At 43.7% G+C, this 61376-nt stretch overlaps 2 protein-coding genes across 2 annotated transcripts; both read left to right on the top strand.

Moving 5' to 3' along the window:
- The first annotated feature begins 1135 nt into the window (after positions 1-1135).
- On the top strand, positions 1136-38845 carry ttc28 (tetratricopeptide repeat domain 28). Its single transcript, XM_071522923.1, has 34 exons — positions 1136-1300; positions 2263-2410; positions 7402-7674; positions 7900-8030; positions 14147-14368; positions 15608-15796; positions 15918-16014; positions 20453-20649; positions 20748-20901; positions 20995-21166; positions 21411-21579; positions 21674-21834; positions 21947-22435; positions 23432-23624; positions 23767-23847; positions 23948-24200; positions 25507-25616; positions 26477-26606; positions 26863-27090; positions 27951-28134; positions 29511-29651; positions 29774-29918; positions 30041-30220; positions 30309-30886; positions 30972-31219; positions 32019-32143; positions 32884-32961; positions 33078-33237; positions 34145-34221; positions 34617-34640; positions 35181-35310; positions 35482-35589; positions 35710-36349; positions 36939-38845. The coding sequence occupies exons 1-34, from the start codon at positions 1136-1138 to the stop codon at positions 38131-38133; spliced, it is 7575 nt and encodes a 2524-aa protein (XP_071379024.1). The 3' UTR covers positions 38134-38845.
- A 614-nt stretch (positions 38846-39459) lies between these two features.
- On the top strand, positions 39460-60390 carry LOC139647074 (phosphatidylinositol transfer protein beta isoform-like). Its single transcript, XM_071522899.1, has 11 exons — positions 39460-39489; positions 46642-46672; positions 47893-48038; positions 49015-49106; positions 49464-49471; positions 49997-50071; positions 51164-51247; positions 55247-55324; positions 55467-55571; positions 56069-56191; positions 57265-60390. Exons 1-11 carry the CDS (start codon positions 39470-39472, stop codon positions 57313-57315), a joined length of 813 nt encoding a protein of 270 aa, XP_071379000.1. The 5' UTR covers positions 39460-39469; the 3' UTR covers positions 57316-60390.
- Positions 60391-61376: the final 986 nt, after the last annotated feature.

Consider the following 61376-nt stretch of genomic DNA (forward strand, 5'->3'; position numbering starts at 1 on the left):
TTGCTCAAACACACAAGCTCTTTCTCTCTCTCTCTCTCTCTCTCGATTCTCTCTCTCCTCTCTCTGTTTGTGTTTCTGTCTCTCTCAAACGCCGACTTCTTGAAATACTCCGGTATAAATTTTTTCTCCATAAGCCTAGACCCAAGAGTTCTCGAGAAGCATTCGTATGCACAGACAGGAGAGGCACTGCTACAGAGAATGAACACACACACACACACACACACTCGCGCATAATACTGCCAGGAGTGCTCTCGTCCCTCTTATTGATCGTGTCACTTTGTTGAACTGACGCAGACTTGTCAGGCGATGCTGAAGTGGCTGTCTAAGCACTCGATTGGGAATCACTGCGAAATAACGGGTGAAGACAAGCCAGACAAGAATAAGTGGAGCGCTCTCTAATCTTGACAAGATTTTTCGAAGATGCCACAGAACGTTGTTTATACCTGCATCCGCCTATTACCCGTGTGTGCTGAGAGACAGAGGCAGAGAATAAGAAGGATAGTGTGTTTGTGAGAGATGGAAAGAGAGGTGGTGTGTGTGTGTGTGTGTGTGTGTGTGTGTGTGTGTGTGTGACTGTCTGAACTGTACCCCCTGTATGTGCTTAGCAGGCAGTGTAGCCAGATTGGGTTGATGGGCAGGATGTGTACGGGGGGGTGGGGGGTGGGGGGGGTTTGAATGCAGACTCTACCTGCTGTCACTTTCTGTCTGATTCCGGCTTCTTTATACCCTTGATGGGGTCGGAGCTGTAACACACACATACAGCACACACATGCTCGCATACACACTCACATGCAGACAACACATGGACACACACTGTCGCACAATGTCATGCAGAGATAATGCCGATTTCACCACAGTTGTTACTTTTGATCTTTCCTCCTCCAACATAATCATCCTCATCTAACTGAAATTATCCTCCCATATGGTGCCCCGATCAACCGGCTTTATATAAAAGCATGCAAGTGAGTTATAGCTTTTTTTTAGTCCAACATCCTTGTCAGACAAGTCAGGGATAGAACACGCTTGTTTTGATGGATACTGTGGCGTCCTCCAGACAGCAGCCAAACCAGTGTGAAGGGAACAGATACCGGGGGACGGTGCTAAGTAGAGGTAGGCGGACAGGTGGAGCGTCCATATGCCACCCCAGCCACCGGCCCAGCTCCCCCCCCCGTCCCGGGTCCAGCCCCGCTCCTCTCCTCTCCAGCCTGGACGCGGGGCAGAGGGCAGGCTGCCGGCTCTCTCTCCTCAGCGTGGAGGCTTGGCGTCGGTGTGGAAGGCTGAAACAGAGCCGCCCGTCCCTGTATTTTAGCATTTATCAACTTGTGGCTTTGACTGTGCTATGTGTTATGTATGAGTCTCTCTGTGTGTGTGTGTGTGTGTGTTTGAATTAAGGGACGCGCCTCCAGCCGTAATTACCGACCATTTATCCCACTTTATGTTAATCAATAGTGAAATGACACAATGCCCCCGCGCACACTTCTGCAGCACACCGAGGACTGCAGCTTTAACGCGTTAGATTAGACTTGACCCCCGGCTCCATTCGTTTCAATGGAGCCGTCTGAGGAAGAGGACAGGACAAAGACGGCGCAGGGGTGCGGGGAAAGTGGCAGCCCGGGACGGGAGCCGCCATGTAATCTAATTCCTCCACTCTTTTGTCTTCATTCATTCACTGCCATGTCAGATTATGCTTTTAAAAAAAAAAAAAAAAAAAAAAAAAAAAACGGGGGGAGGGAGGGAGGGAGGGAGGGAGGGGGGAGGATGATGAATGAGATCGAAAAATAAGCGGGAGGAGGGAGCTCCGCCCGATCCTCCTCGTGAATTCGATGTCATGATTCATTGTCTCTAATCTTGCTGTGAAATGCACAGGGGGTCCTAATGAAGTGTACCGTGTTGTAGTGTGTGTGTGTGTGTGTGTGTGTGTGTGTGTGTGAGAGAGAGAGAATGTGCAGAGTGCAGATGCCTGTTACATCTGTGTGTATTTGTGTGTGTGTATATCAGTGCTCTGCAGGTTGTGGGCCCACATTCGGGCACAATGGGCTCTTAATGAGTTGAATTATTTGGGTATCACTGTACACCATGAGCACCTAATTCAGTTGTCCTTGTACAAACCTCTGGGGAAGAACGGCCAGCCTGCAGTGAGTCAGAATGTTTTGTGCTCAAGTGGAACAAAACGTTAGAGACCCGATCGCACCGAGAACATGAAAGCCTCAAAACAATGTGAAGTTGACGTCCAATTACCTCATCCTCCCTGTGTGTCTGCAGGCCTACTTCCGCCAGGGGGTTGCCCTGCAGTACCTGGGTCGTCATGCCGACGCCCTGGCGGCGTTCGCCTCCGGCCTCGCCCAGGACCCCAAGAGTCTCCAGCTGCTCGTCGGCATGGTGGAGGCTGCCATGAAATCGCCCCTCAGAGGTAGGGCCTGTCAGAGAACAGCAACTTCTGACAGCAACTGTGTTTGTACGCCCGTCTCTCCCTCTCTCTCTCTCTCACTCTCTGTCTGTCATTCCTTCCATCTCCGCCTGTCTGTCTCCTTTTCGCTCTCCTTCATCCCCGCGACTGTCTCTTTCTCTCCCTCCCTCCGCAGGAACATCACAAGTCTCGGCTCTTACGCAGATTAACACCGACAGCAGAAGTCAAACAAACAAACAAATAAAGCAATGAACTACGGCTCGGCGTTTGAAAGCCGACGCCCTAGAGGGAGAGGGCGAGACGTAGGTGGGGGCAACTGTCAAGTTATCAATTATCGTACTTTTTTTATTCTTTTATTCACTAAGCCTCCTCGGGGAGAGCTGGATGCGGGCTGGGTGAAGTCAAAAGCTGCCGCCGATGCTTCAGAAAGAAGCAGATGAAGATTGGATGAGAATAAGGGAGTCAGAGATAAGAGAAAGGGGGGAGACATGACGCAAAGTGAAATGGAGAAAATAAATAAAATAGTGAAGAGATAAAACGAGCCAAGTCAAATAGAGTGCAAAGAGTGAGTGAGCGAGCGAGTGAGCGAGTGAGTGAGGGAGTGAGTGAGCGAGTGAGTGAGTGAGTGAGTGAGTGTCTGACAGTGGCAGTGAGTGTCCGCCTGTCTCTTTCTCACTTGGAATCCATGGTGAAATATTTACAAGAGAGATTCTCATATTCCACTGATCTCTCTTCCCATAGTGCATAGTTCACTTTTTTTTTTTTTTAGTCAATGTGTTTTTTTTATTGAATTTTTCATGCATAGACAGTGTACAGACAACAGCCGGGATGACATAGACATAACGAATGGGGAAGAAACTAATAGTTCACTTTTATGCTGACGATGAAGATGAAGATGAAGATGAAGATGACGAAGGAAGATTGCATAGGATTCAATTCTCACCCATGAACTAGCTATAGGTTGAAGTGTGCAATACACAATCCACCCTATCCATCCGACCTGCAAACCCCTACACTCCCCCCCACCCCCCCCCTTTCTCCCCTGCTGCCTGTCAGCCTCCGGCCTCCGCCCCCCCCCCCCTCCATCTGCCCTCCGGTCCACTGTAAATCCAAACAGCCATTACCTTCTTTCTCTCTCCCCCCCCGTTTCCACAGCAGTTAACGGACTCCTAGCAACTGCCAACATCTCCCGGGCTCCTCCCTTCCTCCGCATTTCATGGTTTCAGCATGTGGTTTCTGTTGCTGCAGCACTTAACGTTCCCCCAGCCAACGTTCCCAGAGTCCGCAGCACCTCAGTCAGCCCAGGGAAACCCCCCCCCCCCCCCCCCCCGCCCCCCCTCTCTCTCTTTCATACAGCTGAGTTACCCATGGTGGTTTTCGGTTCATAGGTCACCCGTTCCATTTCTGGGCATCCCAATGTTTTTCCAGATCACTCCTCAAGGCTTTTCCACCCCCAGCTCCTCACACACACCCCCGCCCTCCCTCTAGGATTACACTCCAGGGCCTCAGGTGAGGATTTTGATCGTCCCCGTTTGCTTTCCTCGCTCCCCATCCCAGCGCCCATAGCTCCAAACGCCCACATCGTATTCTCGCTTTTCCCAGTTTCATCACGACTTTCTGAGATATGCCTTGTTTATCTGTCCCATCCACCTTCACCGCAGGACTGAACTGACTACATTTCTCTGTTGTCTCACTTACAGGGCGACTTGGTTGATGGGTCGCTCTATTTTGACCAATTGTGGGCAGTGTGAGAGGCTCTGATTGGGTTTATGCAACAGAAAGAAAGAATAAAATTACGTTCATTACTTTCCATCGACCCCAACGATCAATGGGGTTAGGCTTTTGTCATAGAGATGCGTCTGTGTGGCTTAGATCACCCATCGGATTCAGAGGTGGGGACTCGAGTCACATGACTTGGACGCTACTCACACACAATTTTAGCTGCTTGAGACTTGACTTGATGCATGAAGAGAAGACTTGAGACTTGACTTGACTTGAAAAGGTTTCTAAAGTCTTGACTTGAGATCTTGTGTTTGTGTAAATGACTTCGATTGAAAGTGATGAGATTTGTTCCAGCAGACGACTGAATTGAAATTTTCTTTTCTGAATTTGTATGGAATGAGTGAATTTATTGAATTTCTTTAAGATATTAAAATGATACTGGACTTGCTGTTTTACATGTAGACTTGAGACTTGACATTAATGACATGGACTTGACTTGGACTTGACTTGGTAATCTACATTTAGACTTGGGACTTGACTTGAGAGTTGTGCCTCAAGACTTGAGACTGACTTGGGACTCGAGCAGAGTTGACACGGTCACACCTCTGATTGGATTACCTAGATGTCCACACTTGGAGAATTCGATCTTTCCTCATTCCTCCTCAGATCACTTTATAGCTCACAGTCCTCTCAGCCCAACTCCCTCGTCATCGTCGTCCTCTCCTCTTGTCCTCACTTCCACAGTTATCACATTAACCCAAAATGCATAGGAAATACTCAAGAACTTTCTCATCACTGACCCCCTCACCCCTCCTCTCTAAGCATGCTCCCAGCATTAACAGTCTGATCCCATTTTCTAGATTTTCCATGTGTTATTCCACCATAGATGACACCATCACATGAATCAAACATGTAGGGTGCGGAGCCTGGATCACCAAGGCTGTTTATTCTTCGTCCTCGACAGCGGAGCCTTGAACTTATAAATTATAATGCATTTTACACGTACAGTGCTTAAACCTTGCCATGTGAATTCTTCCTTCTTTCTGGATTACATTCTTCTTTGATGGTCTTTTGTCCCAACCAGACGAACTACAGCTGGTCTCTACAACTCTACAATAAATGTATTAACAGAGCTGCTGCTGTTTCACCAGAACCTCATTGTTCACTCTCTCTCTCTTGCTTTCAATTGCAGTAATTCAAGGCGCTGACACCAGACTCTGCCCCTGCGTCTCCATATTCAGAATTGATATTCTCCTGAACCACAATCATTAACGGTCTCATCTCTAGCACACTAAAGTCATGTTAATCTGGGTGGAAATATAAAATCCTTCCACGAGGTTTACTCTGTTACCTTTTCTTCATTTACCAATCACATCTTTTATCTCTTACCTTCATAAGCATCATGACACACAGTATTCCTTTATGAAAACATGCATCTGTGGCATCCAATTCATACAAATTTGTGTATGCAACTACCCTGCAATAGAAAACACCCAAACTACCCTATTTATCTGCAGTAAGAAGAAACAGCAAGCCTCTCATTGCACCCTTAGACTGCCAGACGCACAGGCTTTACACTTGAAGCCATGTATTTATTATCTCATTTTGAATTTTTCCACCGCAAGTTTATTACTCTTCCCTTGCAATTCTCTCCTTAATGTCAGTACTGTCAGAGCCATAAATGTCTGACACAGACACTATGTGCATCAAGCAAAAATGACCCTATATTCTCTCTTGTTCTTAATGCCTTATTGTTCCTTGTGAGTCACTTTTCATTACAAACTTCAGTCAACCTGCCTGCCATCTTTGGTTTTCATCTCAAAGAAACTCTAATTCACTTGCTCATCAGTATTCTTCACTTTCTGTACCAGAGCTGCTATACTATTAATAGCCTTCCATCACCTATGAGACATATGATCATACAAATCTGATGCACAACCAAGGTCCATAAGCTAAGCGTGATGTCTCCAGGCAGCGTTCAGTTGAATCTCACACACTTGTTTGCTGCCCTCTTTGGAGTGTTTCACCACAACCTTGATGTGTGTTCGAAGGCTTCACTCCACTGTCTCAGAGCCAAAGATACTGTACAGCCTCTCCCTCTCCTTATGCGTAGCACATGTTTTTCTCTCTGAACACGTCGAATCCAATGTTAATCTCAGCACGAAATTAATGAGAAAAATGCTCGCTGATGAACATTTTTGACGAGTAGAAAGTCTGTACCGTGACGGAATAATTTTATTTCCCTCTGTTATTGATGAAAATATGACAAAAGTAAAAACACTGCAGGAGAGGGTTATCATAACTATCCCTGGAAAAAGTTACTGTTATGTTTAGAGAAAACTATAATATAGTTGATAATAACCAATCACAGGCATTGATTTTCTTTTGCACATTAACAAATGGAAACACATGTTTATCACTGGAGCCATGGTTTATTACTATCCAATCGCAGATATATATTAACATACAGAGTGCAATGGCTGTTTGTCCAGTTTGACAATGTGTCAATATCAGACAAGTCCTATATGTGAATGTGTGTGTGCAGGTTCCAGATCAGATATCAGAACAGACAAAATCATGTCTAAATGTTGCAAAGGTTAACTACACTAATGCAGTGGTGCTATTTTTTCTAATCTACAGTTAAAGAGTATATGTATGTGTATGTATGTTTTTTTATCTACTATAAGATAAGATAAGATAAGATAAGATAAGATATCACTTGTATTATACTGTAATAATATAGTATAATATTATACTATAATGTTATTAGTGTTGTTGCCTAAAATCATACCATTTTAGTCAGTGAGTAATTTGGTAAATTGAATCAATATGACATTTCTTTTGTTAAAAAAAAACAATGCTATGACTAAATTTATGATCAAACCAGTGAAATGAGCCATAAACCTTCGGGAGGTAATCCTAACACTCACTTTAAAAAAAACCTGTTGTCATTTTTTAAAATGACTGTAAGTACTCTGTTTTCTATTCTATTGATGTATTTGTGATTATAACATGGTGAGACATCTGTTGACATCATGTTGAGTCAATGAATGCTGTGGGATGGTAATGTACCATTGTTTTTAAAGTTGTATTGTCAGCTATAGTTTGTGTCATTCTGCTACCAGATAAAACGGTAACGGTCTGTTGACGTGTTTGCTTTGATCACATTAGTCCTCTAAACATCTTACATTCACAGTGTTCACCTTGTGTGTGTGTGTGTGTGTGTGTGTGTGTGTGTGTGTGTGTATTTACCTCCCCCCCTCCCCGCGCAGACTCGCTTGAGCCCACCTATCAGCAGCTGCAGAAGATGAAGCTGGACAAGAGCCCGTTCGTGGTCGTGTCTGTCATCGGTCAAGAGCTGCTGACCCACGGCTTCCACGGAGCCTCCGTCGTGGTCCTGGAGGCGGGCCTGAAGATCGGCACGTGCTCTCTCAAGCTGCGAGGGTCCGTCTTCTCGGCCCTGAGCTCCGCCTACTGGTCTCTGGGCAACGCCGAGAAGAGCATGGCCTACATGCAGCAAGACCTGGAGGTGACCAAGACTCTAGGTATGGGAGAGGAGAAAGCGATAGAAACGGGAGAGCAAACAAAAAAGAAATAGGCTATTATACTGAACAACAATCGTTTGCCTCTATACTCAGTATTTGCCCTTGGGCTGCTGAATGGCTATTGTATGTCTGAAGAGTGGTAGAGGGAGGGCCTTGAACGGAGTGTGAGCAGATAGTGAAGAGATGAAATGCTAGCAGTGAATGCCAAGTGTGTCTCGTCCGCAGGTGACCAATCGGGTGAATGCCGCGCTCACGGGAACCTCGGCTCCGCCTTCTTTTCCAAAGGCAATTACAGAGAAGCGTTGACCAATCACAGACACCAACTAGTGCTCGCCATGAAGCTCAAGGACAGAGAAGTATGTGTGTTTTTGTGTGTTTATGTGTGTGTTTGTGTGAGAGAGAGTGCGTTCACGTATGCGAACGTGTGTGCGTGTGTGTTGTCGGGCTGCGTTGCTCGACAATGTATGTCCTTGTGCTGCACATGTGCAGTGTTGATCTACAGACTTTATACCATGTCAGCAGTTGATTTAAGACTGTAGATCTTGAGAGAATGTCCAGATTAGATAATTATAACCCAAACATAGGCAGAAAAACATGACATATTCTCCCATTCCTTTGCTTGTTTGGTATTGCCTCTGTCTCCTTCACTGCACACTCACTTTCTCAGGCTTTCTCGAAAGCGTTTTTTTCTTTGCCTCAAGCCACAGCGAAACTCATTGGCTTTCTGCTGAAACACTTTGGACAGTTGTGAAAACCATAGTTAATTAGATTGCTGTCACAGATTAGACTTTGGCCTCTTTATGTCTCAAAGCACAAAGTAGAACTGTCAGGTTTGTTTGTGTATGTTTACCTTCGTTTAACTACTCCCATATGCCTGTGTGTGTGTGTGTGTGTGTGTGTGCGTATGTTTATGTGTGTGTGTGTGTGTGTTTTGAAGTGTAGCACTCACACCTACGACTACTGTAGCAGCTAAACACAAAATATGAAAACATCTGATGCAGTATGAAGATACAACTTCGCATTATGGCAGATCCAGTTACATCCCTCTGGATTTTACACTTCATATATTCCCGTGTATCTGTATGTGCCTGTGGCATGTGGTGTGGAATATGTTGCAGGCTCTTTAATATTCTATGAGAGACAGAAACGACCTTGAGCGTGCGTGTTAATCATCAATGTTTTATGTTGGCGATTTTTGTATTTTGTTTGCTTTCTCTGCCGCGTGCATATCAGTGTCGATACGTGTATACAGATTTATGTGTACCAGATGATGGCCTTACCAGCTCTCCTCAACACAAGAAAATGAGTTTCAAGTTCTTTTGATTCATTTCCCTAATTGAAATTATGATTGAATAATATGATTTGACAGATTTTTATAATGATTATTGTGGCTTAGTAATCCAGTAAGTGACTCAATAAGGTCTTTCTAATGTTTAATGTTAAGAAAACTGCGTTATTCCCACCATAATGCTCTCATCACTTCCACTGGACCCTGTGACCACATCACACACACATACCCACACACACACACACACACACACACACACACACACACACGCAGAGTCACTTAATAGCATGTGATTGCATCCTGGATCTAGAGAGGTCGATAGAAAGCCTGTCACTAAGATGAATGAGGGTTTGAGCGAGTTCATTTTAATGAAAGTGTGTGTGTGTGTGTGTGTGTGTGTGTGTGTACACAAGGAATGTGTCCGAATGTATTTTTGTGTGTGCATCTTTGTGTTTGTCTATTTGTTTTTTTTGTGTTTTGTCATGTGTCCTGTTCACCTTGCAGCGTAGAGCGCTCACAGGAGCATGGGATCGAAACCAGAATCAGTGTGTCTTGTTGTGGATTTCTTTCTTTCTTTCTTTGTTTGAGTGTGTGTGTGTGTGTCCGGGTCTGTTTGTTTGTGTGTGTGTGCGTTGGGAGCTGTAAAGGCACCAAGGACAGAGATGAATGTTTGGGTAGTTGACAGATGATTATTGAGCTTCTTCTCCACAGGTGCACAGCCTAAGGCAACTCAAACATGGTCATCAACAGAAATCCATATCTCCCACTGTGTGCTTGGTTTGCTATGGTACATGTGTTTACTTGTGTGGTGTGTGTGTGTGTGTGTGTGTGAGTGTTTGTTTCCAAACAACAGCCACGCTTCCAAACAAAGACGCCACCTGCAGAATGCTGATTTTTAACCCAGATGTTCGGGTGGGAAGGTAGACGCGTGTTGGGCATGTTATTGTCAGTTGTTAGAAATGTTTCACTTGTTATGCTTTTGTTTGGTTTGGCAGCTACATCTCCCTGTGGGCTCATAAACAGTCAGCCACTGATGTTGGCTGTCCCTAATCATAATAAATAAAGAAAAATCATGTTTGCACACCTAAAGGTCTTTGAGTGACAGGTGCATATAGGACAAAACAAAAAAGAAATATAATACTGCACACTGTCTAAATACAGTATTATGCAAGTGTAGACAGTGTGTGGGATTATATTTCTCTCTCATTAAAGTCATAGTGAAAATCACATTTCTAACAGACTGATATAAAACTGAAGAGGGCCAGCCAAAATGTAATTTTTTTTCCATGAAGCTAATTTTTCTTTTTATAATTATTAATAAAGAGAATCAGAATCATTACTTTAAGGGTTTCATTGGGTCACTGAAAAGATAAAACTTTTATTATGCATTTACATGGTAATTTATACTCAGTGTTGACATGAACAACATATCATAAGTCTCCTCCTCCGGCTTCCATCACTCATCTCCTTCTCTCCATCCGTCCCTCTCTTTCCCTCTCTCCTCTTTCTATGCGCTCGCCTCCGCAGCCTGAGACAGAGTTTGGTCTATCTATCTGTCTATCTGTCTATCTATCTATCTATCCATCTATCTATCTATCTATCTATCTATCATTCTCCGTCACAATCTCTTCCGTTTACCTCCTTTATCCCACGCTGAGGATCCCCGCGTCTCCGTGAGTGATGGAACATCGCTAGCGGCCGGAGACGGAGGATGCCAATCTTTTTCCTCTCTTCCTCCCTCTCTCTCTTGTCTCTCCTCTTCTCATCTCCGTGGGCTTCGACTTAGCGCTCCGTCTTTGTCTCTCCGCTCCCGGTTTGTCCTCGCGAGCCTTCTCTATTTCTGGCCGCACACAAGTAAACCGACCACATCAACCGACGCATCCGCCTTAGAAATTGAGACGTTTTCCTGTCACAGTCAAATATACTGACTGTGACAAGTGGTTTGGAATCGGCGGGATATCACGATTCATTTATTTCTGTTTCTCTGTCTCTTTCATACATGTATACACACAAACACACACACACACACACTCACAGGCCTAGGCACAGCATGATTGGATTCGGTGTGTATATTCCGGTGCAGGGGAGTTTGTCCTTTGTCCTTGAGGGAAATCAAACACTCGTCTGGCCGGTTGACTGTACACACAGAGACACCCCCCCCCCCGTCATTTATTAAATCTCTCTCCTTTTCTGGCCCGGAAGTCTGCCTTGGAGATGTGTCAACTCGATTTTATGTGTTTGCACTCATCGCTCACGAGGGGGAATAGGGATTTCAGTAGATGTAGACTCACGCGGAGAAGTGAAAAGAGCAGAGAGTGTCCTGATGCTAATTAGCAGTGGTGAGTTCCACAAAAGGTCAGTTTGGATGTGCAAAATCCCTCACTTGCCATGGAAAGACTTTCAGTGGTAGTTTCTATCACTCATTAAGGGCCTAATGTAGAGGAACAGCATGCTATCACCCCATGTGTTGTCTGTAGGCTGAATTTGATTTGATGGATCTGTCAGTATTTTCTCTGGGACAACACACACACACACACACACACAAAAAAAAACTCAGTCCTAGTTCGTAAAGTACATTTAAGCCTTTCTAGCATTATTGCATGTTTATGTTGTTGAATTACTGATAGGCTCTATAGGGGGGATTCTTATGAAAATGCATACAATCAAATTCCCACTGATGTATAGAGATGTAAAGAGAAAAATGGAGTGTGTGTGTGTGTGTGGGGGGGGGAGATAAATTAAAAAAACATGCTAATAACCCCCCTTTAAATAATTCATAGTTCCCCTCCCTCTCTCATCCCCTTCTTTCTCTCACACATTCTTTAAACCTGCAAACATGTCATTATAGTCTCTCTACCTTTCTCCTTCTCTGTCTGAGTTTGTATGTGTGTGTGTGTGTGTGTGGGTGTGTGTTGGGGGCGGGGGCACTGACATAAGTGTGCGACAGTGCTCTGCTTTGCTTTGTGTTCAGAGGGCCTCTAACTTAATTATTGTCATTGATTGCATCAAGGAAATAATTGTTACAGTCAGTGCCTATACCTCACTACAGGCTTTATTGATAATTGGATCACACTGCATGTTCACAGATATGAGCTGTGTTACGGTCCAGGAGGCACAGTCATTTTGACTGGTGGCCTAGCCCTATAAATGACATTGTTAACACTATTCATGCCAGGCTGTAGCTTGCCCCACCGGCACATGTAATGAGTGTTAGTCTCTGTGACAAGCTCGAAGGCTGCAGGCATTGCTGTAAGTGGGGCCACAGTAATTCAGCAAGTTAAGTATTGATTCTCTCTGATCATTAGAAGACCAATCTGTTTCGTGTTACCAATCTGATACCCATGGAAAATGTAACCATTGGCAGTGCAATTGCAGAATTGTGGAAATGCTGCATCACTGGATAGTAGGGCTGAGCGATATGGACCAAAAATCATATCTCGGTATTTTTAGGCTGAATGGCGATACACGATATATATCTCGGTATTTTCTACGAAGCGGGCATTTGTAAGTAGGGCTGGGCGATATGGACAAAATCAAATATCACAATATTTTTGACCAAATACCTCGATATCGATATTGACAAAATTGTAGGGATGACTATTGGTTTGCTTTCACAAAATATTTACACAATGAGATTTTTGATAAATAATCATCAGTAATGTGGATATAATGACTAAGTGGGTAAAGGCAAATAATAGAACAGCTAGAACAGTCTGGTAAGTTCAGAAAATGACATCACTTTACTGTAATGCAGCCTTTAAAACCAGGAAAAGACACTTATGCCATATCACGATATTACGATATCCAAAATATAAGACGATATCTAAACTCATATCACGATATCGATATAATATTGATATATCGCCCAGCCCTACTGGATAGTGGGTGAAAGATAATATTTTCAGCAATAAAGATATGCTCTGGCATCTCCGTTTACCTAGTTATGGCGCTCAGTTAATGTATCTTTACATTGCATCATCTAATATGGTAAATTGTCTAAGATACAGGTATACAAGTAGTGCCTGAACAAACAGCATCTAAACAGGGTTCAGGACACCAGAACAGCCTTAGTGTGCCTTGATAGATGTAGACATTGTTTGGTGGAATTAATGAAATTCTTGGGACTCAGTTTGAGGGATGCAGTGCTGTTGCTCCATGAGAGATTCCCATTATTTGGTGTTGTGTGGATTGTGGTGGAAATCATTGTCTCTTATACTGGGATTTCCCATAAGTGCTCATTTGAGTCAAGCTGCTGTAACTGAAATGCACATGGCACTGAGTTGGCATTATTTTCATGCTTATTGCTGTTCATTCACCAGTCATGCCATGTAGACTGAGACACTCAGTGTATCAGTGTACACTCAGTATGTGTGTGTATGTGTGTGTGCGCACACTTGTGCCTGTACGTGCCGTGATGAAGGGGAGATACCCAGACTGCAATGCTCTTGTCTTCATTTTTCTGCTTAATTTGGAGAAGACTGTTCCTCGGACATCACAGAGATTTCCCATGACTCCTCTGATGGCTGACCAATCAATAGCAATAACCTGAAGATTAATCAGCGAATGAGCAGGCGGGATCCCAATTACTAAGGCGAGGGAGGGAACGCGATGATTTCGGCCCATTTTTCTCTCTCTCTCTCTGTCTAATCAGAGAAACAGAAGAAAGAATGTGTAGTGAGCGTGCACTGACACAATCTCTGTGTTTTTGTATTTGTGTGTGTGTGTGTGTGTGGTCGTGCACTTACGCTCACGCACGTGTGCGCGTGTGAAGACAACAGCGTGAATTTACCACTTAAGCTGTAACGCTCATTACGATTTGCATGCTATTATGCCTGAAGAAGCCCAGTAATTGGTGGGAAGAGTGGTGCTGGAAATCATTAGCTGGCTCAAGGTATAAAAGTGTCGTATGCACTAACTAAAACAGGGTAATAATAGAACTGCAAGAACAAGAGGCAGAGAACGTCTTGGGGAGAATGAATAATGGCAGAAGGTGAGACTATCACAGCGGGGTCTGCAGCTCATATTAGTCAGTAATAGGATGTGAAAGATTAGTTCGCACTCTATAGCCTCCAGTGTGTGTGTGTGTGATTTTGTGTGTGTATGTGTATGGGCTGGGAGTATGTGAATGGTCTTGACCTGGCCCTTGACTTTAACCACTATGGGACCATGTATGTTTCTTCCCAGGCTGCCTCCGGCGCTCTCAGCAGTCTGGGCCACGTCTACACAGCTATAGGAGACTACCCCAACGCACTGGCCAGCCATAAGCAGTGTGTGCTGCTGGCTCGGCAAACCCAGTGCCAGATCTCAGAGGCGCGGCAGCTGGGCAACATGGGCGCTGTGTACACGGCACTGGGAGACTTCACCAACGCCGTCCAGTGCCACGAACAGCATTTGGACATAGCAAAGGTACAGAGTTCAGGTCGACCGCAATGTGTTTTGCAGTTTATCTGATGGGGTTTTGAAAGGGTTTCACAAGCCCAAGGGGATGGTAGAGTTCTCTCAACCCATTGAGCGTAACATAAAAATCATCTAAATTAGAGTTACAGGTTTTCCACATGACAACAGCAATATTATGATATATAACAAAACATTTATTTTGATTGCAGAAATACAGGATTTCTTCTCTCTGTATTATGTGAATTGGGGTGCTACATGAAAAATTAACCATGCAATCAAAGGATTGATGCATGTTGTTTTACAACTAGGCTAAAAATATATGTCCCATGTAGACCTAAAACATGACCCAGGTTGAGGTACTTAAATATTAAGCCAACAACCACATCCAATAATACAATTTTCTATAACTGGAGAGAGAACTGTAATTTGTAGTACTGCACTATGATAAATTCAAACCTGAAGGCTGGCCTACTCTCATATGGGCTTGCAGCAGCAATTATGTTGTTGGAAGGTGCAGTAAAAAACAGGGGTGCTACTAATTTCGTTGTGTGCATTTTGCCATATTGCAAATCCATCATTTGCTGAAACAGTCTTATAAAATAACCATGTAGTTTGTTATTGCATATTTTCCAAACAACGTTAGGTGTATTTAGGACACTGGTTATTAAGCCAGTGAATATTTGAAGAGTCTTAGCGCAGCTCGTGCAAATGTTACACAAATAAACACATCACATAGGGGCGTCTGTTGACAACCAGTACCAAGTGACTATTGAAAGTTTTTGAAGTAATAATATTTTGACAGTTTAGAACTGTGTAGCTGGAAATGTTGGATTTGCAACATAAACAAAATTGTCCCGTTCTGGATCCAGCAGGCTGCGTCTTGGATGATCGAGATTAAATAGAAACACTGTTGCCTCCTCTAACTTTGGTCACGTAGTGATTTGTGTTTTCACATTGCGTTTCATTATCTGAGCTTTTGAGAGAGTTACTGTCCTAAAAAAAATATATGCCTCGAAAAGTTATGGAGAATGATGTCCAAATGTTTTGAAAATGTCATGGAAATGTAGTGATCATTTTTTTTTCCACCATTCAAATGTTTAGTGTCATGTTTAGCCGCTGTTAGATCAAGATAAATTTCAAATCAGCTATGTAACAAAAATGTAAAATTTGAAATGTTGGTCTTGGAACTTGTACAGCATGTATAAGGTGTATTTTTGAGTCACGGTGAACTGATGACCTCTTTGGCAGACTTTAGAGAACCGGCGTGAGGAGGCACGGGCGTACAGCAACCTGGGCAGCGCCTACCACTCTCAACGGGACTTTGACAAGGCCATATCCTACCATACACGGGTACTGGAGCTGGCACAGGAGCTGGGTGAGAGGCCCATTGAGATGAGGGCATATGCTGGGCTGGGGCACGCTGCCCGATGCATGCAGGTTGGTATAATAGAATCCACTTAGCGATAATGGGCTATTCTACTGCATGTCCCGTTCCAGGCTGACTTTGATAACATGAGTCGTGATGTTATGGCGATGTAACTGTCCCTGTGATCCCCAGGACCTGGAGAGGGCAGGCCAGTACCACCAGCACCAGCTAGGAATCGCTCAGGAGCTGCAGGACAGAGCGGCGCAAGGCCGGGCCTCCTCCAACCTGGGTAGGCTTTAGTCGGGGGTCACACTGGGGTTAGCTGGGTGGAAGTAATGTGAATCCATTTGTGTGTGTGTGTGTGTTGCACAGGAGTGTAGAGAAGGCATTGGCAGTAAAGTAGAATGACTTTGAGTTTGACCCACCTTGGAGTCTGACTCTAAGCCTCTTTGTGGGTGATTTTTTTACACGATTATCCTCCTTAGGGTTATTTTTTTCCTCTTTAAATCAATAGGGACTTACTATATAAAATTACTGAATAATGTTAGGAACTAGAGATCAGCCTCAGTGTAGGTCCAGGGCAGCGGAGGAGACTTTAGCTGTATTTGGTGTGGAGAGTATCATGTGGATCAGGTGGCTGGGGAACGCTGCAGCCTGTCTGATGGCCCTGCAGAGACTCATGTCCTCTACACTCACTGTTTGTGGCTTGGTACATCAATCTTATGACTTCTGGATTGGGCTTCTGTATGAATGCTCACCCTGGATCTTAGCACAAAGGATTGTAACATCACATTCTGTGTATTGGTAAATGACTCGGTGCTTAGTAAAATGTATAAAGCAGAGAGGGAGTGGAGTGTCTTTTACTAGCCCAATTACTATATTCTTGATAGCTGGATTGTAATGATTTTCTTGAATTAAACAAAACTATGCAAATCATACTAAAACATGATTTTATATTAGGGTGACTACTAATCTGATTTGACAAGCGTGGAGACCCGTAGAGTCCAGTCGGTGGTTTCCTCTCTGAGTGCTGACAGTGAGCCTGGTTCACTGACTGTCATGTGAGCTGTTCACAGAGGCTTCCCTTGTTAACCATTGACTGTCGCTCTGATGTCGCCACCGTGACTCAATAGACTGACTGGGCCTTTGTCCTGAGCCGGACCAGCTCAATGCTGCATCGATCAGTCAAAGGCACACATGCTGAAGAGGAGAGCTCCCTATCTGTTGTATTTGAGATATGTTTAAGCGAAAAGAATGTCTCACTAGTTGATACAGTTTTGTACAAACACTTTTTTGTGTGTAGATGCTAGAAATCCATCAGATCAGATCAGCACATCAGATGAAGGCCTGGACCAGGGCCTTTAACTAAAGGCATCATCCCAGGATCCTGCCCCCCCACATCGCCTTATCTCCTCCCAAGCTCCTCCACCCTGCTCAGGTGTGACACAGGACCTTGGGGGGCCCTATCACATGACTGCAGTCGTGCCTCTCTAGCCAATCAACACTCATGTTTTATTAACCAGGGTTTGTTTTCTGCGGCCACAGTGATATCCGAGAGCCAACGAACCCGACTCCACCGCTGAGTGGACAACTCACCACTCTGTGTGTGTGTGTGTGTGTGTGTGTGTGTGTCCCGCATTACAGTGGTAATGTGAGTATTGTCTGAAATGATTGCTTCACTCACTCTGAACAGACCCAGTCTTCAACCTCTAATCAAACTGTCATTTTGAAATGAACACCCGTCTATGGAGAATGTACAGCATCCTTTTTTTTAAGCAGTGCTTCCACCACCTTCTTAGTTTATGTCACATCAGAGCCAGCATGCATGTGAATGGAAATAAGCCTTGTTTTTGTTCACCCTCCAAAAAGTCTTATTTATCATGTGAAATATGCAAAAGGCATGCACACAGCACACACAGACGCTTTGATGTGTGACTAATAGGCCATTGCCGAAGTCATTGCCACTTCCCCGACAGACGAGCTACAGTCTGTGGTTTAGATCAATGATTTGGATCATCATTTATGGATGATTACTTTTCTCTGGCTCTGAATGCTGACTTGACAAGCTTTTCCCTCTTCTCCTCCTCTCCTCTCCTCTCCTCTCCTCTCCTCTCCTCTCCTCTCCTCTCCTCTCCTCTCCTCTCCTCTCTTCTACTCTACTCTACTCTACTCTCCTCTCCTCTCCTCTTCTCTCTGCTCCTTTCCTCTTCTCCTTTCCATTCCATTCCTCTCCTCTCCTCTCCCCTCCTCCCCTCCTCCTCTCCCCTCTCCCCTCTCCTCTCCTCTCCTCTCCTCTCCTCTCCTCTCCTCTCCAAAACCAGTATACAGTAGCTGCAGTAAACCATGTTATTCACCAGTCAAATAGAACAATTCTATGTCTCTAAAAAACTAAAAATAACTTCTTAATTTTCCCAGCAGTGCTCTCTAAAGCAATAGGTACCAACTAAATCCAAAAATATCTCAACTAGGGCATTGGCTAGAGGCACCCAGTGGAACTCCTTAGTGATCCACTTAAAGCTTAATTACCAGTCTTCTTACATCCCGGACAGAGAATGCCGGGTTCTTTCCCATGGAGAGAGAGTCAAGGGACTTGGACATGTGTGTGTGTGTGACGGTCTACCCGGCACCTGGTCCGATCCCCTAATGACGGAGCCGCTCCCGATCCCACTGTGGAGAGAAGGGACAGGAGCCCGCTCTCCTCCTCCTCTAATCTCGCTGTGCTGTGTCAGCCGAACACTCTGTCATCAGATCTCACCTCATTTTCCACACTTCTAATCCGCTCTCCGCTCGGCGCTCTTCACACTTGTGTCCGCACACCATGTTGGGGAATCCCACAGCAGAGTTATCTACAGATAGCCTGCGCCCCCCGACACCCGGAGAAGTGCGGCTGTTGGCGGGTTTCGCCTCGAGGGACATTCCACGTGTGTGTGTGTGTGTGTGTGTGTGTGTTCACACCTGTGTGAGAGGATTGGGTGTAACGGGAACGCATTCCAGCCAACTCTGCAGGCTTCTCTGTAATCCTCTTAGCCGAGGACCCCGATGAAGGAGGTCTCACTTTCCTATCAGCCGCCTCCTCCCCTTCCCGCACGCCTCTCCAGACGGGGCTCGTTTGAGTCGACAAACACAGTCGCGTGCGTATCACTGCGGTTTTACCAGTTTTGCCAAATTTGCAGTTCAATCATCACGGTGTTTCTGCTTTCTGTCCCACTCCAGATTGGGAGGGTTAAAGCACAACAGAGCTGGCGACGTGCCAATGGGTTAGAGAAGCAGGACTCACAATTTACACTCAACTCAGACTGCACTCTCTCTCTCTCTCTCTCTCTCTCTCTCTCTCCCTCTCTCTCTCTCCAGGCAGACTGACATGAAAGCCACATGTAACCCCTTCCATCTGCCGTCTCGACACCCCCCGTATCCCCGTTTCCCCTCTCTCTCTCTCTCTCTCTCTCTCTCTCTCTCTCTCTCTCTCTCTGTCCTCTGCGCTCTTCTGTGTCTCCGCTCTCCGCCAGATTTTGACAGAGCATACAAGATTGCCAGATTGTATTGTGGTTGTTAGAAAGTCAGTGTGTTTTAAAACAAACTTTTAGCGCGGAGAAGGGGTGTCGGCGTCGCCCGCGGCTGTCAGTTGGCAGATGGATGTCACAGCCACACACACACACACACACACATGCAGTCACCTCCATCATTAGATTTGAGTGATCTCTGATATTCCTCTCTGTGCCATATTTATTTAATGTGTTTAATTTGTCATTATCTGTACATTTCTTTTCTTTTTTTTCATTATATAGACAAAATTCACACCCTAAAATGGTTAAAAATGATTCCATTACCTGCTATGACCTGTTTTCCATTCATCATAGCAGTTTTGCTTCCTAGAGACACTTGGAAGTTCACATTTTGTGTATTCATGTGTTTGTGAGTGTTTTTTGTGTGTGTTTTGTAATGAATATTCCTTTCATTTCCCAGTATTCATTAGCCCTCTCCAAACCCCTCTGCTCGATTTTCTGCTCTTTCTTCTCCTGCAGCCACTGTCTCTATCTCTCCCTCATCTCCTTGTTCTCTACCTTTCTCTCTCTCATTTCTTACGCGTTTTCTCTCTGCTCTCCGCTCCTGACTCGTCTGGCTCTGTAAATTGGGTTGTTGATAGTGTGGGGGGGGGGGGGGGGGGGGAGCAGAGCCTGGTGATAGGCTGCTACACATCGTTACACACAAGAGAGTCGGGGAGGCAACAGGGACCCGGAAAGTTCTCCAGTTACTTCTCCCTGGACGGAGAGATAGAGGAAGTGTGTGTGTGTGTGTGACTTTTCTCTGGATCTGTGCCTCTGCGAGACTGAAGTTTAAGATCCACGGCAGTAGATATTAATAGATTTGTGAAGTTTTCCCACTGTAACTCTTTAATTATTCACTGCTTTGCCCATCTTTTATTTTCTCAGGGTTCTGAAAAGCATATGTGCATATATTTCTATATCTATATCTATAGGCCCAACACAAACACCAACACACACACACACACACATATATATACATATACTGTATATGTGTGTGTGTTTTATATGTATATGTAGTGTTTGGGGTTTGTGTGTGATTATGCATTTGAATTTAGCATGTTGACAAAACTCGCTGCATAGGCAATATTGATGGATAGTAATGATATCCTCTTGTAAACAACAATGGCTTCTCAACATCTTACTGTGTTGCACTGTGTCTCTCTCCTCGTCTGTCCCTCTCAGGCATCATACACCAGATGAAGGGGGAGTATGAGGCTGCACTGAAGCTCCATAAGGCCCACCTGTCCTTGGCCCAGGAGCTGGGTGACTATGCAGCCCAGGGGAGGGCGTACGGTAACATGGGCAATGCCTACAATGCCCTGGGTCTCTATGACCAGGCTGTGCGATACCACCGCCAAGAACTACAGATCTCACTGGAGGTGAAGCCACGCACACACTCATACACACACATTTTCATACCTCAACACTCATGTACAAAACATAAACGTATATATATATATGTTTTTTCCTGTGGCAGGTGAATGACCGTCCATCCCAGGCCTCCACACACGGTAACCTAGCCGTCGCCTACCAGGCGCTGGGCGCTCATGACCGGGCTCTCCAGCACTACCTTCACCACCTGACCATCGCACGGGAGCTCCGGGACACGCAGAGCGAAGCGAGAGCCCTAGGTAGACAGGAGAGATGAGTTTGAAGATAGAGAAGCGGGAGGTTTGATGGAGAGAAAGATGTGTAAAACGTAGTGTATTCTGCTGTTCTTCCAGGGAACCTGGGTAACTTCCACAGTTGGAGAGGGGAGTATGCTCAGGCCCTGCCGTACTACCAGCAGCACCTGGCTCTGGCCCCGGGCTTACAGGACCTGGAGGGAGAGGGCAAGGTCTGCCACAACCTTGGCTATGCTCACTACTGCCTTGGCCAGTACCGAGACGCTGTCAGGTCAGATTTGTTTCATGCATAAATAGAGTGTATATACATAAAATTATGTGTACAAATTACTTATTATGTCTTATTAATGGAAGACCCTGGGGCAGCGCTATTGTATTTTCTTGCTGGGATGCTTTCAACTTCAGAACTATAAAAAATAAAAAACATTACTTTTCAGGCTCTTTTGTATCACATTGTCATTAACTGACTAAGTTAATGACAAAAGGCACAACTTTTTTTAAAATCTATTTCCTAGGTATTATGAGCAAGACCTGGCCTTGGCTAAGGACCTCCATGACAAGCTGGCCCAGGCAAAAGCCTACTGTAACCTGGGTCTGGCCCACAAAGCCCTGGGGGAGTACAGCAAGGCAGAGGAGTGTCAGAGATACCTGCTGTCACTGGCACAAGCCCTGGATAACACACAGGTCACTAAAGCTGCGTTCACTTGTTAAACACTAGTGTATCCTTCACACGGACAGTGATTATAATCAGCGTCCGTGTGATTGTATCCGTTGGCAGGCGGTTTTCAGGGCCTTGGGGAACCTCGGGGACGTGTGTGTGTGCCGGGGGGACCTTCCCGGAGCGGTGCGGTTCTACCAACAGCAGCTGAACCTGGCCCAGAAGGTCGGCAATCAGAAGATGGAGGCCGATGCCTACTCAGCACTTGGATCAGTTCACAGGTAATAGATATCGATCTTACTGGACATTTTTCCACTTTATTATTCTCTCTACATCTCTTGATTTTCCCTCCCTCCCTCTCTCTCTCTCCCCCTCCCTCCCCTCCCACTTCAGGCTGCTCCGCCAGCTGGACACGGCCTTGTCCTTCCACAGCCAGGAGCTGACCCTCCGCAGGGACCTGGGCGACCAGCAGGGGGAGTGCCGCGCCCTCGGCCACCTGGCGGCGGTGCACATGGCCCTGGGGGACTACGCCACGACCTTCCAGTGTTACGAGGCGCAGCTGGGCCTGGCGCAGGGGCTCAGGGACGCCCGCCTGGAGGCCCAAGTGCACGGGAACATGGGCATCACCAAAATGAACATGGGGGTGTTCGAGGAGGCCATCGGCTACTTTGAGCAGCAGCTGGCCATGCTGCAGCAGCTGAGCGGGACGGAGAGCATGCTGGACAGAGGCAGAGCCTATGGGAACCTGGCAGACTGCTACGACGCTCTGGGAGACTACGAGGAGGCTATTCAGTACTACGAGAAGTACCTGACCGTGGCTCAGAGCCTCAACCATGTCCAGGACCAGGAGAAAGCCTACAGAGGGCTTGGCAACGCACACAGGTAGGCTTAATCATGGTGATGTCTGTCTTCAAAACATACCCTTATGAAAAACATAGAAATTTCATCTCCATCTCTACATGAATGGACAGATCATTTGTGTATATTTTTTCTATTAGCCTATTAAATGTCTAGTCCTCTTCTTCTAGTTGACCCTGTGCCTGGCAGCCGCCCTGTTTTGGTGCTATTGACTTTTGTTTACATTTTTACTCATATTTATGAATTATGTGCCTTTCCATTCATTTGGATATGCTTTTAACCATGAGGAATTCCATGCTGGCCAGCATTTATGCAAGCAACTCAAATGATGAAACACTTTCCTCGCATCTAGCACGTACTTTGCACATTTCAAGCAAGAATGATTCTCTAATAATAATAATTGCGATACTCATGATGCAATAACAATAATAACAGTAATAGTAACTGGTAGCAGTAGCAGTGGGAGGAGCAGTAGCTCTCTCGCTCTTTCTTTCCAGGGAGCGACATAAGGCTTTACACTGTCTCCTTTCATGCAAAGTGCATAAGTAATGTTCACTGACGGAACAACAAGGCCTGATGATGAATTTCCTTTATCTCTCTGTTTTAGTCTGTCTCAGCTGCTCCCTGGAGTGTGAATGAGGTGGTAATGAGGAGAGAATAGTCATTGATTTATACCAATGAACACAGCCTTTGTAGATGTTGCTTCTTTTACTGTTTCTCTCTAAGGACTCGGAGCTCTATTGTGTGCAAAATCAAAATGTCCTGTTATTATCAGACGATTTGTAGTCTTGTTTGCTTTCTTAAATTGCCCATATGGGCCTCTCTGGGAAAAAAAGAGGCCTTTGATATTTAGAAACCCAGTGTAATTTCTCTGACTGAAAAAAAAAAAGAAAGAAAAAAAAGATCCTGGTGTGCAAGCAAGAACAATCCAAATGCAAAGAAGAAATGCATGATCAAGCCTCGTATTTCCCCTCCCCACCCTCCCTTCTCCTTCTGTCTCTTCTCTCTCTCTCTCCGCAGGTCTATGGGTAGTCTGCAGCAAGCGCTGGTGTGTTTTGAGAAGCGCTTGGTGGTGGCCCATGAGCTGGGCGGGGAAGGAGGGGGTAAGGCTCAGGCTTACGGGGAGCTGGGCACCTTGCACAGCCAGCTGGGCAACTATGAGCAGGCCCTGTCTTGCCTGGAGCACCAGCTTAACATTGCACGCACAGCAGGGGTAAGGCTTTACCTCGGAAAGGTTCTTGTTTCGGCCGCGCTGTCGATTTCTTTTCTGCCCTCGCCCTGCTGAATATGACAATTTATCTTCCTTATGAAAAGCACATTATGCAAAGAAACCTAAATCCCGGTTTTACTGTCAGGACAAATCACTGGAAGGCGAGGCCAGTGGCGCGCTCGGAGGCGTTTATCAGTTGATGGCAGACAACGAGACGGCACTACAGGTTCGTGCAGATTTATGATATATCATGACTCAATATTACCGCTCGGTTAGACACCCGTCCACCTGTCCGTCAGTCGATTAATCGAGCTCTCCTGCTTCAGTGGCACCAAAGGGCATTGGATATAGCGGAGCAGACGGGATGCGGGAGGAGCCAGGGCCGGGCCTACGGGAACCTGGGACTGACCTATGAGGCCCTGGGGAACTACGAGAGGGCCGTGGTCTTCCAGGAGCAGCACCTGAGCGCTGCGGCGCAGACCAACGACCTGATAGCGAAAACGCTGGCCTACGGGAGCCTGGGAAGGACACACCACGCGCTGCAAAACTACGCGCAGGCTGTGATGTACCTACAGGAAGGTAAGCAGGAGGCAGATGTATGTGTGATTTTTCACGATGGAAGGTTTTATGTCCCGTTCAAAGCAAAAGCGAGAAGTTAGTCACAGTTTTACCCTGACAGTCATACAGATGCCGTTTAGGGAGGCATTGGCTCTTACTACAGACTTTGATCTATCTGTGGGTATCTTATTTAAAGTCAAAGTTTGTTTAGGCCTGGGAACATTGTGAGTTGTATTTCCAAAACCCTCTAGAAGCATGAAAGGTATTCATGAGTCTGACTCAGGCTATTAGAAGATCAGTGCTCGGCTATTTGCCCTGGAGTGTGGTTTCCTTCAGGCGGCTTGTTGTCAATAATCCTGTTTGATTCAACTGCTTTAACTAGACTACTCTTTGAAACACACACACACACCCACCCACACACCCACACACACACACAATTCTCTCTCCCTGTCTTCTCTCTCTCCAGTTGTAAAACTGCATCCTTTAGGACGGTTGTTGTAAATAATCCTACTTGAGTCTCTTGCATTAAGTATTCTGCTCTTTGACACACCACACTTACACACACACAGACAAACACTAAGGCTGAGGAAAATTAAAATGCAACTTGATTGTAATGGATATTTGAAGCGAGTGGTTTTGTTTTTATTATCATTTATTAACTCCTTCAGGCTTCATTTGGCCTGTAACACACGGTCATGGCTTGTCACCTAAATCGCAGATCCTTGGGATTTTAATTGATCATTAGCTCGGAGTTAATGAGGAGGAATGAGTGAGGAATCTGACTTGGCAGTTGAGGTGAGGAGAGAGCTGGAAAAACATGCATTTGCGTGGCTCCAATTAGCCTCTCTGATAGAAAGAAACACAGATGCAGAGCTTCACATCGCCAGACAGAGAGGAACAGGCAGAGGCTTGAATCAAGACGTGGTGTTTGAAGAGTTCTCTCTCAAACTGAGAAGCTAATGAGAACTAAATACAGCCTGCCACGACTGTCTGCTCCCTCACAGCGGGGGATGTGAAACACACTTGAGACACGCCGAGGAGAGGAGAGAGAGTGATTTTGAATTTGAACTGGCAGAATAAGGAGACGGGGGCAAAGGAAGACAGGAGGAGAGAAAAAAGAATGGAAAATGCGTAGAGCCCAGGACACGGCGCGAGTTAACTTCATCCCAACAACAGCTGTCACGCGTGTCAAAGTACTGCAACTTTCAAAGAGATGATTCATGTCAGCCTCTAGGAACTAGTCGTCTTCACTGTGTTTGTGTCTGGTCTGGTCTCTCTCTCTGTCTGTCTCTCTCTCTCTCTCTCTCTCTCTCTCTCTCTCTCTCAGGTCTGCGTCTGGCAGAGCAGTTAGGTAGGAAAGAAGATGAAGCTAAGATACGCCATCGCCTAGGCCTGTCTCTGTGGGCCAGCGGAAACCTAGAAGAGGCACAACACCAGGTGTGTGTGTGTGTGTGTATGTGTCACACATGTATGCACATCGTCTGAATCTCTGAAAGTTTCCCGGACCTAGTCTAGAAGTCTAGCGCGAAGACAGGTACTGAGATTCGGGGATTTATTGCTGTAGATGTCTGGGGGTTTGGGATGTATTTGGATGTTACTGCCATTTTTAGAATGGCACCAGCTGCCTCATTCCTGCATAACACCAATTTCTTCAGTCCTCCAGCCTGAGCCAGTCCCAGATTACAGTCCCCCAACAAACAGGCAACAAGTAGTACTATCAGCACACACACACACACACGCATGGATGGCCCGGGATCGTCTAGGATGACAGCATTGAATCAATTAGATGCTGAGTGGAGGAGAGGGCTTGTTTAGAGCAGCATGATTGCCATCTCAGCTGTCGGCTTCCCCAGCCATCACTGTTACCATCAGAGGGCCTGTCACTCCGAGGCAGAGGTGCACTGTGTACTGCAGTCCTCCCTCTCTCTCTCTCTGGTTAAAAGGTCCCGCAGTGTTTTCAAAGGCAACAAGACTGGTAAAGTGGTGAAATGATGCCTTCTTCACAGGCAATAGTCGAATGATCTTCCCTATTTCAATCCCCCTGTTTGAAGTACAGAGGAAAGACAGGCATGGCGGCCCTCCTCATTGGCCGACACTACTCTTTTGTATTGTAGTGTTCTCATGCTGCCACCTACTGGTCAGTATTTCAACAGCCAACTCCTCAAGGCTTGAGAAATTGACAGGCTTTTGAGACATGTGATTGATACATATTTTTGTCTAAATTGTGGCTTCTACCATTTTATCTAGTGCATTAGTATCAGCGTGATGTGTTTTTTTTCCCCTCCTATGTATCCTAGTTGTACAGAGCGTCTGTGTTATTCGAGACGATTCGTCATGAGACGCAACACAGCACGGATTACAAGCTCTCTCTGTTTGATCTGCAAACCAGCTCGTACCAGGCTCTCCAGAGAGTCCTCGTCAGCCTAGGTGAATGCATAATCCTGTCCTCTCCTTTAATCCCGTTTTTTCTTTTTGCAGTATGCGTCACTGTACATCACTTTTACTTTGTGATGCATTCTCACCTTTACTTTATCATGTTCACACCCTCTCTCTTCCCCTGTCAGCTACATTCAAATGATCACTTTCTCCCTCTTTAACGTCCTAACTCCCACTCGGTATCTAATTCAGTCACTCTCATCTTCTCTTCTTCTGTCATCTCTTGTTTTCCCCCCCTCTCCTTCAGGCCGGCATGACGAGGCGTTGGCCATAGCGGAGCGAGGTCGCACGCGTGCCTTTGCCGATCTGCTGGTTGAACGACAGAAAGGAGGCCAGCAGGCTGCCAACTCAGACCCGTACATCCCGGTGACTGTGGAGCACATCCTGGATACAGTCAATGGGCAGAGGGCCATGGTCCTCTACTACTCTCTGGCAGGAGGCTTTCTGTACAGCTGGCTGCTGTCTCCAGGGACAGGTACACACACACACACACACACACACACACAGAGTTTTGTCTCATTTTGTAATTGCCCCTCCCCCACATACCCTGTAGTTGAGGCTGATAAAGTTGAACTAATAAAGGGCGACAGCTTCACACATACAGCTTTTTTGCAGTTCCATTTCAGTGTGCTTAATTAGCATTTGATAATATGTTGAAAATGACGATAACAACAATAAGACATTTAAAAGAAGAAGACAACAGAAAGTGATGAAAATCTGAATTTAACAAGTTTGTCAACATGTAGTACTCAAATAGGCCTATATGTGCATTCTCACTGTTAACTACAAACATACCAAAGTTAGAGGTATTTACAAAATAAAGAGATATGGTGCTGGTAAAAAATAACATAGCAAGTGTAAACAAAGTATATTTTTATATGCCTTGTTTTGGGTTGGTAAGTTCTTCCTAATAACTAATGTACAGTATATTTGCTTCTCTTTTGTTAAAATGAGGTTAAGTCTAAGGTTTTGAGTGTTAACCTGATTGTCCTGAGGCTGGTTGAAGTTTGTGATGTGGGACAAATCACCTGAAGGGACTACTTTCTATGTTCACCTCTTGGTAGGCACAGGGCTTATAATTATCAGAAGCAGGGTGTTTTGATATGGCTCCAGAATTAGGTGGGCCTTATTTTTAATATTTATAAGTTGAGGATATTTAGTTTGGGGCTTTCTTTGTACCTAGATTATGTTTTGCAGCGCTCCACACATCCAGGCTCTCAACTGGATCTTTGTCCCAGTCTGTCCAATCATTTTGCAGTACTGAAACCCACACCTAGCCTCACACTGCTCTAATTCTGCTCTGTGCTCTGCTGAATTCGACCCCCCTGGCTGTAGGCATCGTGAAGTTCAACGAGGTGTACCTGGGCGAGGCCGGGGTGGAGGCCTCTGAGCTGCAGGACGGCGGCGGTGGCCCGCAGGGGGGAGGAGCCGGCGGAGGGGCCGCTGGAGGCCCCCTGTCCCTGGAGCAGTACATCTCCAATGCTCGAGAGGCTCTGGGAGTGGAGAGCCATTACAGCAGGTAGTGCTGGCACGCTCCGAGGAGACATCGTCCACTTTATTAGATAACCATTCACAGACAGAAGAGAGACTCCTCGCCAGCACCTTTCAACACTTGCGAGGAATCAATTTGCGTCCTTTTACTGCAACGGCTAAGTGAGAGATGCGGAGGGGAAGAGAGGAGCGGTGTTAAAAGCCAACTTCTAATACATCGTATGACTTTTGTGTGGTTTTTATTGCACCGCTTTCCCTCATTAAAACACAAGTGAGCAGAAACAAGGGAGAAGTAGCCACACACGTCATCTTTCTTCCTCTCCTCCCGCTCTGTCCTTTTTCGTTATCCTCAGTTATTCTGCCCACAAGTTCCAGCCCGGGTTGGCACCGACGGGCTGCTTTGTAAATCACTACCATGTGTCGTAGTCAGCAAATGTTCCCCCACACAAACTGTTTCTCAACTCTCAGTGAAAACCACTGCAGTGGGGCCGCTGTAGCCAGAAGCGATTCATTGCCTCTGTCTGCGTGTGTGTGTGTGTGTGTGTGTGTGTGTGTGTGTTCAAGCTGTGGCCTGGAGCTCCCACCCGTTTAAGCATGTCGATTTATGTGTGACGATTAAGAGTCCCGCTCATCCACAGTGTGGGAAGTATCTGCACATATGCAGAATTTAAATGCTCCGCAACCCGGAACCGCTATTTTAACACAGATCAAATCTCCTGGAGCGTGTGAAAAGTCCAGCCAGAAGATTCCATAAAAAGTAATGGTGTTTGCAAATGGCAAGTTCAACTCTATTAGCCATCATTCCAATACACAAGGTTGATGAGTCCTGTAATTAATGGCCGCCAACCTCTCCCTCCAGTAATGCGACTCTTGTCACTTTTCCTATAAACTTACAGCATGTGTGTTGTGTCAAAACTGATCATTACTGGGCTTGTTACTCAAAAAAGTAATATATTTCACATTACTTATTACTTGTTTTAAAACAATATCATTCATTTATTTATTACTCCCTGGGAGCAGTGAGTCATTACACTAATTATATTACTTTTCTGTTCCAAAAAGTTTGTGATTGTATCCTCTCTTGAATGATCAGGGAAACCAAACAACACCGATGACAAATGTTCTTGTCATACTTTTGCTGCGTAAAATCAAAGTAGCATGAGTACTTCCACCCAGAGAGAGTAAACTTTTCTGCTGTTTCGTATCTAAGCTAGTTTAGTATTAGACAATTATGTAGAAAAGAAATTGGGGGTAATAGTAATAGTATTGAACTGAAATAGTAATTTGCTAGTATTCCTTCTCATTACTGGCAAAAGTAAAAAATATTACTTTAACATTTTACTGATTGCAACACATTACCAGCCAACACTGATATAAACCCATAGTGTCCTGTCTGCCTCCCAGAGTTTGCTCCAGCAGTGAGACTGAAAGTGAAGCAGGAGATCTGTTGGAGCAACAGTTTGAGGAGCTGAATAACAAACTCACCTCAGCCACCGACCCCACCGGCTACCTGCGCATGGTGTCCAGGAACAACCTCTTCAACAGGTAAATTCTGCACACACGGACAGAGCGGACAGAAAAACACGCTCGGTCGATGCCGGTCTAACCAGGGAATGTGTGTGTGTGTGTGTGTGTGTGTGTGTGTGTGTGTGTGTGTGTCTCTGCAGGAGCTGTCAGAGCATGACCAGCCTATACAGCGCCACCGTGTCTCCAGCGAGAGAAAGCTCATCCTCTCTTGCTTGCCGACCGAGCAGCATCGGCAAACCTCCTCTCCGAGCCCTATATGACTTACTCATAGCGCCAATGGAAGGGGTATGTGTGTGTGTTGGGAAGGATCTGTGTAGTTTTGTCTATACAAGTGATTTGCATAGCCTTTCCTCATGCTGCCTCTCCTCCAGCCTGTCGTCACCCTCTCTCTGCGTCTATCTCTCCAGGGCCTGATGCACAGTAGCGGTCCTGTGGGCAGACACAGGCAGCTTGTGTTAGTGCTGGAGGGAGAATTGTATCTGATCCCCTTTGCCTTGCTCAAGGGCAGCTCCTCTAATGAGTACCTGTACGAAAGGTTCAGTCTCATCTCTGTCCCTTCTTTAGCCAGCCTGGGAGCCGCGGCCAAGGTGGGAAACACACATTTGAGCAAAATATAAACACAAAAACACAGACATCAGTTATGAATAACCCTTGTGCCTTGTTTCAACCCCACAGCCCCATCCTCGCCGTGCCGGTCCCTTGCTTTGCTCAGACGGAGGCTCCATGGCTGCGGTGGTGGGCGCTCCTCGCCTGCCCCCCAGCGTGATGGACCGCTGGCTGTGGGGGCCCCTGCCTTCAGCCCAGGATGAAGCTCTTTGGCTCGGGGAGCAGCTGGGATGTCATCCCTTGACCGGAGCCTCTGCCACCAAGGAGCGCGTGTTGGCCGCCCTGACGCAGGCCGAGTGCGTTCACTTCGCCACTCATATATCCTGGAAGCTGGCCGCCTTGGTCCTCGCCCCCAGCGCGGACCACGCCGGGGGCGGGGAGGAGGCGGGGGGCAGACCCAAGGAGAGATCGCCGTGCGGGGCGTCGACTTCGGGCGAGGCCGCGGACCAGGACGGAAGGGTCAAGGCTTCGTTCGCGAAGAGTCACAGCAGCCCGGAGAGACTCAGGGGAGCGGATGAAGCGAGCGAGGATGGGGAGAGTCTGTGTGAGATGGAGAGCGTTTGCGATAGTCCGCCGCTTCAGGACTTTCTGCTCACCGCTGCTGATATACTGGACCTGTGCCTGACGGTCAAGTTGGTGGTTCTGAGGTACGACCCAAACGATATAGCTTTCACAATCAGGAGTGGCAGATCCTCCTTACCTCTGACCCCTACTCCCCGTTTCCCTTCTCAGGTTGTACCCAGAGTCCAGCAGCAGGGTGACGGCCGACGGGGTGGTGGGTCTGACTCGGGCCTTCCTGGCTGCAGGGGTGCAGTGCGTGTGTGTCTCTCTGTGGCCCGTCCCAGCGGCTGCCTCCAAAGTGTTCACGCACGCCTTCTACACCGCCCTTCTCAACGGGACCAAAGCCAGCGCGGCTCTGACAGAAGCCATGAAGACACTGCAGAGCAGCAAGCAGTTCTCGCACCCCTCCAACTGGGCTGGTGAGAGCACACACACACACACATGAACACTCAAACCATGGTGGAAAACTAACAGGAGGTCCAAAACAAACAAGGACAGAATATGGAAAAGCAGGTTCTGCATTTCTCATCTCTTAAGGGTTATTATTAGGCCGTTCTCCCATTATTTCTTCTCATACATCTATATTAAACACATGAGCCCACTGCTGCTCAGGCTTTTTCTGATCGGCATTCATGACTTTACAGAATTCACTTACTGTTCTAAAATTGGTATTTTCACATGCCCCCAAAATTGAATCTACTGATCTAGACTCAGTGGATGGCGCCCTCGTTGATCATGCCCAAAAATTAAGAATTCAGTTTCTGGTATGCATCACCTCCCACTATTGACACACAGAAATACAGACTATCAGAACCAATGACAGAGTTGACAGTGGAGGTTCGATTAGTCACCACTGAGCTGGGCAAATCTGCTTCCAGTTATTCAGCACCTCATTTGTGGAATGATCTCAAATTAAAATGGCTAATCTGGTGTCTCTAGGTGAATTTTATTTATTTATTTATTCAATGTGTAGTAGAATTCTGACTAAATCTGTAGCGTACAGAGCTCATCCGTCAAAGCATGACTCCCTGTCAAAATAAAGGTTAAATACAATTTTTTTTAAAATGCCTCATAAAAGCTGTCTAAATATTTCCAAAAATGACATGGGTCAAATGGTGTTAAAAACACCCCTCTAGAAAAAAGTAATTGACACACACAAGCGCACACACAAACACACACGTAATTACCTCTAATGTCCTAGTGGGTATTTTCCTTCAGGCTACATGCTGATTGGCAGCGATGTGAAGCTGAACAGCCCCATGTCCCTGGTGGGCCAGGCCCTGGCAGAGATCCTCCAGTACCCAGAGAGGGCGAGGGACGCCTTGAGGGTTCTGCTGCACTTGGTAAGAGACCTTCACACTTCTGAAGCCGCTGCACAGCCACATCGTCACTGTTAAAAATCAACACCGTGTCACTGTTTATATAAGTCACACCCATCAGAGTTAAATTAACACTTTAGATTTTGAACCCCGGAGCCATATCAGCTCCACACATGGACAAGCAACACTCCAGTCGACACGAGTTAACACAAAGTAATTGTCAATTAAAAAAATCAACACTTTTGAATAGTGGAAAATTTGTGTGTGTACTTAACTTTTAGGCTAATTACAGCCACAATTTGGCATCATGACTGACTTTTCAAGATCAGACTGAATCCACGCGAAATCTTCAATAAATATCAAATATCATCACAGTGGAATGAATTATGATGGAGACCATCACTGCAATCTTCTACAGCTCCCATGAATTGCTTTCTATCAGCAGTTTTCCCTTGAGGCATCACATTTCTTCCAGCCTATACCGAAAAGGAATTGAAGCATATGTTGCTGAGATAGAGAAAAAAAAACGTCTTCTGCACACTTAGATCAATACAAATTTTGTATATGCTGACCTCCATCAATCAGACCTCCATCGGAGCATACATGCTGCCGAGTGGTCCAGCCTCAAATCACCAAAACGCCATAAATGACAGCTCAAGGTGCATCATCATAAAGGAATCTGAACCCTACATGGAAAATCCTACAGTGATGAAATGGTTTAAGACTCGGCAGATCTCAGTTTCTCTCCTCTCTCCTCTCCACAGGTTGAGAAGTCTTTGCAGCGTATCCAGAGTGGTCAGTGTAACGCAATGTACACTTCGCAACACAGCGTTGAGAATAAGGTCTGTCTGTCTGTGTGTGTGTGTGTGTGTGCGTCAGTCTTAGTATTTCTTTCTGTGTCTGTATGTCTCAACCTCTGTGTCTGCTCCACTGATGTCCCTCTCTCTTCTCCTCTAAGGTCGGCGGCGTGCCCGGGTGGCAGGCCCTCCTGTCTGCGGTGGGTTTCCGGCTGGACTCTTCCGGTAGTGGTGCCGGTCTCCCTGCTGCGGTTTTCTTCCCCACGTCGGATCCCGGGGACCGGCTCCAGCAGTGCAGCACCACTCTACAGTCCCTGCTTGGTAACCCACAGCTTTTCTATTATTCAGAATGTGGCTCATGTCAATGCAGCTCATTAAGGGAAAATTAGATCAGCCACAGAATCATACAGAAGTTACTCCCAAAAAGCATGAACTTCCCAAAACTGCCACTAGAGGCCACTAAAGTACCGAGTTCTGTACTGCACAGGTATTGCAGGGGTCGCAGGTCACTACTGAGCTCATCAACCAGTTTGCCTGACAAAAAATAGGAATCGTACTGCAGTTGAAAGGGCCTCAGCATGCTGCTTTTAATGGTTTGTTTTGTTGTTACATCCAGAAAGATGAGTTTACAAGTTTACAGAAGAGGAGGTTGTGCCCCTTACACTTTTGGTTGATTTTAAAGAAAACTATATGACTTTACAGGGTCCAGATGATAATTCAGACCCTTCTTTAAAGAGGCACATTTACAGTGTGAACGTATTCCTTGACCAGCTCTTGTTTGGGCGCGTTATGAGGAGGTGAAGGTCCCCTGGGTCTTCAGTTACAACATTATTACAATGACTTTATCCGTTTCATGAGCAGGTTTGCCATGCTTCACAATGAAACATATATTTTGATAATTCATTTGTGATTTTAAGTTGTTTTTTTAATGTTCAAATTGCAGAATAACAGAATTTGGGTTAGAGGGACTACCATATTAACATATACCATTTTGTAGACACCTTTTTGAGCATTGTGTAGTATCATGAATGAATATATTTTGAGTATGGTTGACCCTAGTGGGAAATGATCACCCAACCCTAACAGTGTTAGACATAATCTCTCTGTTTACAAGGCTGCATGATACACAGGACTGTATTAATAATCAATCTAACAGATTAAACAAATAAAATAATCAACGTATTAAATCTCTGCTTGAAGATCTACTTACCGTCCTCTGCATCCCCAGGTCTTACTCCTCCAGCTCTGCAGGCTCTCTGTAAACTGGTGACAGCGTCTGAGGCCGGAGAACAGCTCATTCATAAGGTAGTCCCATATTGTACTGCATTGGTACACACATTCGTGCCGAGACATTCACATCTGAGCAATGCATGTGTTTTTTTGTCCCTGCTTATTGTCACAGTATGCGTCTGACATGGACATGGGATGTTCTGTACGGGTCTCACATTTCATCTTGCTCCTGATTGGCCCAAAAGAGAGATTACATTTAGTCATTATTTATACAAGGAGGTAATAGCTCACAGTCAGAGGGTGGTTGCATCACTAGTGTTAGAGCACATGAGCTCCATACAGGTGTCATCAGGTATCATCAAGTCATCATCCATGCATGGTCGAGTGTGCAGTGTCTCACTCCCAGTTATTCACACTGGAATAAACCTCTAAAGCTCTGTTTCCTCTTCTCTCGTACCCACCTCACAAAGGCGGTTAAAAGCATGGTGGGAATGGTAAGTTTTTTACGATGAAATTGCTGACATGGGTTAAAAGCAAGTATAAGACTGGCAAAGGCAGGCACACAAAGATAAGAACACTAAGTTGATATACATGACCCTAATGTTTTGTTGGAAAGGTTCTTGTTATACAGATCTTATGCTATTTGTGCCTTGATGGGAGTTATTGATGGTGTTTGGTGATGTTTTTTGTTGAAAGGTTGTGCCAGTTGTGCCATAATACAAAAAACAAAGAAAAATACTCTGAGATAAAAGTGACACCTGTCAATAATGTCATTCCCATGCATTTTCAAGGCGTGCTGTCACAAATGAATCAGTGCAAAATAGATACATAATGTCTCAATAACGCAAAAAATGCAAAAACACAACACAATATTAACTTCGATCCACACAAGACCAACATAACATATCCAAAATTGTGGTATCGTCCTTTGAATTTTTCAGCCTATATATATCATGGTTTTTCTATTTGGCCTTTGCTCTCTCTTTTTGTCCCTCACTCCTTCTTCCAACCCTTATGCCCTTTCCTCTCCAAAGCTTCACCAAGTCCTGGTGCAGCTGCAGTCAGGTGACAAGGAGCAAGACTTTTCATTGGCTCCCATTCAAGTGTCGATAAGTGTCCAGCTCTGGAGGCTGCCGGGCTGCCATGAGTTCCTTGCTGCTCTCGGTGAGTCATCTATAGACTAAACCCAGTTTTGGCTTTGATTCTGAATTGTAGTTAAACAATTCACAGCCCCATCAGGACTGCATGTCAGATACTACAAGATTTATGAATGCCAAGAGATTGATTAGAATGAATGGAAGCTTATTGTAGCTGATTACTCTCTCTCTCTCCCAGGGTTTGACCTTTGTGAGGTTGGCCAGGAGGAGGTAGTGCTGAAGACTGGGAAGCAGGCTAGCAGGCGCACCATGCACTTTGCCCTTCAGTCTCTTCTGGCCCTCTTTGGTGAGAGGAATGCAGAACTTTGGTTTTTGGTTTCAGTCTGTGATATTTGATATTATTCTCCTCTGTGCCAGCCTCATATTTCTCCGACTCATCTATCCACCTTTCCCTCTCTTCCTTCAGACTCCACAGAGCTTCCCAAGCGACTCAGCATGGACAGCTCCTCTTCCCTGGAGTCCCTCTCCTCCTCCCAGTCGGCGTCCCAGCCGCACTCTTTACCCCTGTCCCTGGGCTGCTACCCGCCTCAGCCGTCCTTCTTACCCCCGATCTGCCCGGACAACCTCTCCTGCGACGCCATCTCTGTCTACAGCCTCAGCTCCCTCGCCTCCTCTCTCAGCTTTCTGTCCCGCCCGGAGCCCGCGGGAAGCGACATCATCAGCCAACGCTCGCATCAGCAGGAGCTAGAGAGACATCGGGGAGGAGCGGGGCTCTTCGCCTCGCACCGACATTCGGGCGGCCTGTCGAGGGGCCGGCTGGCCAATCACGGAGGAGGATTAGCAGGGGAAGGGGAGGACGAGGAGTATGAGGGATTCTCCATCATAAGCAGTGAGCCCTTAGGAGGAGGGGGGAGGGAGTGCGACACGCTGCCGCTACCCGCGGGACACAGGCACAACAGAGGTGGTGCTGGGAGAGGATCTGCTGGGGGTCATGGGTATCCTATCACAATTTCCTCCAAGGGAAGCATTAGCACGCCTACATCCCCCATTAAAGCTCCGCCTCTGCCCCTAACAGTTCCTACCAGCCCAAAGCCCAAGCAGGCAATGTAAGTTGACAACTATTGTTTCAGTCAGGGAGACTGTGAAAGATTGCGTTCTTTTCCAAAATGTACTTTTCTTTCCTTTGGCCTCTCTTTTTATAAAGCTAAACAGCTGGTTTAACAGATTGCCACTGACCACTGACAACCACAGCATTTGTCTTGTCAAGCTCAACCCATGAACATTTTGTGCATTTTTGTTTCATTTGCAACTTGTTAAAGATACATTTCAAGTGACATTTCTTCTGTTTTCAATTTAGGAGTAGGTTTTCACTACAGGACTATATAACACACACACACATCAACAGTATTAAAGAAGCCAAAATGAACGAATAAGGGAACCAGACAGGGACTAACACTCTGGAATTAAGTGAAGTTAGAAATTAGATTTGAATAGTTAATTTCCAATATAAACAATCCATTCTGTAAACTGCTATCATTTTGTCAACCAAGGATTTAAGTTTCCTACTATTGGTTAGAAAGTACCACAATTTGTTGGTCACTTTTTTAAAGTGTGGAAATCTCGTGCAACAAAAGCTTTCACTTTCATTTCTCATCACTAGAGCAACAAAATTGTGCATTTTTTCATCTCTTCCAGCTCGTCCCCACAGAGGACTGGGAAAGGGAAGGTGAGCAGCTCCGAGTCGGACCAGTCGAGTACGGAGACAGACAGCACCGTCAAGTCCCAGGAGGAGAAGACTCCTACTGGGCCGCTGGACCCCCAGGAACTGGCCCAGAAGATTCTGGAGGAGACCCAGAGCCACATGCGAGCCGTGGAGAGCCTGCAGAAAGCGAACAGCAGAGGGAAGACCCTCATGGGACCCGAGGGGAAGGAAGAGGAGCGTGCCAGACAAGCCTCTCTCTCCACCCCCTCCACCCCGACTCTGACTCCCACCGGAGGAGGGCAGGGGTTTCGTCCCTCTGAGACCAGCGCTTTTAGCAGACCCAGTAGCAGAGCGAGTCTAAGGGCCTGCTCCTCTCCCCTCTCCCTCTCCACTCATCTGTCTCCCCTCTCCACCTCTCTTTCAACGCCTCCCGCAACTCGGCCTAAACCCCCGTCCCGCTCCTCGTCGCTGCAGAAGATCAGCTCCGGCTACAACAGCCCGGCTCACAGCTCTCCCTCTCTCTCTCTATCCTTAAAGGAGCGGGGTTCTCTCGCTCTTTCCTCCGACCCCCACGCACAGGCTCAGCTCAAATTGAAGTACCCTACCTCACCTTATACCACCCACATCTCCCCGTCCCGCTCCTCCAATAACCTCTCCGTCTCTCCGATCTCCGGCAACCCCTCTCCTGCCGGCAGCGCCCCGTCGCCGGCCCTGTCCTATTCCTCCACAGGATCCATGTCGGCCTCTTCCAGCCCAGCAAACACCCCGGAACTGAACCAGTTAAAACAGGCTGCGCTGGACGATAAAGTCCGGGCAATCCACAACTTAAAAACCTTCTGGGCCAACGCTGCCCAGAAACACGAGGGCCCCAGCCCGGCCAGCGTACTCCGAGGCGGTGGTAAAAAGATGAGCACAGTTCAGAAAGATGTTTTGGGTTTGCTGAATCTCTCACCTAGACACGAGTCTGTCAGCAGGAAAGTAGAGGGATCCCAGGATCAGAGCTCTGATAACCGACCCAATGGTCACCAAAAACTGGAGGCAAAACCACCTCCGCCGCCATCCACTAATCTGACCACAAACTCTAAGGGGAGCAGTCCAGGGGTTCACCCTCACCCCATCAGACTTCCCTCTGGGAATGGTTACAAGTTTCTCTCACCTGGACATTTTTTCCCGTCTTCTAAATGTTGAGGGTTTGAATATTTGAGCCTATCCTCTGATTATTGGTTTATGTATGATGACAGAAACTGTCGGTTTGTCAGCAAAATACAAACATGTTGTAGCAATACCTGCCGAAGACAAAGAGAGGTAATATTTCACGTATCGAAAGTGATTTTACACGTCATTAACTCTTTGTGAAGGGGTGTTACACTAATGTTATGATTGTGATGATTGTGCCTTCTTCTGGAGAGAACTGGAAGAACAAAATGAGTCTGAGTGTTGAGTCTCTGGCTTTTACTTTTTTCATGACTGACTAGAGAGCATGTGTCCCAATGCCTCCATGTACACTGAAAAGAAACTTTGACTTAGTCTTTTGACTGAATGCCTGTTACAGTTACAGAACATTTTATGTCGACCTAAACGCTCGCTATATTTGTGTAAGTTGATTAGCTACCTGAATTGGATGGATTTGGATTTATTGTGTGATAATTATTGTTAAACGTCATTATCAATGATTATTGTTGTCATTTATTTTGTAAATTAAACTGTGTTTTCCATTCAGTATTACACATTTTATAAAGACAATTAAACCAAGGAATAAGTAATGAAAACATTTTGATATTTTTTATGCAGATTGGAGGATTGCTTTTATGTGAGTGATTGTCAGCATGGTACCTCTTGCTATTCAGTGTTTCAGTGTCTTTATAATGTACAATTTTGCAGCGGTGCCAGACTCCTATTTACAGATATCTCAATTCTCAGTAAGTTGCTGAATAAAATGTTTCCTTCCTTGTCTTACTTTGATACCTATCAATATTGAAGTTAAAATATTCGCACACATTCTCCGCACTACAGTATAATAAACATGAAGTCTTATGTTTATATCTGACAAAGAAGTAGTTATGTTTATTTCAACCCTAACGAAAAATCACTGCCGTGTTCCCATAATATTCCTTATATCATTTTAAGGTTGTTGTTTTTTTTTACCACCTATGGTATCACTATAATCAGAGGTGTAGTTACCACTACATCACTGAGTATAATATTGCTTTAGGGACTTCCAGTTTGCTGTGATATTTGTATAGTATCTTTATAAAATGTACAGTGTTACTATAGTTCTATTGGTAACGGAGATGTCTTTATTGACCTGACTCAACAAATCTGGTGGAATTTTGGTGTTACAGAGAGAAAACAGATAATTATGAGAAAACAGGGTTAACGTACAGTGCGTGGTGAGGAAGGATACTGTAGTGGACAATGGGAGGGAGTTCTCAGCCAATCAAATGATTCCGGAGGGCGGAACTAACTTGTTGATAATTCTGCCTGACGTTGACTCCCCTGCGCAGCCGCAGCCCGGGAGACGAAGATGGTGCTCATCAAGGAATAGTGAGTATGAAGTATTAAAAAAAATGCCTTACGACGCATTTACAGTGACATTTTTTATCCACCGGAGAGATCATTAATGTGGGGCAAACGTGTCTTTCCGTCTCTTACTGTCGTTCGCGGGGTCTGACAGTTCTGTAGCCTCTGTAAAGCTAGCTTTGAGCTGGGTGGATCAGGACATGGGTAACGGGACACAGACACCGGTCTTTTTTAGGCGTTGCTAGTGCGAGCTAACGTTAGCTAACGTTGGTTAGTTGTTGCGGGAGGGGGTTTAATTAGCTTTTTAATGAAATTGAGTCATGTAAAAATGCTGCACTGGTTACCCTCAGAATCTACATATTACGTTAGTTAGCGTGACTTTGGTGGTTTAATACATTACCACTAAGGAGTTACCTAGTTAGCTTGATAGCAGCCTATGATATTTTACACAGTACCGTAAGCTTTCCCGTCCCGTGAGTGACAGATTAAGGTTCCATCTCCGTCGGATTTACCGTTAGCTTGCTAGCTGTAGCAACTGGCTAGCTAGTAGCATTACCATTGTCTGACAACGTCTGAGTTCATGTGTAATCTAACGTTACACCACGAACTGCTACAGTTGTTTTCCCGATGTAAGCTAGATATATTTTTCGCCTTGATTTGGTTGTTCAGCAAAGTTGTTCAACAAAGTTAAAAATATATATATTCAGCAACATTGAGTAATACTACCCACACGTTAGCTGTACAGTTTAAGATAGCTTGCGGCTATGGAAAGACTTGTTAACTTAACTGTTAACGCTAACTTTGTCATCGCTAGCATGAGATAGTTAGCCCTTTAGCTGGGCGGCTAACACTAACATTATCGTATTGCTGCCACGTTAAGCTAATTAGCTAGCGTCATCCAACTATTCCACACAAACCCAGTGTATTACGACTGCGTTGTGGTGGTCATCATGCAAGCTCCGTGTCTACTTTTTGTCAACAAAGCTAGCTTTTAGTGTGTACATTCGTTCCAGACAACGGTACCTGTTGTAGCATTTGAATATGTAGCCTAACGTTACCCCACTCAACCAGACCTTTCATTCCCGAGTGTTTCCTCTGTTTTCATTCAGTAGTGGTGCTCCACCACAGCAGGGACACCACCACCACCGTGTGATATTAAAACGAAAGTAGGGTGTAGCCAGATTTCCGTCTGAAATAGAGTGTAATATTAATGTTTTCATTTAGTGTTACTATGACAGTTGTCAGCACTGCAACCTGCACAAGAGCCATAACTGGCACCGCAACATGGACAGACAGATGTGGTATTACAAATAAAAATATCTCCAATCATCACTTCTACAAAACAGTAGAGAGGAAAAATCAGATGCCCTGCACACCATGCATTCTTCTTTAAAAAAAAATCCCTGACAGATTTGTGCTTGAAGCTAGCTGCAATAGGCCTGTGTGTGTGTAAATAGAGCTCAGTGAATAGGCTATACCCAGATATCTATCCATTGCCATCCAGTATAATTTGGCTGCTGTCTGATCTCTTAAGTCAAGTGTCACACTGGGGAGCAGTATATTAGATATTTTACCACAATATAAGCAGTAAGCAAATCAAATCATGTCTTTACAATCTTCAACTTCATCAATGCCGTTTGCAAATGTCATTTGCTCATATTAAGAGTAAGCCGTATTTGAAAATGTTTCTGTTTGTACTGAGATGAGAAAAATGTATGTCAAAAACATGTTACTTGTCCTCCTGACCCAGAGAATGGCCTGGACTTAGGCATAAATGTGGAGGCCTGTATCTTGAGAAGCTCATGGCAAGAGAAATCCATTCTCATGCTATCTGTATGGACTGTGCCTTTTTGCATCACACCATGGACCACTCCAGTTCACTGACTGCACCTGTGTAAAAGTAAATGATATTTTTGTCTGTCACACCACCATGGTTACCAGTGTGGGTGTGTTATCAGTGAGGCCTCCTCTGTTGTTTAGACAGGATTTTGTTTCCCATTTCTTGAGCTTGTCTTGGCCTGTGTGGCTTGTGTGTATTTACGTGTGAGAGAACTGGGAGTCTGTATGGGGCGGAAAGGCAAAGGTGCCTGAAGTATCTCCCGGGGAATTTCCACCAGACCTCCACTCTAACTCAAAGTAATCTGCTTGATGGGTCTACTCTGCTCTAGCCCAGGGTTTGATCTAGGCCAAGCAATTTTTCCAATGTCCCCCTTAAATATAAAATGTCTCTCTGGAATTTTGTCTGTGTGTTCAATTGACCCCCTTCAAAATCACAGGCAGCAGAGACTTCACTACAGTTTACAATAAACATTGCCGGTTTTAGGGATGGGTATTGAAATTCGCATCTGTTTAGGTGTGTACAAAATGTTATGATCTTTGGTGCCAACTTACAGTACTTTAACTTTAAGATGAATAATTGTAATCCCTCTTATTGTCTCTTATCTCACAGCCAATCGCTATCAGTGTTGTAGTATTCAGCTTTGCTTATGATTGACACAGCAACATCATGCTGCACATTTAAGTGCATTAGCGCTGCAATTGATGATTATTTTGGTAATTGATTGATCTTGTGGCTATTCTTTTTGATTAATCAATTAATCAAATGATTATTTTCGTAGTTCCATTAGTTATAACAAAAAGGAAAAAATATGCAGCTCAAAATTCAAAGCTTTATGACGTCCTCATCTCTTTGAGGAGCAGGTGGAGGATGCTGTCTGTTTGAAGACTTAAAACAAAGGAAAAAGTCATCCATACAACCTTTGTTACTAGGAAGAAAGGAAACTGCATTAAAATGTCCACATTTTATGTTATGGTAGAATAATAGTCTTATGTGTTCATAATATAGAAATTCATTAATGATTTTTATTCAATAATGTCATACCTGCAAATGCCATGGATTCTCTGTGTGCACAGGTAGGGGTAAGAGAGCACAATAATAACTACTTTAACTTTGGTCTTCTTATTTATCATTGTTTGTTTGTGCAAAATTCAAAATGATAAAATACTCTGAACATAACTAATCATTTAATGGCAAAGAAAATGACAGATTATGGATATCTGGCTAAGTCTCATGAAAAACATTTTGTGTGGAGATGAGAGCCGTCAGTTATCGTTATCCTCTAAGGTTAGTAGTTACTTTGCTATAACTAGCCAGGACTATCGGCACATATATATAGAGGTCACACTCTGCTTTATTGTAGGCTTTAAATTTGAAATATTTACAGACTTTGTTTTGAAAGTCATAGTCAAAATATTTTTAATGTTGCTTAATTGATTTTGTCAATTATTTCGACTAATTGTTGCAGCCCTAATGTGCATGGCCATTAGCTACATGCCAGATTCACAACCCACTCCAAACAATAATCTCTGCTTTGGTACATTTTTTACTTTGATTTTGTATTCAAAAACAAAAAGGAGTGAAATGAACTTAGTTGAAGTAATGTCATCTTATGCTTTGAATTTAGGCACCTGACTAGACACAACCCGGAAGTGAAATCTGATGGAACTGTGCCCACTTACTACTATTTATATATTTGTTTACATTTTACCTCCAGTTCACCTCACTACAGAACAAAGAGTCTTGCAATTTTTATGTATATGTAAGTTATTTCAGTGCTCTGAAGTACACAGAAGGGGAAGGAATGGAAATAGTACATTCAGAATTTGGCTAAATTTGGTCCATATCAATCTATATCAGTAATGCACATAATCATACTGTGCATCACAATACTAAAAAGATACTTGACAGTTTATATCAATTCACTGCAAATTTCAGTCACATGTACATAGTATATAGTATTGTATAGTATAGTATTGATCCTGTGTAAAGTGTCGAATCATATCGTATTGTGACTCATAGTATTGAAATCAAATCTTTTTGTGAGGTCCTTGACTATACCCGATAGCCACTACCATGTTACTACAACCTTGCTTCAGATGTTAGTTGGGCAGACCTTTAAAGGTATCACTTGGTGCAACTTTTTCTCCTAGATGGGTAAGCGCAAATTACGTTACCCAACATTTGCTGTCTAGACTATTGCTGTTGGGGGAACTAGTCTATCCCTACTACCTAAATATAATACCTCATACCTCAGTTGTGCAGGGCTGAGCCCGATGAAGGCAAAGGCTAGTTGGTTTGTAACATGTTTCGATTATGTACAGAGCTAACCATACTAATGTATGAAGTGGTTTGTCTGTCACACATACGGTCGATACTGAACTTTACTAGATTTTCTGGCATTTCGACACCGGCTCCTTTTCACACATGACGGCGTGCCGTTAGATTTACAGAACAGGCTGCCTGTGTGAAAGGGGCTATGTACTGTTTTGATAGCAAAATTATTAGCCTTGATGATAATGATCTCAAGCTCACAAGCCCTAGAGTGTAACCCATGCAGATGCCCAGCTATTTCCAGGTTTCACTTTAGCTGAGTTGCACTTTGCACCATGTGTCTAGTAATGTTATTATAGAAGTCATGCTACATGGCCATGAGTACTTTCTGCATGTCCTGTGGAAATATACTGCTAACTGACTTGTTGTTAGAAGTTATCGCATTAGTGTTGAACCGTTTAAGAATTGATTAGGCTACATTTGATTTGCTAGGTGAGGGGGTGTGTATGCAGCACTGTAAGGAGGGAGGCAGGGTCCTGGGAGTGGGGTGGAGGCTGGTTCTTCCTTTTTGATTTAGATTCATCGTAAGAGCATAAAAATGTATATTTTCCAAGGAAAATGTTGTTGACATGCATTCATTTGCAAAAGCAAATATGTTCAAATGCTTGCGTTTACACAAGGAATCAAAAATTTATTTAGTTATTAGTATTGAATTCAAAGTCAAGGGAAATTACTCAACCCTGGCCAGAACCAATGCACTGTTTTCTCTCAGATCCAACGACAGCATATTCCTCACCTAATTTCTTAATTCATTAATTACAAGTGGCAATACAGTATCTCACTAGACAACATATTCATGTGTGTGTGATGCAGTCTCCAGATCATTTCCTGTTGACCTCTAGAGGGGGCCAGGTTTATGACCTCCAAGATCCTCCTGGCTCAAACCGTGTTAGCCCAATGTGTCTTCTCTAGCTACTTGTATGCCTCTTTGCCTGTCTGATAGCCTGTAGTTTTCTTGCCCTGGATTGCTGGGCTGCATAAATGAGATTGCCCAGGCTTTACTAACTTGGCAGTGGGTGATTGGTGGCCAGTGCACAGGTGGGATGTATGTATCCCTCTAGGGAGTGAGGCATGAACTGCCTGCAAACAGACCACTTCGCTATACTAATAATAATGGAGCTGGAATAAACTTATGTAAGGAGGCAGGTTATTTTTCTCACAGCACAAGAGTGTTCAGCAGGAGGTCAGTCAGTCGATTAGTCAGTTAAACGGCTCTCTCTCACCTCATATTGAGTGATGCTTGCTTTCCCAGTGTTACAGACTTGCAAGGATTTACAACTGCGGTGCAACACAACTAGATTGAGTTAGCAAAGCAGTTTTTTGCGTAACATTATTATTATTATTATGTGCAATGCTAAGGAAACGGCACTCTTTCTCTTTATTCAACAATTTTGCGTAACAGGCATGGAATTAATAAAGTTTTGCCAATGGCACTAATGGCCATGACGCTAACAGAGAATGCAGTACTTGTAAATGTTAAATTATCATTTCATTTATTGTTATTGAGGTAGCTGTGACAATATTGTTATATGGATTTCAGGTCATGTTGCCCATCCTTCTGTTAGCATAATACCTCAAGTTGTGTTTCTAAACTGTTGTAAAAGCTCTCTCAGGGTAGGGGTCTGTTTTATAACATGTCCTTTACTCTAGTATGTTCTTATGTCCTCTATTAAAGTCTGGTAAAGAAACTAGTTTTGCGAATGCCCTGTTGGTGGTTAAAGCTTATTCTGGTCTCATGCATCTGGATTTATTTGATGTGTTGGTGGTAAGTGGATTGGGTGGTTTTCTTGGCATCTGGTCACTTCATTGCAGTAGTTAGGGATTCAAGCCCATAGGGCTGAAAACTTGTTTTTGTCTTAGGTTTGTCTCCTGTTAAGTTAATCACTTGAGTCAAGTGGTCTCATTTAATAATCCTTCGCTTTCCTTTTTTTACAAAGGATATGATGCAACTATCTTTGTGCTACTTTGGGAGAGCACTCTTGGAGAAACGTGTGTGTTCATGAACTGTGGTTCATTAGGAGTGAGAAGGTAGTCTGAACTAAACAACCCCAAAACATGTAGTTTTATGGGTAGAAGGAGATGGGTGTTAACATCTCATACCCAGCACTTACTCATGGTTGGAAAGCATAGCATAACTAGAATCAGATGTGTTTTGATGCAATGTTGGTGCCATACCGATATCGCCATGGGAAAAAATACAATTTTGCACAGCGAAAAAATCTCTAGTAAATTAGATTAAAACAGTATGACATGCAACTACTGTGTGATTGGCAACCATTTTTCATTGATTGTCAGTCAATCCAAAACACAAGTTTTCTTGTTCAACAATGAAACCAGTCTTTGCATTGAAATGGAATTGGCAGTTTTGTATGAAGTAAAATTATTGATGAACTTTGCAATTATTACAAACTACTGGATATCCCCAGGTAATTATGCTCCATGGGGCTAAAAAATCTAAACAAACAGCTTTGCAGACTGTGAAACTGTGCAGGGTTTGAGCTAGGCCACACCATTGCACAAATGACACTAAAATATAAAATGTCCTGCTAGAACAGTGGTCTCCAGTCATGTGCGATGGACTGCCGAGATCATGCAGGTTTTCGGTCCAACCAAGCACTACACCAGGTGATTTCAGTGATTAGTTCCTGTTCTCTGGTTGAAGGTGTGTAAATTTTTTAAAATCAATCTGTTGGTTTTAAAATTCTGCAATTCTGCAAAATCTGCAATGACCAAATGGCAATTGTTTGGGCATTTAACTATTCACAGTAATATTAATTTAAAGATAGACACATATCTGCACATCATCGGGAGTATGTTTCAGTGAAACTTGTGTCAAAACCCAGCTTTTTGAATGTGACCACTGAGTCCTCGATACCTGACAGCCTTGAATCACTCCGCTTAAATCCCTGTATTGGCACGAGTGGATATGTTATGTGCTTTCAATAGTTTAGTGAATTTAACTTTCTTCTCTCTCTCCTCTCCTCCTTGCTCTCTCTTTCTTACAGCCGTGTAGTCTTGCCGGTCTCTGTGGAAGAGGTGAGTATCACTACTTCCTATCTTCCTTATCATTATTATTTGAAAAGACTTTTGACCATTGAAGAGCTGATTATTTTAATCCATTAGATGTAGATGATGCCATATCAATACACATCACAGCTGTGTTTGAACTAACTGTTTTGAAGCCCAGGACTTAAATTAATGCCTATATATCTATTTCTTATCTCCTATACATAAAGTGGAACCATTTCTGTTCACCTCTGCTCAGTGCTTGCGTTGGGGCTCATAGTAAGACAAAAGAGCCTTTGTTGGACAGCTCTGGTATTGATGTGACAGGCTGGTAGTGGTGGCTGCAGAGAGAAGAACTGGACTGGGACTGTATCGGTCCATCAAAACTACAGCTTCAGTGTCATCTTAGTAGAGATCACACTCATTTTAAGTCTGACTTTTGTCAAAGTGTAGACTATTTACGCAACTGTAGACTACATTTTGTAAAGTTTTTATTTGCACCTGTAAAATATTGTTGTGTTGCTTTCATGATGGGAACATTATAATGCTACACCTTGTCATTGAACGGCCCTGTAGTATTCCGGGGGACTTTTCATTTGACAACGTAATTCTCTGCGATGCGTCGGACATACTTCCGCTCTGGGGCAGCCGGAAGGTGTTTCTCTAGTTAGTGAGATTTCAAGGCTGAAAATCTGCGTCAAGTGTCTAGGGAAAAATATTGACAGGACAGAAGAACTCCCCTGTCAGCAATATGTATGCCTTAGGCGACAGGGGTGCTGTTTTGCACTTAAGACAACATAGCGGTTCGTTACTGACTGACTGACTGACTGGAGAAAAAAACGGAAAAGAATATCGTTAATGACGATCGCTACTGGCTAAGTGATTACAATACATACCAAGCTACGGTCATAAACTCTTTCCACTTTGCTGTAGTTTGGCTAAAAACAACCCAAGCAATGCACTGAATGAACCAACAAAACATTGCATACATACTGTCATTTCTTCTCTTTGGCCTGGACTTTATCAAAATTGTTGAAAATCCCTGATCGGTGATTCAAATAATTACAGAATGGAACCAGCAATTATCCTTTCTGTTGGTTTAATATTTGGTGGCTCTCCATCTCAATCTGTTATCCTTGCCAAACTACTTAAATTGAAATAGCCACTCTGCAAACTGTTTAGTGCGGGGTCACTGTAATTATGGTCATATATTCTGTCTGTATGTCTTTTTTTCTTCCTGTCACTCTCAGTATCAAGTAGGGCAGCTGTACTCTGTGGCTGAGGCCAGCAAGAATGAGACAGGAGGAGGAGAAGGCATTGAGGTGCTGACAAATGAACCCTACGAGAATGAAGGGGAGAAGGGACAATACACACATAAAATCTACCATCTAAAGAGGTAGGTCTTCAAAATACAGGATACCACTGACATGCAATGCTCTCTCATGTGAACACAAAATAAGCTTGGCTTTTTAAAGCGTTGTACATTTGTGTGTAACAGCTTTAAAAGAGGTCTGACAATCACCACTTTTATGTGTGAGTTTTCAAAACATGAGCCAAAGACAGAGCTCCAAAGAGGCCAAATAGTCGCTGCCCAAATTGCAGGTGCATCATTTACCCCAACTATTTAATGTGGTAAGGGGAACAGTCTGGAATATCATGGTAACATGCCACACACAAACACATCACATGCATCACCAAAGAGGAACAGTGGTAGCAAGTCAAAGGTCACTGATGGGGATAGAGGGACAGAGTTGAGGGATAGAGTTGTTAACACTATAAAACTGGCCTCAAAATTTACCACAGAATTGAACTGACAACTGTGTGACACAGTCCAAACACTGTATGTTGTGAGCTTCACAAAGCTGCTATTTATGGCAGGGCTGCCATTAAGACAACCAAGGCCAACACACAATGATGCACAACCTGGGGTAAGGAGCACAAAACCCCAAACCCTGGCAATGAAAGAAGTATTATGGTCTGATGAGTCGCCTTTCACCCCACATCTGGATGAATTTATGTCTGAGCTAAAGGAGGCCTTCAAACCACAATGTCTGTTGCCAGCTGTTAAACATGGTGCTGGATCTGTAATAGTGTGGGAAGCTATTTCATTAGGTCTGATGATTGCTCTGCATGGTCCGATATCAGCCAAGGAATATGAAGCCGTTTTATAGAACCAGGTGCACTCTATGGTGCAAACACTGTTCCCTCATCATGCTCCTGTATCCCGAGATGATCAGGCCTCCATACACACGGCTAAACAAATCATTTTTTGTTCACTTTGTGCCAGACAAAAAGTCTCTGCTCCAAACCTCTACTCTAAATGTTTTTATTGCTCTAGTGTGGGCCTGATTGTTATTTTTCTTCCACTGTAGTAAAGTCCCAGGTTTCGTGAAGATGATCGCACCAGAAGGAGCATTAGTTTTCCATGAAAAGGCTTGGAACGCCTACCCATACTGTCGCACCAGTAAGTTGCAGCTGAACCACCATACCATTCATACTCTAGTAAATCAAAACTCAAAGCACCACTTCAGTACACTCTGCTTGTGTGATCCACTTAACTAGGCAGCTCTTATATGATCAGCATGAAAGTTCCTCTCATATTGCTGATGTATTCAGTTGATATAGCCCAGCTATAGTCGCATGTAATTGCAACATGACATTCACTTTAAGTTTACTTTTTGTAGATATTATACAGTTGAGTAGTTTTGTCAGTAACGTGAAACTGTTCAATTTTCCAAAGCAAAGATGATAAACATAATTTTGTTCTGTTGGTACTGATGCACATTTTTCTTTTGTTTCCTCTTTGCTCCATCCACTGCAGTTGTGACGGTGAGTTGTTTGTAAAACGCTATAACAAGCACAGAAGATTGTGACTGCTTTTAGTGCACACACACACACACACACACACACACACACATTTTGTCTATGTAGCATACTTTTGCTGATGTGTGAAACATATTTGATACTACCATTTCTCTTTCGGTAAGTGTTATCTCAGCTTGATGTTGCTGTACCTTATTTGCAAGCTACCCACTCTTGCTAGGGCTTAAAATAGACCAGAACAGAGCAGAGCACCATCACCAGTGTTGTTTCAATCTAAACATCTAATTGGTTAATTGGATTAGCTGTGGGGTTTAAGTACACCTCTCAGAACCCTCCATTCATGCTATTCTCTGTACTGGGTTTCTGTTGGCTGAGATCAGTTGCACTCTTTTGGTTGAGAGTGGCATTTGAATTGTGATTAATACCCTGAAATAGGCCAAGATCTTTCTCATAAAAAGTAATTCTGTCAACTAGCCCAAAAATTGAATTTTCCCTGTAGGAAACCCTATGTGTTCTCTCCTGTCTTTTCAGAATGAGTACATGAAGGATGACTTCATGATAAAGATCGAGACGTGGCACAAACCTGACATGGGAACAGTAGAAAATGTAAGTGACTGGAAGGAACCGTATGGTAGGGATGTCCCGATCCACAGACCAGTCCAGGTTTTTAATTTTTGAGTATCTGCCGATACCCTGTACCAATCCAGTATTTTTGTAATTAATGAATGTGTTAATTTTTCAACACTGCACTTTGTAAAGTAAAGCTCACATCAATCCTATCCCCGGTTAAACTCAGCAGTGACAAGGGGCAGACGTCTGAACTCCAAACGTCTGTCGTGAAACATCTTTGAATCGGTCCAAGAGGTGTTCACATACCTTATTGTACAGTAGCGGGACGGCAGTGTCTGCGTCGCTGCAGATGCTCCATTAAACAAAAAAAGAGTTGCTGGTCATCCAGTGCAATATATTCAATAATTCTCTTTTTTTGGTTTTATGTTTTTTGTGATTACATAGGGTAATTTATCATGTGTAGTTCTTTCAGCTCTTCCTCTAGTGTTTGCTGCCTGAACACAGACTTCCTTTGAATGCTGTTTCTTCAAGTGCCTGATTAAATTAGTAGTATTGTAAGTAGCTCTGCTGCTGTCACTCCTCCAGATACTTGCATTGCAAACAGTACAATTAGCTATTTGACTGCTTTTGCTCTCAGTTAAAAAAAAAATTCAAGACTGCTGCCAGCTGCTGAGTGCTGCACTGCTGTACGTGGTGGATGACGCTTGTTTGTAGAAATGGATCGGGGATAGGGGTGGGGATTAAATAAATAAATTTATAAATGGATCGGAAGTTGGTCGAACAACCTGTAGCCGATGCGATACCTCAAAATTCACCAGGATTGGCTTGGATACTGGATATTGGATCGGTGCATCCCTTGGGTGGGGACATGTTAATGTTGAGTAGATAGTACTGACCCCTGCTGACCCCCTAAGGTGCCCTAAAGACTGAGTAAGTTGGTGCATATGCAAGAGAAATGTACATATTACAACACAGCTACATTTAATCCTCCCATCAGATTTACGCTGCAGTTTTGATCAAGGCCACTTTTGATCAAAAAGTGTTTCTTGTTGCATGTGTGCTGAGGCCACATGATCTTATCCATCACAACGTTTCCATGGTTTAATTGCTTCCCTTTCTCTCTGTCAGGTGCATGACCTGGATGGTCCTACGTGGAATACTGTGGAGGTGGTTCCCATAGATATTGCAAGCAAAGAAGAAGTGGCCACTGCCGTGAGTTTTTATGCTAAAATATCTGCTTTATGATGTGTAAATGTGGTCCAGACTTGTGAGCTATGTAGGCTTTTGTTGCAATGCAAAAATATAACGTATGACATATGAGAGCCTTTTCAAACCAATAAAGTAAGTGTTAAAACATTGAGTGGCTGGATTAGTTGTGTTGAGGATAAGGATGTGAACGGAGTGCACACAGCCTGATCAGCAGCTGTCCAGTAGCTGGTGTTGGTAACTGATACCTCTGATCTACAGTAGGATGTCTCCACCCTGAGGAAGAGGCCTGGTCCTACATGTTGATTTGAGGTCTCAGAGGAGGCTGGCTAGTCATGGATACACTTTATCTATCCATGGTTATCATGGTCAGCATCCATAGAGCCTGATCGCACAGTATGAGATACTTAAATCGCATTAAAAAGCTTGAATCTGGACTGGAAGTATGTGTGAAAATGAGGACCAGTTTTTCTTCATAGAATGTGTCCCCAGATGAGCTATGAAATGAACAGAGTAAATGTTTTGGAATTGCACTTGTTTAGAGTTACCATTGAGGTTTGCCTTTTTAGTATTGCGAGAGAAGTCACTATATCAGAGGTAGTTATCTAGCCTGGCATTGGCTATCGAGTGAAGTGTTTCACATCAGGAACCAAGGTTCAGACGATCTTACAGAAAGATTTAACTTAATAAGACGAGTCTTCTCTCATTCGCGTTGTGGTTTGCACATCTAAACCAGCAAGCTGCATGAATGGCTAACCATTCCAGAGCTGCAATCTTTGAGCATGTTCATTTAGCACAAATCCCCCACAATAACTAGGTAAGTCGGGCAAATACTTGATCTCTAGTGAAAGTTAGCTGATCATAATGGTAGGAATCTTTGACTATGGGTATATTAGCTACATTTGAGTAAGAGGCCTTATTTGCTGCCATTATTATTTCTGCTGCTGTTGTGGGTAACCCTTTTGAAATATGCTTGTCTCCTTTGCTACTTTTAAGACCCACAAAATCACACTCAGCTGATAAGTGCACAAACAGTAAATCATCATAACTGTAGGGCATTCAAATTCAAATCGATCATAAATAATGAGCTTCTTGTTTTAAGCCATCACATTATCTTCTGTAATATGCCAGTCAAAATATTTTAGAAAAACATGTTTTGAAACAAATGAAATTTTATGAGTCACGGACATTTTCTTCTTTTAACAGATTTAGATCTGACCTGCATTGGTATTTAGTTTATAGCATAGATGAATGCCCATCATGGAAATTCTCAATAATTTCCATCACTATATGAAGTAGTTGAATATTGTTAAATGGCAGCTATAAAACACAATATCGTAATAGTTTTGATGTACTTGTCCAAAACCGCTCTTAATGTTGTTATGCTGTTAGAGTTTATATGGCAGTAGGCCACACCAAACCTTAAGCTCTTAGTAAGTCATGGTGCTGCTCACTATGATTTAGACCACATGTACTAAGCTAGAAAAACAAGCCGTTAATGCTCTCTGAACCTTTGATTTAATGTCAAACTGTAGAAGATTGAGATGGGAAAGGTATGCTGTCACAGAGCATTGGATTATAAAATCTGATGACTTACTTTGTTCTTAATGAGGCATTTCTTAAATAAAACTCTCAGGCTTCTTTCAAAACCCCCCTTTTAAGTACAATGGGGACATGTCTCAGTCAATAATACTTAAACTAACATGTTACCTTGGGTTTAAAATCTAAAAGGAGACATTAAGCCATTCTCATCCAGGTGGGGTGCAGTTGTCCTACGGCTACAGCGTTTCTTAATACCAGCTCCTGTACAATAATGACTTAAGTGGATCAGTGTTGAGGCCAGGGCTTAATCTGAAGGTCCATCTGCTCCAGGTATTCACCAGTCTTTCACAACAGATCTGATGGATTAAAACAGCACAGTGAGCCCTGGGCTCAGGGCCCGGTAGTTGAGAAATATTGTCTGAAGATGAGTGCTGTGGATGTGATGAGTGTCAAAATCTGTCTGGGTTTTATCTTTGTCTAAGAGAGTTGTATTTCCTGACTGAACAATGGGTGTGGGGCAGTGAATGGCACTGTAGTACCTAAAATACAATCTAGTGATTGCTGATTCCTCAGTGTGTTCCAGGACAGGACTCAAAACACTTGGTAAAGTGTGGAGTCTGGCTAAATGGTCAAACTCAGTCTCCATGAGGGCCACATGGACTAACTGGGCTCAAACTGACTGCTGCCGGGCATTTATTTATATAACATTTAATTGAACAAAACAAAATGATGATCTTTGACCCTGTTTTTAAATCTCTCATATAGCCTATTATCGTATAGTCTTTACATAAGGCCTTAGAGAACATGGCAAATCAATGGCTGTGCAACCAAAATAATGAATTTTGATCATGTTTAACTTCTTACATATACCATATAGCCAACTGATGTACAGCCTGCCTAGCAGCCGCAATGTAGCAGTGGTTGTTTGTGGCATTCAATCAAGAAAAATGAATAACCTTGAAGCGACACAACTTCTTGTTCTATTTTTATACAGGTCCTTTATAACTATTATGGCCTGCCTCAAAGGCCTAAATATGACACATGACTATGGTATTGTTTGCTGTCATGGCAGATTTCTTTTTAGATGAAAGTACATCCTGTGGGACCTTTGTGATGGTTTGTTGGTCTTCATTATGCAGACCATTTGTTAAGATGTGTGCATCTGAACCTTCTCAGCACATGGGCAGCTGAAGGCAGAACTGTTTCACTGTGTCTGGGATTAAAGGAGCAAACACTCACTCCTCCAACAGATTGACACTCTGCACGTTTCCACTGTGTTTCCCTGTTTTAAGACCTGAATGTTTTGAGATTAGCCCCCATTATTTTGATGAGGAAATGTATATAAGTCAAGTTTTACATTGTTCAAAATCTCTCACCATCCACACTCCATTGTGAGCGCTGTCCGCAGAGAATTGTATTTAGGTACGTTCGATTTAGCAGTCAGAGCGGGCCGGTTATTTTACTGAAGCCAGCTTTAAAATCCGGCATTGGGTGCATTGAGGTACATGCCAGGACACAAATTGAACTGACCTGTCTACGCTTGGTGCGTGTGTGCATTTGGTAGCGGGCTCGATCAATCACTGTCATGTAGTTTGAGTTGAACTAAAGGAATACTTTATGGATGATTTTAATCGGTCGGTCCTGGTCTAGGTCAGAGGAGGCAAGGTAGAGCCAGGAAACACAAATACATGGATGTTCTTCATGTATAGGTTATGTTGTGTATGTGATATGTGATAGGCTTGGTTAAATGAGTGATTGATTATCCATATCTGGAAAGATGAGTTTGTATTAGGTTGTATGAGTTAGTGAAACCTATAGAAACATAACCTTTGATTTGATTAACTGATGTGATTCATTAATGTATTTTTTAACAGTAAAGACACAGATGAGGAATGATGAGCACATACTGTATATCATATTGTCTGCCGCCAGCATTAGCCTTCCTTTTTTAGCCATCTAGATAGCTGGTTTGCTAGGTGCTGGGGAACAATGGGCAGTTTGTCTGTGTGTCAGTGTGTTGGAGGGGGGTGAGGTGTGTGTGTCAGTTTAGCACGCAGGGTGCAATAGTTTGCTCTGTGTTTTCTCACTGATTTCAGCTGCAGCATAGCAGACCAGAATTAATTAACAACACAGATTTGTATGTGGAAAAATTGCCAGGCTTAGGTTTGAGTGGAAGCTGAATGGCTTCCAGCTTGTTGCTGATCTTATAATGAAGTTGCATTCAGAACGTTGCAGGGTATCAGTTCATCATTAGCAATGAAAATAATGATTTTTGGCATGATAAGCACAAGGGAGCTATGGGAGAGCAGAGGATTAACATCTAGTTTGCATATATTAATACATAATATAATGCATATAATACATTTACTTGTGCACTCACGGTGTGTGGACCGCTGACAACTCCAGTGTAGTCTGTTTCTTGCAGGGTCCTAAGTTTCTGCCCTTTCCTTTCTTTCCTTTCAGGACTACAAGGCAGAGGAAGATCCTACTCTTTTTCACTCTACCAAGACGGACAGAGGACCTCTGGGCCCTGAATGGAAGGTATTAGCATATGAGCAGATGCACTGTTGCGCAGTTTTAATGAGATGTATTATCTCTTAGTATCCATAGAGTTGTCATGACTGTACCTAATGAGCAATTGTTGTATTCCCCTCAAAACTGTTTTTTTTTTCCCTCCTTGCAGAATGAGTTGAAGGCGGATTGTCCTTATATGTGCGCATACAAACTGGTCACTGTCAAGTTCAAATGGTGGGGTCTGCAGAGCAAAGTGGAAAATTTCATCCACAGGGTAAAGCACAATATATATACTGTATATACACTTCAGATTATAGCAGAGGTATCTATAGTTTATTTTATATAATTTACATGGATGTTAATGAATAATTGACAAGAGATTGTTCTTCATTGTATATCAAGTCGATAAACCCTGTTGAATTATACAAATTATCTTTATTTTGCGTAGAGGAACTTTACCATGATTTTCAGCCTGCCATCATCAAATGTATGATGTGTTGTTTTTTATTTTGTGCACCAGAGGGAGCCAGTACTATGAGACGTACTTCACTGTTACTGAAAGTTCCTGCACTTGTCTGAGAGAGGCAAAATTAAACGGAGCAAAGCATAGTTCCGTAGGTAGGAAAGAAATGAGACGGGCAAGAGCATAGGGAGATTTTACAGACTGTAACGTGCATCCCTAGTTCTGTCTGAGAATAATCACTGTCTTCATTTCAAACAGGATGCTCTTGAATCTATAATTGGCTTTAACTCCTCTCCTTGCTTCCACAGCAAGAAAGACGTATTTTCACCAACTTCCACCGCCAGCTCTTCTGCTGGATTGACAACTGGGTGGGTTTGACCATGGAGGACATCAGGCGAATGGAGGAGGAGACTCAGAAAGAGCTTGAGGAGGTAATTAACTAACCACATGCAGACCCATCCTTCCTAAGATACAGACTGTGCCGTCTTCTCCTAGGGCTGCTGACTGAAGTGCAAGGTAGATGTAAGAAAAGCAGCTTTTCAACAGTAATGTCTTTCCTACCTTTTTACAGATCTGCAAAAAAGCAAGGGAGTTTATGCATGAAATGTACTTTTTCTGTTATGAATGATGATGGCAGTAATGATCGTCATGCTCATTTCTGTGTTGACCAGGCTGCTGGAGGGGGCACGAGATACTTAACCGACTTAATTTAACCCTTTACTCCTGAATTTCACATTAGATGCGTCAGAAGGGAGATGTGCGAGGCACCTCTGCAACAGAAGAGTAGGCCCCGCCCCTGTAGGTCAAACGCTAGAGGCAGGCTGAGTAAGTCCAAAACGGGAGAGGTGGTGGCGTTGCATGGATTCATTCTCCGCACTTTTCTTAACGCACCTCTTTTCTTCGCTCACTTACCACTCATCGTGTTTATCGTTGTCTGACTGCCGTCCAACTTTTTCAATTTTGTCAATTTTAGGAACTGTCCAGTTTGTCTAGTTTTCTATTCCTTTGTGCTCGCCATGTTCTCAGCATTTTGCCTTCTTCCCATTATAACTCCCCTCTGTTTTCTTCTCATGTCCTGTGCTCTCCGTTTGAATCATTTCTCCTTCAATATGACCGCATGGTTTTCACGAATCTGCCTTTTTGATGTTAACTTTTGCACAGCTCCTTCTTGAATGCTTCACTCAGTGCTTTTATTTTGTTTTCCTGCGGCTGATGTTTTGGATGTTTTGAGATGTTGGGGATGAGGCCAATAACCTCAGCTCGTTGAAAGTTTTTCGCTTTCATTAATGGTGGAAGTTGGCTACTTTTTCTGGACGTGCACCGCTTATGACTGCATGAGTTGGTGCTGTGACACAAAGCACCGCTTATTTCTGCATCTCTTCAGTCTTTATTACCAAACTGAACACAAAGCCCATCTGTTGTATTGGGTTTATCACCCCCCCTCCCTCCACATACTCTTGTTAATCACGCTTTTCTCCTCTTTCTCTCCCCCTGCATCTCTCAGCTGCGTAAAACAGGTCCGATTCGAGGCACCAGTGCTGCTCATGAGCAATGAGGCAAATCAACCAAACCCTGTCATGATGATGTCATCAGAGACACGTCCACCATGATGAGGAAGTGGCCCTGACGTCTGCTCTTCTCCTCCTGTCTCACATGATTCATTGGGGGGTTTGACAAGATTGGTTAACAGTACTGTACAGATCCTTTCCCAATCACAAGCCACCCATTCACTCAGAAAAAAAAACAAAACGGTTTTGCATACATATAAAAAGAAAAAAAACTCTTTGCACAGAACGTAAATTGCCTGATATGTAATTGTTAGTCGATTATCAAAATGGGCTTTGTTTTTATCCAGATGTGTAAACCGTGACTCAGAAAGTCAAGCCTTTTGAATTGATTAGAATGTTGTTTTAGTTCCTGATATAAAGGTTCCCACAAAAATTGGTATGAGATCTCTTAAGCAGGTATTGGACCATTTTTTTCCTCCCCACCTTTCCCCCCTTGTATTATAACTGTCTGTCTCTAGTTACTTTTATCCTTGTCTCTCTCTCCCCTCAATATTGTCTATATTCTTGTCCTAGTAAAAATTTGTATAGATCTCAATCCCCTTGTCTCACTGTCCCCTCTGTCTGGCAGTTGGTTGGGAATGATGATGTTCTTTTTGTTTTCTTTTCTTTTCTTTCTCTTTCTTTACAGTTTTGATTTTGAGGCTAATCCATGCCTGTTTATTATGGTTCCAAGGAAATATATAATGCTTATGCATGATAGATAATTCTTTGCTACTCTTTTCCCACACATGCCCATGCCCATATGTCCCACATTTACACGTGCACACTGACACTTCCCCTCCGCAAGTTCATGTGGACAGCAGCAGCTCCTCACTAACTGGTATTGCACGAGTGTACAGTCGCTGCAGTGCAGCTTTGCTCGAGTGGATTGTCTGTGTTCATTAGCGAGAGGGTTAGTTCCCTCTAGGAAATTTGGAGTATGGGTCAGAGAGTCTGTGCGATACATCTCTGCATCTGCGTGTTAGTGTGTGCATCTGTGTGCTTGTTTGTGTTATCACCTGCCTTTACTCTTTAAGGACTCTCACTCTGAGGAGTGAGATGGATAATTTTCAGCTAAAACTACCAAGATTGCTGCTTCTGAGTGGTTTTAGCACACAGCTGTGCTTTCACTCCATGATCAGCATGTTGAACTCACCTCATGCTGTTGCTGCATGTCCCCTCCCCCTGGCTAGGGCTTTAATACAGGGCTCGGTGGGCCCGAAGCCTCCAGAAAGCTTTTACTTTACTGAAACAGAGGTGAGGAGAATTTGTGCATTTGCATGAATCGAGGTAGCTGTGTTTCGATCTCTCTTGCACTACCTTTCCCCCTCTCTCTCTCTCAACTGACTGAGCATATGGGTCCAGGCAGATCTGCAATGTTTGTTGCAGTTGTGGATTGACAAGCATTCTGGGTATTTAGTTTCTGTTCTGTTCTGTTTTTTGTTCTTTGTTTTTTGTTTGTTTTTTTGTTTTTTTTTGGTTTGGTTGTACCATGTATAGTGATTTTAAGCATTTCATCTACCTTAACTACAAGAGAGTATGAGGTCAGTCTGAACATTTCTTGACTATTTATAGTTAAGGATGAAATTGCTTTGACAAAAGTCATCAAGTTTTACCCTTATAGTCTAGGTTGGTGTAGGGTAGAATAGTATACGCCTTGACCTGCAAGCAGGTGGCGTCTTTATCCCGCCCCGTCCTGCTCCACCACCTTCTGGCTGCCTATGGTTCGGTTTCACTGACTTCAGGTTGTAGCTTCTCATCAGAGCAAGAGCTTAGTTCTGTCTTTTTTGTTTTAGTTTGAGTTTAATGCAGATCCTGTTGGGCTCTAGGTGTATTTTGTGATGTTTTATATGATCATGATTACATAAGTATTACATTAGTATTACAGCAGTGATTTAAGAGGTTTATTCAGACATCTATGACAGCCAGTGTCTCCAGAAATCTTGTTTTCATTGTAACCTATCCATGTGTAGTCCTTGTTGGACAGGCTTAAAGAGAGGGCTGGACGTGTACATTTCAATAAGCCCATTATACAAATAGGCAAACTTTACAAATAGCAACTTGAATTGAATATTCACAGCTACTAAGCATTGTCTGGTCTATCATTGTCAATACTGTACTGGTAACAGTAACTTCAGTAAATTGTATTCTCAGAGCAGGTAATGTCAGCTCTGTGGACAGTGTGCTATTGAATACAGTGTGAAAGGTGGAGCATGCTATTCATGTGTTGTCTCACATGCCATGGTTTTAACTGTACCTCATCCATGCCAATGAATGTACAGGTTTACTTACGAGGAGATGCATGTGTCAAACTATGCAGGAAGTTGCTGACATATTTTACACCTGTACAAGCATGACATGTACCCATGACATCATTGATACATGCGGATGAATGAATTTACAAAACATGATTGAAAAAATGTTTTTTTTCTCCATGGTAACAACTCTAGATTTTGATCTGCATGCTCAGCATTTTTTTTTTCTTTGCATTTTCCTTTCTTTTGTCTAGATATTATCCATTTACGTTTGATCAGTGCATCAGTGCTTTTGAGAAGCTCTTGAACTGCATCAGACAAGAAGGGAATTTTTTTTTTAAGGGAGGGTTCTCCTCAAAATCAAACTAGATTCAGCTTGACCTCAGTTCACTTCTGAGGAGTGAAAAGTTCTGACTGAGTTTGATCATGAGGGGAATTTGCCCTGTAGACTAGAATAGACTGTGTGATGTACACTTTTGTAGCATTACCAGTGATGCCAGCCAGGGTAAGACTGTGAGGGGAGGGATAGAAGCATAGGGAACAGACTGAGTCCAAAATACTGTATCTTTCTTGTAATCATGAATAAGCACTTGCAAAATCTACTGTTTCTTTTTCTTTTATTTTTTTTTTCTGTTTTTGTTTTTTTTGTTTTGTTTTTTGAAAGACAAAGATTCACAATGCATTCAATTTTCTCTTTTCTGATAAGGTGAAATTCAGGGGAATTAGTAGTGAATGTAATACAATTAGTTTTTTTTCACAGCTTTCAAACTGTGACAGAAGGTCTAGACAATGGAACATAACAGAATATCTAATAAATTTGAACAAATAAGGAAATTGCTGTGTTGTTGTGTTTTTTTGACTTGGGGATTTCTCTTTGAGGATATGTTTTCTCTTTATGTGGTGATAATCTTTAGTTTTCATTAGTAATAGCACTGTAGGTTTTATGAATACATTAACTTGTTAAAATACAGCATTTGCATTGTATACATGTAAAGAAATTCACGAAACTCACTCCTAAGTGTCAAAATGGCTTTAGACAACACAAACAATATTTGGCAACAGGAAAATCTTTCAGAAAGCTGACAAACACAGAACCACGGTTCTTATTTTTGAATTTATCTAGCGACAAAACTTGATGACGATGAATAGGCTAATGACTTACTGACTAATGTTTGCGCTTTAACATCCAAATGAGCCCACTTTTATTATAGTGATAATAACTGCAGATATTACTGAGCACAAGAGTTGTTGTCCTGACCTGTCAAATATTATATTTGACATTTGGCTCCATCCTGTTTTAGGGAATATTATGAATGTCTAAATTTAGTATTTATATATATATTTTCATGTTGAACATATTTCACTTATAACTACTTATAACATCTTCTAGTGTTTGCATTATTTAAGTAGCCCATTTGCCATATTCTTATTTCTAGTCTATTTTTCTTTGCTGTATCCTATCGCTGATACTGCATTGCCCCAGTATGACCACAGGTTGCCTATCATAAATATTTCATCTAATTATCTTAGCAAAATCTAGTAGCCTACTTCTTGCCAAGGCAAATCAACAAATGACAGATTGTGAACAGATTCAGTTAGCAACCATGACAAGGTGACATTACCAACAACAAATGGTTCAATATCGTTTATATCAATCAATAGACAGACGATCTGCATCTCTCTTTTTTTCTATTTCCCGTTTGTCTGAAACAGTGACATGCTTTATTTCCCCATAGAATATATTGTAGCCTAGTCTTTCATTTGGAGAAAGGTTATCAGAACTAGTTGGGACTGCAGGAAGATATGTTTCTCTT

This window comes from Centroberyx affinis, unplaced genomic scaffold (assembly GCF_046629955.1).
Source record: "Centroberyx affinis isolate AG114_WGS23_722 - 3 ecotype Tasmania unplaced genomic scaffold, CSIRO-AGI_Caff_v1 ptg001044l_1, whole genome shotgun sequence".
NCBI lineage: Eukaryota > Metazoa > Chordata > Actinopteri > Beryciformes > Berycidae > Centroberyx > Centroberyx affinis.

Bases quoted from the DNA above. Each gene is read 5' to 3' on its own strand.
- ttc28 (XM_071522923.1), top strand. From the start codon at position 1,136: ATGCCACCCCAGCCACCGGCCCAGCTCCCCCCCCCGTCCCGGGTCCAG. The intron at 31,220-32,018 runs GTGAGAGCACAC...ATTTTCCTTCAG, and splicing joins GCACCCCTCCAACTGGGCTG to GCTACATGCTGATTGGCAGC. The intron at 32,144-32,883 runs GTAAGAGACCTT...TCCTCTCCACAG, and splicing joins TGAGGGTTCTGCTGCACTTG to GTTGAGAAGTCTTTGCAGCG.
- LOC139647074 (XM_071522899.1), top strand. From the start codon at position 39,470: ATGGTGCTCATCAAGGAATA. The intron at 50,072-51,163 runs GTAAGTGACTGG...TCTCTCTGTCAG, and splicing joins ACATGGGAACAGTAGAAAAT to GTGCATGACCTGGATGGTCC. The intron at 51,248-55,246 runs GTGAGTTTTTAT...CTTTCCTTTCAG, and splicing joins AAGAAGAAGTGGCCACTGCC to GACTACAAGGCAGAGGAAGA.